The 70,295-nt window shown below is 41.7% G+C and overlaps 4 protein-coding genes across 10 annotated transcripts in view; all 4 read right to left on the reverse strand.

The window, feature by feature from the left end:
- Positions 1-9,894: 9,894 nt before the first annotated feature.
- On the reverse strand, positions 9,895-22,704 carry CD164 (CD164 molecule). Of its 2 annotated transcripts, none has more exons than XM_061366792.1 (6): positions 22,556-22,704; positions 19,834-19,917; positions 18,593-18,670; positions 16,351-16,518; positions 15,160-15,240; positions 9,895-14,256 (listed from the first exon to the last, which is right to left on the reverse strand). In XM_061366792.1, exons 1-6 carry the CDS (start codon positions 22,677-22,679, stop codon positions 14,096-14,098), a joined length of 696 nt encoding a protein of 231 aa, XP_061222776.1. In that variant the 5' UTR covers positions 22,680-22,704; the 3' UTR covers positions 9,895-14,095. The 2 variants fall into 2 exon arrangements, with proteins under 2 accessions (XP_061222776.1, XP_061222775.1); XM_061366791.1 differs by having other exon boundaries at positions 15,160-15,243.
- Positions 22,705-30,080: 7,376 nt separating this feature from the next.
- On the reverse strand, positions 30,081-40,605 carry PPIL6 (peptidylprolyl isomerase like 6). 2 transcript variants are annotated; one of them, XM_061366796.1, is made up of 8 exons: positions 39,862-40,605; positions 38,493-38,588; positions 37,866-38,054; positions 36,923-36,985; positions 36,607-36,754; positions 35,314-35,370; positions 31,747-31,882; positions 30,081-30,301 (listed from the first exon to the last, which is right to left on the reverse strand). In XM_061366796.1, the coding sequence occupies exons 1-8, from the start codon at positions 39,940-39,942 to the stop codon at positions 30,190-30,192; spliced, it is 882 nt and encodes a 293-aa protein (XP_061222780.1). In that variant the 5' UTR covers positions 39,943-40,605; the 3' UTR covers positions 30,081-30,189. The 2 variants fall into 2 exon arrangements, with proteins under 2 accessions (XP_061222780.1, XP_061222779.1); XM_061366795.1 differs by lacking the exon at positions 37,866-38,054.
- A 5,066-nt stretch (positions 40,606-45,671) lies between these two features.
- Positions 45,672-56,408, reverse strand: ZBTB24 (zinc finger and BTB domain containing 24). Of its 2 annotated transcripts, XM_061366797.1 has the most exons (7): positions 56,325-56,404; positions 52,910-53,926; positions 52,351-52,518; positions 52,109-52,192; positions 51,331-51,414; positions 49,171-49,252; positions 45,672-48,566 (listed from the first exon to the last, which is right to left on the reverse strand). In XM_061366797.1, exons 2-7 carry the CDS (start codon positions 53,880-53,882, stop codon positions 47,753-47,755), a joined length of 2,205 nt encoding a protein of 734 aa, XP_061222781.1. In that variant the 5' UTR covers positions 53,883-53,926; positions 56,325-56,404; the 3' UTR covers positions 45,672-47,752. The 2 variants fall into 2 exon arrangements, with proteins under 2 accessions (XP_061222781.1, XP_061222782.1); XM_061366798.1 differs by lacking the exons at positions 45,672-48,566; positions 49,171-49,252 and having other exon boundaries at positions 51,337-51,493; positions 56,325-56,408.
- An 82-nt stretch (positions 56,409-56,490) lies between these two features.
- The window catches only part of LOC133219467 (adenylate kinase 9-like), a 17,035-nt gene continuing 3,230 nt past the window's right edge, over positions 56,491-70,295 (reverse strand). The window contains exons 1-11 of one of the 4 annotated variants that reach the window (XM_061366802.1): positions 68,755-70,295; positions 68,013-68,226; positions 66,890-67,091; positions 65,108-65,254; positions 63,277-63,497; positions 61,918-62,114; positions 61,331-61,500; positions 60,542-60,640; positions 60,354-60,460; positions 59,709-59,819; positions 56,491-56,836 (exon numbers count right to left, since the gene is read on the reverse strand). The exon at positions 68,755-70,295 is cut by the window's right edge and continues 647 nt beyond it. In XM_061366802.1, the coding sequence (XP_061222786.1) occupies positions 56,634-56,836; positions 59,709-59,819; positions 60,354-60,460; positions 60,542-60,640; positions 61,331-61,500; positions 61,918-62,114; positions 63,277-63,497; positions 65,108-65,254; positions 66,890-67,091; positions 68,013-68,208 (1,653 nt within the window). In that variant the 5' untranslated portion in view covers positions 68,209-68,226; positions 68,755-70,295 and the 3' untranslated portion in view covers positions 56,491-56,633. Of the gene's footprint in view, positions 56,837-57,238; positions 57,592-59,708; positions 59,820-60,353; positions 60,461-60,541; positions 60,641-61,330; positions 61,501-61,917; positions 62,115-63,276; positions 63,498-65,107; positions 65,255-66,889; positions 67,092-68,012; positions 68,227-68,754 lie in introns of those variants that run through there. The other 3 variants (XM_061366799.1, XM_061366801.1, XM_061366800.1) reach the window with 3 other exon arrangements.

A 70,295-nucleotide genomic window follows, 5' to 3' on the forward strand; every position in this document is an offset into this window, starting at 1 on the left:
TCCTGCCCAGAAGGAAAAGAAGCTTAATGACACACATTTTTACTTTAATGAAAGAATAAACAGATTAGTTGATGGACAGGTCTTTCTAATGCCTAAGAAAGATCAAATTTTGCATTGTTCTGAGCATGTTTGCAAATGAGAACTTGAATTGTTGACATGTGAGTATAATTAAAATTGTGCAGTTGTACCCACACAAAAGATTATCTTCTGTTTTCCCCTTCAGAGGACACCTCTTGTCCATCCTGTTACTCATTTTGCTTTAAAACAAGATCCAGCCTTTATTAAAAAATAAGAACAATTCAATCCCACTTTACTAAAAATCTCTGAGAGCTTTACCTTTTAAGAAACCCACTGCTATATAAAACAGGGAAAATCACTGCTCTCATAATTGTTTCTGTTACATACTTTCTGTATACAGGAAGCTCTTCAAAACAAAAATGAGTGTCTGATTGCTAAGATGATGGCAGAACAAGAGGTGGCTTCATTTCAGGGGCAGCTCATGTTGGTAAGAAAAGCTCTTGCAAAACCTCTAGCAGGCAATGACAAGCTGAAGAAACAGCTGCATGAACAGGTATTTGAATTCAGCAGGTCCTGATTCATCGGCGCAACAAGCCGAATTCTCCTCCCCATCTCACTTGCTTTAATGAGGATTTTACGTACTATTATTCTAGGAGAGAAATGGATTCAAAACCCATTGCATAATAGAGTTACTGAATCTGGATATGTATTTTATGACATTGAAAAAACACGTTTATCTGCATGTTTTTACCATTGCAGGTAGAGAGAACTATGGAAAAACTATAGCAACTTTGATGAACTTTGAGTCATGTACCAAAATGACAGCTACAGGCACTGTATTTATGTATGCTGTCAACATCATTGTATGTGTATTTTAATAGAGGCAAAGACACTATGAATATTTTATTCCACAGGCAGATAAAAAAAGTTAAATTGCAGATCTTGAGTTATTTCTCTTCCACCCAATCATTAAATTTCAAGGAAATGTTCAGGGATGTTGTCATTAAATGCAGAACAAATGTGTTACGTATCTGGGTTTTTTTCTGAGCACCTTTGTGCCATGGCAAGCTGCCTTTCACTTCTACACATTGAAAAGCATACCCTTGACTTGCAGTATACTTAGCACCAAGAACCATTATTGTATGGAAAATAAGTCTTGTCAAACCAACCTCATTTCATTCTCTTGATAAGATTATAAGTTAGATAGATAAACATAATGCTAGAGATGTAATATATATATAAATATAGAGATGTAATGCTTGGTTTAGCAGCACATAACTTTCATATTTTAAATTTTAGTATTACACAGTACCAACAAAAATGCTAAATGGATTGAGAGCTAGATTTTTTGACATATAAAAATGTGTTATTTTCATTAAATGAAGATAGTTTCTGATGGATTTCTGCAGGGGTTGGTAGCAGAACTATCAGTATTCAACATTTTTGTCAGTGGCTTGGAAAGAAATACAAAATTATAGATTATAAAATTTACCAGTGACATATTTGGGGAGGAATGCTAGTGAATTTGACAAGGTACATTGAGTGAATAATGATGTGGGCAGAGCAGGAGTACAGAAACATACAGATCGCTGTTATCCCTCTGAGAAGTGTCTCAGTGCCTGAGTAGATGAAGAACAAGAAGAAAGCAGGACTTGTGCAGAACAGAGTGATTGCATCCCTGGATAGGACGAGGACTGTGACAGACTGGCCACGTAGAGTGGTACTGGAAAGGATGGATGCTGCAATCTTTTTGTTTATAAAAAGGAGATTAGCACAAATATACCAAAAATGAGTTTGTAGCTCTGTGTGCAGCACACAGATACTGCTGCTGGTTCCAGAGGGTACTACTTAAAAAAGATGAAGAAAAATTGAGAGTGCAGAGAAGAGTTATTAAAACCGTTTGAGGGCTGCAGGTAATGCTTTCTAAGCCAAGAGCTCTTAAAAGGCTCAGTCTGTTTAGCCTATCTGAAAGAAGAGTAACTTGATTACATTCTACAGATATATTTTGTTGAGAGAGAATAGCAGACATTAAAGATTCTTATGGAAAGGTATAACAAGAGGTGGTACCTAGAAGTTTGAGGCAGACAATCTGAAAGTGGGAAATTAGAAACAATGTTTTCAAAATGTGATTAACCACGGAAATGACAATATGTGCAACTGAGTATCTTCAAGTCAAGACCTGATGCCCTTCTGGGAAACATGGTTTAGCCAAAACAACTTGCTCATTCCAGTAGAAGGGTAATGAATGTAAATATGATATTAAAAATTCACATCTGATGGTCTGACTGCTCCATTCTGAGCCTACTGGTCTCTGAAACTCCAACCTTAGTAAGGCTTAGTGAGGTCCCCAAGGAAAAAGGTGTGGACTGTGACTGCTTTTAGCTCTGTGTGTTCATATTTTTCACCATAGTGGAATTGCCTTTGGCTGATAAATTGGTTTTCTTCACTGACAAGCTGTCAGTGTAATTCCAAAAGGCTCACTGGATCTACCACCTTTCTAGCAGCTGCATTTGTGGCTGGTTTTTTCTTTGGTTTCTGACATCAGCTTCTGGTTCTTTCTATTCTTCCTAATTTCTTTCCTTGCTATAGATTGTGATGATGGTGTTTACAAATAGCAGACTCTGTTCCAGAACCCTTGGCTGTACAGGAGGGTTTGGTCTGTTATGGGTGGCCTGCAATACCACTGCATTCAATTGTGATACAGATTCCAAAACGTAGCCATACTTACTGGCTGTTGCTATACACCTTGCATAAACAGCTATGTTTGAAAAAGCTGTGCTCGTTTCCCCCCCTCTTTCCTTGGTTGTATGTTGTTTTAAAAACAAGTTCCACATGCAGACCAGAGGCTGGCTGCAGAAAGCAAATTGCAGCAGAGTGAGGAAATTGGAAGCAACTGCCTTCGTGTTTGTTTATAATTGAATGAGTTCCACACATGAATGCTGTTTTGAGGCTTCTCTCTCTAACGAGCAATGCTGTAAGTAGAGCATTGTGCTCCCATTCCCCATTACCATTCCTTTGCTCTCCCCAGTCCTAAACCCCAGATTTTATTTTGGGTCTGGGGCTGACTGTGGTCCTTTCATAAGATCATAGGATAATTCAGATTTGTTTGCCAACATTTCATAGTACCAAGTCATGTGGGACAGGGTCTCTCCTAATTCAGCTCAGATGGGCATGACATCCAAGGACTGCTCATCAAGCTTTAAAAGGAAAAATAAGAAGGTGTGTGTGGGAACTGGGGGTATGTAATTTAAGTCTGAAGCTTTCATGATTGTATGTTGTAGAAACAAATGCTATTGGAATTAGCACAGAGGAAGACACCAGAAGCCAAAAAGAGACAAGTACTGAGTGCAATGAAAGCTGAAAACAGAGAAGATGCTGGAAGAAGTGGAAGAAAAAGAGTAGAAAGTGAAATGCCTAACCAAGGAAGGTGAAAAGGCTTCTGAAACATGCCATCTTCAACAAAAAAAAGGAGTTGAAAAAGAAATGTAGCAGGTAAGCTTATAATGTAGAGTTGAAATAAGATGACCAGTAGCATTTCTGGAGAGATGTCTCAGGTTTTGACACTGTCTGACCACATCTGAGAGTATCCCTTCAGAGTTTCTCTGCAACCCTTCAAGGGCTTGGGATGAGGGTCTTGCAGCAGGAGCCTTGGCACTGTGCTGGGCCCTGCCTGCTGGGCACCTGGGGCTGTGTTCCACATACCGGTGGCATTTTGTGGTTCTGAGCCTTCTCAGAGCTTCCTCTTGAGCCTGGCTCAGTATCTTTGCTTTAGTGAGCATTTTTCTCCTTCTTCTTGAGACAAACTGCCCATGTGTTTGTGTAAGGCACTACTGCAGGGGGAATGGGTGTGGTAGACAGAGGACACCTGCACCCCTGGGGAATCAGGGGGTGCAGCAATGAGAGAAGCAAGTGGCTGAGTTCAGTGCCCTGGAGACTCCAGCCAGCCGTGCATCCCCTCTTGGGCTGTAGCGCAGTGGTGTGCCCCAGGCTGTAGCCGCCATCCTTGTCACCAGATTAAACTGGGAGCTTTAGATCCTCACTTGGGCTTTGCTTCCCTGTTGGGGCCACGTTCCTGGGTCCGCAGTGTCTGTTGCTTTCCTGGCTCTCCCTGTGATGTTTCCCAGGCAGCGCTTTGACACCAGTGCTGCAGAGCTGACAAACTGCTGGCCTTTTTGCTCCATCTGCTCTGCATTTGACAAACTCTGCCCTTACTTCTGTTTCACGTGTTACACTGCTTACCAAATTCTGGACTAACGAATGAATGTAGTGGGAAGGGAACTGCTTTAATCCACAGAAATGACATTAGTTTTCACTAAATTGATACCATTGTATCATTTGTACCAAAGTGATGTACTGAGTTTGAATTTCTTTGCTAACCATTGATCTAGTGTAAGAGTAACCAGGTCCACTCTTACAGTTTATCTCGCTGTAAAAGGGATCAATTCAGAAACTGATTTAGCCAACTAAATACAACTTCTGTGTTTAGCACACCTGACAGAGTGGGCTTTTGGCTGTGAAATGTGCACTGCAGAACAAAGTATTTTTGGCAACTGCTGGATTACACTTTAAGTAGATGAATCCATCTACTGACAACCTTGCTGCCACTTAAGTCTCTAGAATTTACTCTAGACAAAGGTTTGTAAATGTATCTGAATGCCTCTCCTGTGGACCAAGCAAAGTATATTCTATCTTCAATCTTCTAAAGCATCAAGGTGAAAGCATAGGCTGTTTGTTTTCCAGGCTCAGGATGACAAATGCCACTGTGCTGGGAGTAATTTCTCAGGGTGCGGGCATGTTTTCTAAACAAAACCATGGGAGAGACTTTCACACAGCCAGAGCAGCTGGCGCAGACAGCAGACCACTGATTTTCTGTCTTTGATGGGGCTCTGAACTGTTTTGCTGTGTTTACAAAATAACCCTTCGAGAGATCAGAGATGTCAACAGCTGGATCAGCCTTTGAGGAGAGCAGAATGAAAATGGCAGCTGCAGTGTACAGGCTTTTATTGCCACACAGCAGCCCCAGCTGCAGCTAGCACTACATGGTCATTACCGCTAACTAACTTTATGTTTAAACTTAGCAAATTACAGAGTCTGTGGGAGAGATGTGGGAAGAGCTGCTGGTGTTCCCACATACCTCTGCCCTGAAAATGGAGGTAGGGTCTTGTCTAATCAGTTACATGCAGAGAATTGTGAGTAAAGGCCTCTGTATTGCTTTTGACTTCCTTCAGTATGCCTGAAATGCAGATTCCTATTAAACAGTAATGAGAATTTGCACTGTTTGTGGTGTATTTTGTATTCAGAGGGATTATGGATACGTTTAGCAAAGCTGTGATTACAGATTATTTCAAGCAGCAAGTACTGATGGCCTCTCATTCACAAGAGCACATAGGGTAATAACATCTTTTTCCTTTAAATCTGGACTCCTGCTCTGAAGCAGAGCTCTCAGATGATGAATTTTTGTTGCTGTCATTAATCATTTTACCATGTTTTATGTAAGAGGCTGGTTAACCCAAGAATGCAGTTTAAAATGGGAGGCCTTCCAGCAGGCTGATGAGCTGCAGTGTCAAGTTTATTATAACCTGGAAGCTGCAGTTTCCCAGGGGAATGTGACTGCAGGTAAAGACAGGTTGCATGTTGTAACTCGCTTTCTTGGGGAAATAAGCCTTAATGAGCAATGTGTCCATGTTTCCGAATCCCTCCTTAAGCTTTGAAGCAATAGGAAACTTAAGCCAAGTAGGAAAGAGAATATGTCCTCTGTAATGAAAGCATTTAGGTAGAGGAGAAAGTCTGACTTTTCCTCAAGCTGTTTTAAGTCAACTCAAAAGCCATATGGCTTCTTGCACCACAGCTGCTCAAGCAGCACAGGAAACACTGACTTCCAAGTTAGTGACTTCAAACCATAACCTGTGTTGTCTTTTGCACTGTAGGGATGTAATGGGGAAATATGAGGGGAGCTGCATGCAGGGGAGGGGGCAAATAAAAGTAAATAAAGGATCCCAAGTTGCAGGACATCAGGTATCAATGGTTTTGGAACACCTTAATTACAGATTATGTGGGGAAACCAAGCAAAACTGTGCCCTTGTAATTTGCCTAGGTGCATGCCTATGATTGCAGGCATTTTTTAGAGGACCTCATAGCAGCAGTGAGAGCTTCCTAGCCCTTAATTGAATTAACCCAGAAGTTAAACATTTAGCAAAAATCTTTCATCTCAGATGTTTGTTAGGTAACTTTTTAACACAATGCTTACATAATTCATGTAGCTTAAAAAAGCTTGATTAGGGATTTCTACTTCTACCTGCCGTAAGTTGCTGCTCCTCTCTGTGTTACCAAATCCTACTGTCAGTCTGACAAACGCATGCAAGAAAAATTGATGGGTGATACCTAAATTCCTAGTAAATGGAATAAACATGAAAAACCCCAATGGTCTTTCAAGGTACCATGAAGAATATAAAGCATGACAAATTTAATTATAGTTTTCTTCTGCAGGAAAATGTTAGTTATTCCTGCCACAGGAAACAGGGAAATGCTCATTAGCACACTGCTGAAGACAAGACATGAATCAAACATGCGGAAATAAAGAACAGGGAAGTATCTTTAATTAATGCACAAATATACTTGGTTTCTCTTGCTTTAAACCGATAAAGTTCAGGGGAAAAGTTGGTGCAAAACTTTTAAGTGACATTGATGCTACTATGCACAAGGAAAGTGGCTGTGACAGAAAGGAGGTGATTCCCCCCCCCCCCTGCAGTGGGCTACCATTGTAAAGCATGACTCAGAGCTGGAAAAATTGGGTGAGGAGCTTGGATCTCTCTGTGCTTAACATAGAAACTCCATTGAACTATATAAACACCTGGTCTGAAAAGTGTTAGAACTCTGTATTGTGATTCTTTTTTATTCCTGTGTCTGTAACAATAGATGGATGCCGTGAAGGTTTGGTGGTATTTTATTTTTGTTTTCCTTTCAAAAAGTGAAAGGAAGACTGCAGAGCTGTTGGTCCATAGTACAAGCAGTATAAGAAGTAATTTTCCAGGTAATAAGTCAGTATTAAATAGGTATAAGTTTTGATGCATTAGCACTAGCACTTCTCATAAAGCAGTCCAGACTTGCATCATGTAAAGATTTGTCTTATCTATTAATCTGAGTTGCACTGTACCTGACTTCAGACCTATCTGTGTCAGGGTGGCAACTGTTACTTGCAATAGCCCTGGTTTGGCTGTAAAGGAGGTCATTTTGAAACAGGTCATCTCAACTCCAGGAACTGTCCACAGACTAAGACTTCAGCCAGTTTGTAACTGCTGTAGATTAGCAGTTTGAGCCATGTCTTCTATCTTTTTCTCTGTTCCTTCTTCTCTATCTTCACATCTTCTTCCCTCTCTAATGCACTAGGCCATGACCTGTCTCAGTTGCTGCACTTCTTCCTGAGTTTCATGTGACACTTGTGTAGTCAGCCCTCTCAAGCCTCTGCTTCAGGATTCATGGATGCTGAACACAGCCTGACCAGACTGGGTAGTTCTGAGCTCTGGGCAGCTGCCAGCTGCTCTCCTGCTGCTTCAGAAGGCCTGAGTCCCTTGGACATCCACCCTGAAATAATGCCAGAAACAGCAAACCAATGTGGTCTGAAACATCTTTTATCGTACCTGGGAAGGAGGAAGAACACTGTCTCAGTTAACAAGTCCACAGCAGAAACACCCTCACCTCCTTGCCCAAAGTTAGTGGGAAAGGTTAACGTAAGTTTAAGTGGTATAGCAACACCACATTGTACATAGCTACAAATCGAGGTTGAATCACATTATAGCCAATAGGAAGCATAGCATTTGATACAATGAGGATTGCTTTAGTGGCTGAAGGCTTAGCATTAAGTGGCTGCATCTCTGCTTTTCAGAAATCTACAGAGATAACGACTGGAATTCACTAGGGAATTTAGTGTCACTGGGAACAGATAGTTAACGCCCATCCACACACACCTTTTAATCTTGGCTTTCAACAGGACCTGCAAAGACACAGTTGTGGCAAAAATAATCACATATAATGAAGTAGACTTGGTGCAGCAAGAAGTTTCTGCTTCCCTGAGATGTCTCCTGCTGGAAGAATAAATGCTGATACACTTACCACTATGAATTAAAAGGAAATGGTATGAGCTGTAAAAATTGCGGATAGTTGCAAATAGGCTTTGTTCTAATTTGTGTCAAGGTCTTCCATGAGCTACTTTTTCCATACTAAGCAACCTATTATTCTATCACTACTATGCATTGCTCTCTGTGTGTTTGTTTTTTCCTTGGGGTAGTTTGTTTGGGTTTTCTTCTATCTTAACATTCTTCTTGGAGGTCAGAAACAACAGCTTCTGCATTTACTTGAGTTCTGCTTTAACTCTGTGTTGTTGATAACACAGTATGCTCTGCCACTCAGGCCCAGGGCAACAAGCTTGCAGCATCCACTCAACATGGGGATTACCAGCAGCAACAGAAGAGGAAAACCAGAAACATTCAAAGACTGCAGACAGAGATGGCATTGGTAATAAGTTGGTATGGTTGCAAAATAAGCAAATTCCTCACTGGTTTGCAAGCTGTGATTTGTATATATATCCAGGCAGGTTTCATCTGGACAATATAGCAAACCCCTCTTGAGATTTATCTTTAAGAGCCGGGTGAAAAGTAGGTATGACTCCCAAGTGTTCCAAAAATCAACTAAGAAAAGCAGGCAGAGGAGCTATTCAGTTAGCAAAGATCTGGAAAAGACTCTTCTTTCTGATTACCATGCCATGGTTGGTGACTATTCTTATGTTACCTATGCTTTCAGGTGCCTAGCAGATGGAAGGAAAGAATGTCAGATAGGCTATCACCACACCTAAATGAAAAGTCTTTTCCTGCTGTCTTCATAGAAAAAAGGCTGGTCTGGAAGTAAACCCACATGTATTTTTAATCAGTCCAGAGCATTTTAGAAAATGCCACTGAACTGGCAAGCTCGAAGAAAACCATTTTATATACAAATAAGAGAGGCAGCAATATTCCAGTGCTGCATCATATGTACTTCAACATATTTGGATGAAGTGTTCAATACCAGCTCCTGTCAGGTTACTTGACAATCCATTTTAAGCACTGGGTGATGCAGATCATTTTCTGAGTAAGAGCAGCACTGCATGTCTTCCTGCAGACAATGTACCACACTGCAGGAAGGGCAGCAGTTGGAACTAAAAGGCTTCCTTTTATTGTGGTTACCTTAGAACATGGTGGTGCAAAGCACATCTAAGTGCTTAGATGAAAAGCATGGGGTCTGGTGGGTTTTGGTTGGTTTTTTAAAACTGCTTTCCTATTGCACCCCCCCAACCATCACATCCTGCCAATGCAGTGCCCTCACCCCCAGAGGTTGCTGCCTGTACACTGAACCCTTGATGCCTGTTTGAAGATGACTCATCAAAAGTACCAATCTCCGCCTTCCCCAGCACCTTCTCTCCCCATCCCCTAGAAAAGGGAAGGGCAAATCTGTGCTCAGTGCTACACTAAGTAGAATAGGAGGAAAATAAAAATAATAATAATAAAAAAAAGCAGCATAACCAAGTGTGCCTCTCTCTTGCATGGAAAAAATCTTCCTTTTATAGCCCAGCCATTAAAGGACTCAAAGGTGTCTGTCAGAGATGTGCCAAAATGTATTGCAGCTTTTGATGTGTTAGAATACCAGCTCTGTGCCTTTTAGCATCATCCACATACCTGTGAGGACTGAATAATCAAATACCTCAGTACTTGTTTTATAAATAACTTAAGAACTTGGGTTAAATTCAGGCAACCTTTAACAGCATTGCACTGGTTAAACACTGAGTAAAGAACTGCAGTTAGAAATGCTGTAGTATTTAGAGAATGGGGATTTCTAGAATAAGATTAACATCATTACTGAAACAAGCTTTATTTCATTTATGCTTGCTGCTACATCAAAACAGGTCACAATATACTCGGAATGCTGTGGAATCAGTTATCAAATAACATTCATTTTAAAGTATGCCTTAAATGAAGGACAAGGTGATTGATAACTATCCAAGGTCAGCTGTCACTAGAGAAGCCATCAAATGTTATTCTAGCACATTCCAGGAACCAGATGCCAATTTGGAAGTAGAACAATATCATCAGTATGAAGCACTTCTGTACCATGGCAGCAGTAAAAAGGGCTCTCTCCAGCTAATTACAGCTTCTTGATAAAACACTTCAAATAGTGCTCCACTTAATGCAGCAAAATTCAAAGATGATTTCTGAATGAATGCTGTACCTACAGAAAGAAGACTGCCTTCAACGAACAGCAGTAACATCAAGACTGGTACTGTAGGGATAAACAAGTATTCAGAGGCTTCCAGTGCTGCACTGTAACAAAAATATAATTCAGTCCTTGACTGCATGTAGTAAATGGATGCTTTTCCGGAAGGCACAGCAATTTTAAGCACATCAGGTTTCCTCTATTTCCATACAGCTTTTCCCAAAACACCACTGGAGTTTTTTCAGCTTCCTGTATGAGACCAAGTTATGTCAATACTACTTAGTGACACATTCACTGCCCACAAAAGTGTCAAAGCCTTGATGTAAAGCTATTGAAGTCAGCTCACCCAGAGCCAGTTATCATTACAGTCAGTCTGTAACTACAGAATTGTGCTCGGTCTGTTCTCTTCAAGCATAGTTACTCCCGAGCAAATATCCTCCTCTTTCTCATGCCATCAGGAAAGAAATAAGGCTCAGAGCAATGCCTTTTTCATTAAGGTCAAAGATCTTAATGTGAAAAGATGCTAAAAGGTAGGGGTTATTTACAGCCTCCCAGGAACAACAGTCCCTCTTCCACCTTACAAGCTAACATCCAGTATTATTACAAGGTCTGCTATTGGAAAGAGGAGAATTAAGCCTTACAAGTTGCTTGTAAATGCCTTGCTGTTTGGCTTTAAGGGGAAAACAAGGTTAAACATGGAAAACATGGACTACAGAATTCTTTTGGAGACTATTCTAAATCTAAATCAGTACTGTTGCATGTAACAAATGCAGAGTTAACACTCTACTTAGGAGAGCTAACAATTCTTCAACCTTTCATTCTCCCTCTTTCCCTACAGTGCTCCTCAGTTTCTATGGAAAATGGCTCTTATCTCCAGAAAGTCAGCAGACAGTTCCCTCTGGGACTGCTCAAATTAAACTTTACAAGAAAAATTCCGTTCAACAGATTTTTATTTATCAATTTGGTTTTGTGATTACAACTGTTTCAGTTTTCTTCCACTGAAGACAAAATACAAACTTTTACAGCAACACTTGCAGAGAACATTCATAACAGCTTGATATTTGCACAAGTTGGCTTCAAGAAAAAGCCAGATAACTTGAAGAGTCACTACAGTTCAGTGCCTAAAATTCATGTAGGGGCAAATACAACTACAGATCTATGAGCTACCTTCCACTTCAAAACACAAGGCCAAGAAAAACTGCAAGTTGTTACCTCAGGTTTTTTTGCTAGTGCACAGCACGGATCAGCCCATACTGATGTTTCACAAAGGAGTAATTACTAATCATAGTGAGGCAGCCAAGCACATGGTGAAGATGCATAACCCAGACCCCCCCCTCCCCCCAAACAACCAAAAGGGAAACAATCCTATCCAGAACTCTAAACTGGGGATCATACCTTGTTGGCAAGGCTAACAAGCAAGCGGTGCGTAGTGCAGGCCTTCCAAAACACGACTGAATCAATACCGTACAAGCTTGAGTTTTTCAGATTGGCATCTGTACATGTCAGAGATCCTGGGTTTCCTGTACTCTTGGAAAGTAGCAATGGCTGGCACCAAGAAAAAAATCAGGAACTAAGGCAAGGTATCCCTTCTACCCTTTTAAACAAAATTTCAGGCAAAAGATTAAGTAACTTTAAGGCACTTTTAAAATTATTTTTAGTTTGCTTAACCAGCAGACTTTATCAGCAACCTAAATCAGGGTCAGCCTAGCTCATGAATAAGCATTTTAGCAGTATTTTATAATGTCTTCCATGCCATGAAGTGTTCTGCAGCAATTTTCTGCAAGTTACCCAGAAGATAGCCCTTTGAGGCCTCCAAAAATTATGTACTAGGCATAGAGTTTGCTTTGCTGAGCTGAAGAACTATCACAATTTAGCAGGTTATTTTGCTCACTGCAAAGCAGAGAATACAAGCTCATGGATATCTTGTTAAACAAATAAATGTAGCAGAACAGTTCTGAGATAAGGAAAGGACAGATTAAGTGATTTCACAGTAAGGCCAAGGATATACCATCTAACCCACACACATACTGTTGCTGGAAACTGGCTGCTCACTCTGCTGTTTTAATAAACCTGAGCTGATTGTCTTAGTTTTGTTTAGAAAAATCAAAAGCTAATAAACTCAAAGATACAGTACTGGTGAGTAACTTTGTAGCAATTTCAGTTTTCTATGCAGCACAACAGAAACAATGCCATTTGAACTAGAAGAACAAAAGAAAGCAACACTGTGCACTTTAGTTTCCAACTGAAGTGCACTTAATTTGCTTCATATTTAAGCTCCACTGCCATGACTATTATCTGCATTAATGCATCATTTTCTACTGGGTGCCAAATTCCACTCAAGTCAGAGCTATTAACAGTACTACAGGTTATCCTGAAATTGATGATCAAAGTATATCATCAAAAACTACGTATTATGTGCTACATCCACCACCTGAATTTCATCTTTACTTCCATTCTTCCTGTGGGTTTACTTTCACAAATGCTCAAGTCACTGGAAAGGACGTACCTTTGATACCCAGATCACAGTGGCTGATCCAGCCAACGTAAAAAAAAAACAACACCACCACACTATTTGGCCAAATAGATTTGCTTAACCAGTTCACTGGAGGGTGACACCAATCCGATGCCAGGAAGGGTGGAGGGGGAAAGTAAAAAGGTGTAGCCCTGGGAATCCCAGGACTACAGCAATCCTGACTAGGATCAAATCAGCAGATCCTCTGCATTACACTTAACTGCTCCTTCAGCAAGCAGACATACCGAAGGGTAAAGAGAAACAAACCACCCAAACCTTGAAATTAATTGCAATGAGTCCAGGAACTGTTTGAATAAGAAAATTCCCAGGATTTTCCAAACACCAGTATTTCAAGTATAAATCTAAGTTGTTACCTTCTTATACAGGGAGTGAACTTAATTTTATCACTAGTTCTATGGTTTGTAGGCCAGAACAAAAGGTAAACAAATTTTCTGTCCATAGGTGAATGTTACTGTATCGTGCTTCTCCACCCTCACAAGGTCAATAGGGGACAGTTACTTAGTGTAAAACGTTTTCAAACTGGAATGCTCAAGTCCCATGTATTCCATTATCCTAATTTAAGCTAGTATTTAATAGCTTTATCTGTCTTTGAGATAAGTGGGACATTTTTGCAGCCTTTTGTTTACTCTTTTAAGGCACTAATCTTCATTTCCCCTTTAAAAGGATTATCCTCACATCCCCTCTCCACCTGCAACATAATTGAAAAGGGTGTAGGATATGTTTGGAATGCAGTTTTTAACAGGCAACCTTTATTCTTGTGTATAAAAAAAAAAAAAAGGGAAAAAGTTATGTGATTCTGTTAAGACATCACCTACTTCTACGATTTAGTTTATCTTTCTAGCAGCACGCTTTAAGAGCCATACGCTAGTATAAATGGTATTTCACTCCCTGAAGTCAGTCACCAGTAATTCACATCTTGACAAAGCTGAAGGGATACTGTATCAAATGTTGATTAAATTAGCCTTCACAAGTCATCACAAGATTATCTACTCAAGACAGTGTTGCCACTGAATAAGAATCTCTGAATGTCTACATTTGGCGTATAAAAAAAAAAGTCCCACATCAGCAGCCACTAAAGGAAAATAAGACAGCCATTAGAACCCATGCAGCATATTCCAAGTACTCCTGTTGAAGAGATTAATGTCACATCTTGCCAAGTATAATGTTGCAAAAATATTCTTTTAAAGTCTTCTTTTAGAGATTTAAAGGATATTATGAACTGCTGTCTTCCATGAGCAACAGAAAATATTTTGGTTCAGTGAACTACAGGTGTTGGGCTACAAGTCCATTACAAAGTGGCAGGTCCTAAAGTGTGTGGTAGTTTCGGTCTTTTGACTTGCAGAATTTGTACAGAAAGAAAACAACAGCCTGCAGACCCAGAACAAGGACAATTCCACCTATGAAACTCGCAGCATCAAAAGTAGATTTGCGTGGAGAAGGTGCAGGAGTCACAGTAGCATTTGTACCTGTTAAATACGACATTAAGGGTTTGTAAGTGCACAATGCTCACAATAGCCTTCCAGGTTCTAGTACTGGCTTCCTGGTATCAGGATTACTCACTGTATCAAATACCAATAAGGAAACAAACAAAAAATAAAGACATGTCAACAGCTACATTTAGAACAGTGATACTGAAATTCTGATTAAATACTGTTTGTAAAAGGCTAGAACTATTTATAGTTGCACTGCTCTGGACCTCAATACTGAGCAAGTCCCACATGGACTTTCTGTACTTCAAAAAGCAGAATCTTTCCTCCTTTACACAGAAATATGTTATTGATATACCCAGATTTGAAACACATTTTCCAATCTCTGCTGCTTGCTCCAATTTCATGTTTAAATTCAATTACTATCTTCCATCTACTAGACAAGAATCTAGCTTAAAGAAATTAGCTGAAGCCACAACATATACGGATTTGGAAGTAACGCATCTGCTGATGGGTGGTTTTAAAGAGCTTTACTTCATGAGAGCTCTTCATGAAATTGCATATTCAGGACTGATGCAGAAATAAAATACTTCAGCTTATTTCCATCATTATTATGCTGAAGCGAAAAACAAAATGCCACATCCCAAACACAAGTGAGTTAACAAGTGACTTCCAGCCACACTATTAAAACCAGCCAGCTCATTTAATTTGACCAACACATCTGACTTTTAATATCTCACCAAAAAGCTGTTTCTCAGAGTTCTACCTTGCTACATACATACATCTCCTTTAAATTACAGACATGGCATAAAGTTCAAAGTGAGGACAGCAGATATATCAATACTACTTTAATGTTGACAGCTGTCTTTCAAGATGACACTTTTAAAGTGACACTAATTTCTAAGTATTTAACACTTTAATTAGGCTAGCAGTAGCAGTTACCTGGAATACTGGGTGTTGTGGCAGCTGAAGTAATGGCAGTTGTAGGTACAGGAGGATGTGCAGTTACGCTGGTAACATTACCTGCTTGATAGAAGACAGTATATACATACCATAAACTTCAAGAGCAAAGTTCTTACGTAAATCACGTATTTTTTTTTTTAACAAGCATAAGCTTTGACCTTAGACTGTACCCCACACAATTTTGATATTCAGCTGCATGGCATTTAGCCAAGTTTTTCAAGCTTGCAATTAGCAAGGTGTTTGCAAACTTGCATACCAATGTTATCCAAATATTTCAAGGTTCTTCACAGATCAGACACTCATTCTTCATTCAGACAAACCCACTTTTCTTTCAAGTACCGACATAAAGGCTGGCATTTGAACAAGAATCAAGACAGTTGTTTCAAGACAACTGATAATCTGCATCAAGTCAAAGGACTTTCATCAAACAGCCCTCACAATCAGCTAGTGTTTATTATACTAAAAGTACTTAATGGGATACCTTAAGGTACAAACACTTAAAGGATAGCAAAACTTCCTCTTTCTCCCTCAGCCATCTTCAGAAACACTAACTGAATAACACCACTGAAATAAGCAAACACTCACCTGTAGATAGACTGTCCTCTATAAGCTATCACGCCAGAACACTGGGTCTCTGACCACCCCACCCCTTCCCCCCCAGATCAGCACTACTAAAATTTAATCAGTATTCCACTATGTGCCTGGGAGAAGTGCCAACATTTGTAGGTTTACTCAAAGCTAAACCTCACTCTGCTGTACCTTAGGCTGTTCTGAGCCTAATCAAGGACCAACTCACTTAAGCAGATGCTGTAAAAAACAAACAAAAAAACCCCACACCCAAAAAACCCCAAACCAACCGAACCCCAACATTTTTAAAAACTTCACTCTTCACCCGGCAGCACATGCAACAACAGCAACAACAATGTGGAAATGACTAATCAAATTTAAGCAATTACCACTGAGCCAATGCTTAATTACATTATAAAGAAGCATTTTCTGATAGCTTTATAAAATTCCCTTCTTCCAAAGCTTGGGACCATTTACGTATTTCATACATCAGATGTTTGGTGGTCATGTTACTGCAGTGATCTGTGGAAAAAGCCTTGTCCTTTATTTCATTCACCAGTTCCTAGGCTGACTGTCATTCTATGTTCAGAGGCACTGTATTACCTATAGTAGTATGAGCTGTTGTAGCAGGACTGGCTGTGGTCGTATTGGAAGATGCTGTGGTAGTATTGGAAGATGCTGTGGTCGTATTGGAAGATGCTGTGGTAGTAACATTGGAAGATGCTGTGGTAGTAACATTGGAAGATGGCACAGGACTACTGGAAGGAGCAACTGTAGGAGCCACAAAAAAATGAAGAGTTAAAGAGAATAATCACCCTATTTAACTACAAAAATAAAAAATCTCAAAACAAAACCAACAAGTAAAAGCCACAAAATGGAACAGCAATAGGCTGTGTTTTGAGGAATTCAGATAGCATCAAGTTTTATTGCAGCTTTGTTCTGAAACTGCAAAGTAGCTGAATGCTCAATTCACACTAATTGCAAAAGTTGCATGAGCAACTACAAGGAAAAGCTTGTCACAGGCAGCCCAATCAAGCTAGTGTTCAATTGCCAACTCAAGATTCCTCAAAGCAAATAGAAGGGCGAAGAGTCCTACTGTACAAGCAGTCGAACTGTGCATGCTTTACACAATAGGACACTAGATATTCAGTACTGCTTCCCAACCTCATTGCAACTAAAACTGAATCTGACCTATCAAGCTCAACTAGAAATCAGTGGTTATACTGCTGAAGTCCTATGGGGTGGGGGAAAACCAAGACATCCTTATGAAACAGCTTTCTGTTCCAGGAATTGTTGCTGGTTGTATGTGATCCCAACCTCAGCATATGCTGTAAAAAAACCCACTGACCTTGTAACCGTGAAGCCTTCTGCCAACTTACTGAATTAACAGAGTTAATCACACATGGACAGCTTATCTAAACTGTTTCTTAATCATATACCAACACATCAGCAAGCTTCCTTCTGAAATACCGTTATGTTCAGAAGCCTTTATGTCCAGAAGTGAGCTCAGGCTCACTTAAGTGTGGTTATCTACACCTTGAAATAATTCAGCATGGTGAGAAACCAGAGCTGACTGTTTCTATAGAGACAGGCTGGATACATCAGAATATATGCTCTCTCAGGTCACATTCACATCAAGCCAGGTTAGGCCCACCTTGATGTTCTTTCACATCAATCCTCAATTCCCAAATATAGTGCTGAGCCATGACACTGTAGGAGCTGATAAGGTATACTGGCTCCTGTCACACCAACAAAGATCCTCTACTGATGTTGACAATTAGGTTTCCTTGAATACCCAGAAACTAAAACACAACAACCTGATACACATAACTACAAGTTTAACAGGAACAGATTGTAGAAATTCTACTCTTAGATATAGAACAAGGCACTGTAACACCATGCTGTCTTTGCAAAGCACTTAAAAATGGTACTTTTAACACTCCTGATTAAAAGGAGATTGTTACAATTTTAGAAACAACACAGGAAGTCCAAGTGGAATCATATCTGACTGGCTGCCACTGCCACCATCACCACAGTAGCATGGGGTGATGCTACTCATCTCTGTTGGTGCAAGCCAACCTCTTTAGCAGCACGGTTGAACTCCTCTAGAGTATTAAGGATTTTTCAGTTCCAGATCTTAAACACAGAAAATCCTATTTTGAAGTCCATTTCTTGTCAGCTTTCAACAAAACTAAAATTGGTGGGCTTTCACGACAGTGAATGCCAAGATTTGATCCAAATTACTCATACCCCACATACCTGCTTTGCACAGCAAGCACAAATTGATGAAAAGACTGAAGTACATTTTCAACTGAACATGTTCCTAGCATCAAGGGTTTACCTTACACAGTTCTATAACCCAGACTCTATACTTCAGGACTCCATGAAACGTTGTGCTAGTTAACAATTAAAACTGGAAGGTCCATACGTTTTTCCTAATTTCTGCATCTCAGACGAAGCAGCAGACCTAGCAGGTGAAAGTTATTGTGACCATTAAAGCTGACTGTTTTGAGGATGCTGAGAAGCTCCTTAGGATGTGCTATATCTAATAGAAAACACCACCCATTTTAATTTGAGAAACTAGGGCAGCAGCCAGAGAGACATATGCCTAGTAAAGTATGTCAGCCTTCTTGAAACAGCAGCAGTAAGCTGAACGTACAACAAAACTGTGTATTTTAGTTTCATATATCACAGGTTTAAGCTGGCAGCAAAACGCTTATTTACATACTTGTACACGCTTATGTAAATTGTGGAAGGCACATTAACAAAGGTCAACAGGCGAAGGAGTTGTAAACACAACTGCTTCACATTAAACAATGTGAAAACCGAGTGTCTAAATACTTACAAGAACACTGGTCTTCAGCAGTACAGTTTTGATTCTTCGAAGCTGCTTCTGTTTCGTTTACACATATGCCTATTTTTCCTGTCAGAAAAGAGCCAAGAATATTTACAGCAGCAGAACTTGAAAGTGTTTGAGACATTGTTCATAAATACTAATAAACAGTTCATACAACAAACTAAACACCATCTTCTAGCCAGGACAACATAAAGGCACTTCAATATGCAGGACTTCAGTATTGTATTAATAATTAGAAAACTTTTGAGTATTTTCTTAAACTACAGCTACTTTACCACTCAAATCAACACTTAGGCAATACTCATACATGGTTATGCACCATTCTACAGTAACTGTATAGCTTGGGTTTTTTTTTATTCATATCCTATAAAATTAGAAAGTGTTTCTACTATTTGTGACATTTTCCAATTTGAACATTTTGCATTCTGGTAGCATTATAAAAAAAAAACAACCACAAAAAAGACCCTTACTGTCTTAAATTCTACATGCAAGCAAAACTTATGTTCTGGCTTTTTAAACAGATCCTTGACCTTGAAATTGTTGAAGACAGCCATTCTGTCTTCATAGAAACTGTTTCCACCTCATGTAAGAGGTACAAATAATCTATCCGAGCACTACTTAACTAATCTCTGCAAGGCTTTGTCAACAGCAACTTCATCTCCAGGCCTGAGTACCAGAGGCCACCTAAATGTAGTTATATCCGACTCTCCCACAATGAGGAAAAACAAGGCTCTGAATGAGACCAGCTAATGCTTCCTTGGCTCTGTCATGTTCCCATTAGTGGGTTGACGATTCTTAGTTTCAGGAACTCTTCAGATAATCTTGTTTAATAGACTCCTCTCCCTTACTGCACTTCAATTCGGGAGTAGTCCCTCAAAAAGGACTGAAGCACAATGATGTCCCTGCACATCAGAACCCACTCATGACTCCTAACAGCAAACGCAAGTGACTAGTTTGTTCTACAAACATTATGAGCCATCTGGAAAGCATCAGCTTATCAAGAGCACAGATATAAATTAAAAGCCTTAGAAATCTGGGATTATTTTGAATATGTTCAGCTGTCTCAATGTAACACCTTGACATGCTCAACAACAGATAAACCTTGCAGTTAATGCTCCATTAATTATCAAACAGAACAGTTTGTGAAATGAATATTAATATAGTACATCTAGCTTGGCTTAAGGTTCTGCATGGCATAGGAAGGCTCTACGCCCTTTAGTCCTCCTTACCTTCACAATTTATCCACTTGCAGCCTGTTACACTTGTGCCATCACCAATACACAAATTGCAGTTAGAGATGTTTCCACAGGTACCTGAAAGAAAAAAGGACAAGAAATGCATTGATTGGGACAAAATTGCTATTGTCAAAGCGCATCTTCACCCACAGAAACAACTCTGAGATCTGTATCTTCCCCTGTGTTCATCTGTGTTAAGGCACAATCCTTCTCACTGAACTACACACAACCAAAAGCTAAAATTTAAAGATATATTTGACAAAACACATTTCCCTTCAGACACTACAATACTCTCAAACCCGAGTCCACATGTACACCAAGATCTTGCCCGATACAACCTTTAACCACAATAAACTCAAATAGAGGAGGTACTACTCTAGTGGAGATTACCAAAGTCCAAATTAATTTTGCAGAAGTTCACTGAAACCTCAGATGGCAAGAGCTTTGCTCCTTTAGATTACATTTTTCCTTTAGGTAATAATACAGCCAGCTACAAATAGCCCTACAGTACGGGAAATAAAGACAAGAGCCTAGAGGACTTCATCTACAAATGTATATACAGAAGGGCAGAAAGTCAATTATTCATATTTTGATCACAGCAGAAGCCAGCAACATAACCAGTACAGCTGCTTTTATATATCAACCTCAGCCAAACACTGTTCCCTTAAAATCACAACACATCCACTACCTCGATCAAGTAAGATCTTCTCCCAATCTACAATTTTACCACAGTAGTTTTAATTAAGACTTACTCATACAGCTATAATATGCAGAAAACCCACACACAACCCACAACTCCTCTCTCCAGCACATTTCACATCATATCCACCTACTCCAGGCACCTTTGGGTGACCTTTCACTTTTCTCAGTTCTGCTCCCCAGTGAAGGGAACACTGCTATTCACAGATCTTTGGCAAACAGCGTGGTAATTTACATCTCAAGATAACAACTACACATACGTTAACTAACTTTAGGATTCTTGTAATGTGAGTTAATTCTGAATCCACCTGGCCTTTCTCTTGTTTATGGTAATGTGAGGCTAGAAATCCTGGCACTATTTCTTCACTTTTAATAAATGCAAGAATATGTGAAAAGACCTTTGTCAGTTTGCATCAGTGAGGTATGAAACAGACTTGCTTGTTCCCATCAGAAAGAAGGCACTTAAACCACTTTAAGAGCTGTGACAGTTTCAGGATAACAGATTTCATAAAAGTCATTTGTTATTCTGGGTATACATCCGAGGAACAATCACAGCATGCACCACACTTCTGATGAATAAACAATGTTCTTTTTTGTAAGTTCCTTACTGGTACAAAGAAAATCTAGCACAGTCTGCCTGTGGAGACAGTAGAGTCAGCACAGCCAGCTAATACTAGGTGCACTAGGATGTTTAGTTTACTTTCAAAACAGCTTTCCCGGATTAGAGAAACGTATCTACAAGAGTAAGGGGCTGAGAGACCTTTTTATCACAACAAAAGGTTTCAAGAACGAGCTGTTAACTTCAGAATCAGTGGCAGACTGTCAGATGTTCTCCCAGTGCTAATAAGCCTGCTTCGAAAGGCTCTTAAGAGAGTCTTCATATGGGATAACAGCAAGCTTCCCATCTCTAACCATCAGCAGATGTCTGCTCTTCATTGAAGAAATTACCCTAGTACCACGAACTCGGCTCTTAAGTGCAGGCAAGCCCACGTTAGTTCGCAAGATAAACCTGACTCTTACACAAGGGTAAATTCGGATATTCCCCTTACACTTGAGGAGGAAACCTGGAAACACTAAACAGAAGTCTGTCCTGCTGAATCAACACTGCCCTCTCCCGCTGCACAGGAGAGGTTGTTAACCTCCGGCTCTCGGCAGTCCTCAAGCAGCTCACGGCTCCGACAGGGCGCCCGATATCGGCTTACATCACGTCGCCGGTGGCTGGGGTGAAGAGGAAGTCTAGAAGGGCTGAAGGAGAGGTTACTGGACAGATTCAAGCGTAGCTGCGCCCAGCGCCATTATGCACCGCGGGCAGAGAACACAGGAGTACCTCCTGAACAACCTCCCCCCTGAGCGTTTTGGGGCACGCGGCACGTTTTGCGGTTCTTGGCCGCGCAAACACTTCAGCAAACAGCTCACAGAGCCAGACAGAACAGGGCGCGTAACGCGGCTAACCTGGGGACAACGGGCGGCAACGGCACATCACCACTGCTTACGTAAGTAACTCCCGCAACCTGACCTGCACTAAGTTAGCAAGAAACGAACACTCCGCACACATCGTACTGGACACAAATGTACCCGCTACTAGCCGCTCGCTGCCTACAAAAGGGATGCTTGAGGTGATGTCGAACCGCGCTAATGGATTTCACACCGCGCGCAAACAAACCCTCCACAGCGAGGGGAAAGGCGAGCACAGAGCTGAAGAGAAGCGGGTAAAAGCTCGGCGGCTGCGGTCCAGGCGCCGCGGGTGGTGGCGGCCAAGCTATGAGGGAGAGCGGGGCGGCTCGCTCTCCGCTGCCCCTCACACCCACCGGGCGGGAAAGCGGCACGGCGGGGCGCTCCCTGTGCCCCCGCGGGCGCGGAGGGCCGTGCTGCCGCCCGGCAGAGCTCGGTGCGCGGAGCCCGCTCCGCTCCCCCCACAACGCTAGGCAACGGGCGGGGCGCGGGAGGGGGAGGGGCTGCCCCGTCAGCAACTCCTGCTGGGGTGGTGGGGGGTGGCGAGGGGTCACCTGGCACTCACCAACGGTCTCGGCGTTCCCTACACCAGGCGCGCGCACGCGGCCGCTCTGGACGTCCCCCGAGGTCAGCCCGCAGAGGCAGGCCAGGCACAGCGCGGCGAGAGGCAGCGCGGGTGTCCGGCCCATGGCGGCAGCCGTAAGGCCAAAGAAGGTGTCGCGTTGCCTCTCCTCTCGTCGGCGCTTTCCCTCCGCTCAGCTCCCCTCCCGCTGCCTCCGCGCACCCTCTGAGCGCCTCCGCTCCGTCCCGCCCCCCCCAACGTCACGTGAGCGCAGCTGCCTCCTGCTGGCCCCGCCCCGACCGGCCAGGAGGGTGACGTGGTCCGCCCCGCCACCCCGGGACAGCGTTTCCCGCGCGTCACGCGCTCCCCGACCGCCTTTCACTTTCCCCGTCCCGCCCGCACAGAGGCCCCGCCCCCTCCCCGTGAGGCCCACAGTGCGGCGGCTGCTCATTGGCTGGGAGCGAGACGCGGGGGTGGGGCTTTTCGTGCGCAGGCGTCATGCGCGAGAGGCGGCCATTGGCTTAGCGCTGGTGTCCCGCGAGCGTGGGGATTCAACGGTCGTGACGGGGGAGGACGAGATCCTCCCGTAGGTACCAGCGGTGCAGGGCGGGCTCCCGCCTTCTTACCTTGCTCTCAGCGCATTTCACGCACCGGCTCCAGTGCAGTGGTTTTGTGGTGGGTTTCTCTACTGTGAGGTTCATCTCTTCACGCTCCTCCTCCCCCTTTTCTACCCTGAAAAAGCTTCTAAAATAGTACGTAAGGGTTTAAGTGATTACCTGGTAATAATCACACATGAGGTTTAGCAGTCGGGATGTTCGTGAGGACTCCAAGCTAGGGCTGGTCTCACCTGAGTTGGGGGTATGGGTAGGTCCATAGTGAAATATCTATTACTAGGAAGCATTGTAACAGCTATAATTCTTAACACCATCTCCATCTGCACTACAGAGAGCATCTGGAGAGAGTTGTTTGGTGACCCCATAGGTTATTTTGATGGGGTTGGCAGTGTTGTTGGATTTGTTGATGTTCAAGGTCTTTTCCAACCTAAACAATTCTACTTCCTTCTGATAGCTGTGGAGAGTTCCCCTTCTGCCTGTCATATTCCCTCTCTCTGTCTTTTGTTTTTTTCCCTAAGGCAGCTTGAGTCAATGTATATCATCAGCAGTGGACTCTGCAAGTAAAAATTAGTGTAAATATGTCTCAGCAGTCTGTGCAGTGCCAACTCAGGCAAATGTTGGGAAACTAAAACATTCATGCCTGCTTGTAATCAAGGACGACAGCCAAGCTAGAGTTACAAAGCAAATTTTAGTAAGGTTCTGGTGTGAAGAAAGGTGCCATTTAAGTGAGAAAACAGAGGGAAGAGGAGTTACAATCAGGAAAATTCTCCTGTTTCGCCTAAGTGTGAGCTGGACTTGAGCAATAAAGACAAAACAGTCAAATAAATCCTTAGCTTAATCTTCCATAAAGTAAAAACTTTATTTCGTGAAGGTGTTTTATTGCCAAGAGTCCAGAGACCAATACAAATTCAGCAATTTTAAGGCAAGCTACCAATCATGATTGCTGTGTGAGCTCTAGAAAGCTCTGTAGGACTGTTAGTAATACACTGTTTGGTTATAGGGCTTCCTGACAAACTTCTGTGCCATCTTGTATAGTGGTGCTCCTGCTGGTGGGCAGGATGGCTAATGCTTTGCTTTCCTGCAAAGGAGTCTTTGAGTGAAAACACAAAGAAAAGGCTGCAAAGGAAACAGCAGAGAAAGTTTTGCAATACAGGAACCTTGTAGCCACTGAGGTGAAATGACCAAATATTTTGTTGAGTGTAAATGTCAGTGATACCTGAATATAGTTCTGAAATAAGGAAGGTGTAAATGAAATCATACATTCCCTTTAGTTATCTATTGTTCTGCCTGTACTTCTACTGGAGTGTTAGTGTGAAATACTTCAGTTATTCCTGCAGTGTGGTTAAAGTTGCTGGCTTTTTAATAAGAAGTGTTTTCCACATCCATTATTAAAATACTGTGATTCTGCTCTACCTCTGAATAAGTAGCATGTAAAATAAGTTGAGGAGCAGCATAAACGGATACTGCAACATAACTGAAGCTGCAGTGAGCATTTAATAGAGGCATTTCCTATGGCTTAGGATCTCCTACTGGGATCAGGGCTTGATTCATAGAACCTCTTGTGGTTTCATTAGATATGTGCCATTATTTGAATTCAGGTTTTCCTTTCTGCAGGTCTTGTAGGCCGTGATATTAAGTATCTGTATAGTAGTTGTCGCATTGTTGTGTGAGGGATGCAGCAGTAGTTCAGTTGATGTGCTGGGCACATGAAGTGTCATGGTTGCTACAATCTGCATTTCATGAGGACTCCATACTGAAAATCTCTTTTAGAGAAGGAAAAAATAGGACAAATGTTAAATGTGATTGATAAAAGACTCTAATTATATGGGAAAAGCGGGAGAAAAGGAAGTACATAATAGAACTAAGATTACCAGCGGGGCAACAATTACAGCTACAGCATGTTCCCACAGGCGAGTGCAAACATGTCTATCATGTAATCCTGGGGGTTGGTGGAGTCCAAGTGAATGATAAATGTGGTTTGTCTGTTTTTCCTTAAAGTCAGCATCTTGGGACTTTTTTGCAGCATACAGTCAGCAGGATCATGGCAGTCTGGGTTGTTGTTGCTAGATCTAAAATAACACATTCATCACTGTATTTGTTTTTCATTGTGCTGTTATATATTTAGTGGTTAGTTAAGGCATTTAACTCTGGTTTGAATCTATAAGGAATTCTAAGCACTGCATTACTGGAAATTTATGTAAAGTCCTTGGCAGAAATAGGTAAAACCTAAGTTTCTGCAGATGTCCATTTTAGGGAAGCACATAGAGTAAAAGCACATAATGTACTAAATGCCTGGGATTCACAGCAGTTTGTGTTATATCATAGAACTGTGGAATCATAGAACAGTTTGGGTTGGAAGGGAGCTTAAAGATCATCTAGTTCTAGCGCCCCTGCCATGGGCAGGGATGCCTCCCACTAGACAAGGTTGCTCAAAGCCCCATCAACCTGGCCTTGAACACTGCCAGGGATGGGGCAGCCACAGCTTTTCTGGACTGTTTCAGTGTCTCACCACCCTCACAGGGAAGAATTTCTTCCTAATATCTAATTCCCTCTGCCAGTTTAAAGCCATTTCCGTTTTTCCTATCCCTACATGCTCTTTTAAGAAGTCCCTCTCCAGATTTCTTGTAGGCCCCCTACAATTATCCCTATTATTATTATTAACCCCTATAAACTGGTGTGTGGCAAGATGTGATAATGGGCTTTTGAATAGATTCCAGAGAAGTGTACTGCAGTTCAGGATGGTGGCAACAAATAAAAAATAAATAAATTAATAAATCAGTAGATAAACGAAAGTAGATATTTGGTTCAGTTTGTAACCACTTGTTCTCATTTCCAAATTTCTATTTCACCTGCATGCAAAGAGAAGTGTGTGGAGTGTAAACACATGATGAGTGTTTTAACAAGGAACAGACACCACCCAGGGAGGTTTTGGGGTATTTCATACCATTACATAGTTGGACAATATGATGCCATTCACCATCTTTGTAGTATGTCGGAAATAATGCCTCAGTTCCTGTGCTCGGAGATTTATAACCTGAGTTAATCTTTGCATTGTGAGACAGGTATGGTAGTAAACCCTGCTGGAGAGGTGTGTCTGATCAGGGCTGGATACAGCCCCAAGGCACATTCAGGGTGGTGCATGCTGTGCTGTGTGATGTCTAAGTATGTGTGTAAGCTGCTCATGTGTCTGTCCCCAGCAGAAATTGTGGGTGAGGACAGTGGCACCTGCACTGCACAAGCTGCTTGCCTGAGGCCAGCAACCTGGGGATATGTCTGTCTGCTGGCCTTTCATGCATGCTGCAGTACAGGCAGTTCAGCCCCACCACATAAGGTGGAAAAGTCTGCTTTCAATGTAAGAAACAGATAGAAAAATATATGCAGAGTGATAGTGAGGATGTAGTAGTGCTAAATTATTATTCTTAGATCTTTTTAGAGGTAGTGGTAGAGGTCACTGCTTTTAGCCTAAGGCAGACTGAAGAGATATCATGAGGACAATAATGGAAGGCAAGAGGCAGAGGTGAGATGGGGTGGAAGGAATAAACATTTCCCCTGCACAGCTAGTGCCACCACAGAATGAGGTCAAGCTGGTTTAGGTAACTCAAGAAAAATAAGGCTAATATTTAGATGAAGTCTTCCTGCAACAGTAAATCCTTTTACTGTATTGTATCACACTTTTCTGTGGGTGAGGGTGTAATACAGCAGTGGGCTCTGGCCTGTGTCACAGCAGGAGCACACCTCCTGCCTCTAGGAGTTCAGCTGTGTGCTCAAAGGTGCCTTGGCCAGCCTGGGAGCTTCTCAAGAGAAGGAACCCTAGCAGGGCTCCCCAACCTTTCCTCACTAGATGCTTGTAGACTGAGGCTCTTGCATCTGGCCCCTGCCTGAGCTGCAACCTCACGGGTGTTGCAGCCCTGCCTGTGCTTGTCCTTGGGTCACATTGACTTGGCCTCCAGCATCTGAGGTACAGGCATGATTGAGCTCTGTTCAGTTTACTGCTTCTTCACATCCTAAACCTTACTAGAATTACAGTAAGAAGCTCAGTGTAAAGCTCTAATAGCAAAACTTGTAAGATACCAGTTTTTCTTACAGAAGTGACACACTGCATAAATAAAACACTCTAATCCAGTAAGATAATTGTTTTCTCAGGATTCTGGTTGCTGCCATCTGCGCTTTGTAGAAGGGAGGTTTTTTACATGATTGCTGGGAAGGGAACTTCTCCAAAACCAGTAGCTGGCAATGGAAATCTTCACCTCCGTCTGCAGACTGTCCTGAATTTCCTGGCTTTTTGGAAACCCCGTGGCTTGCCTCTGAACTTGTGTGTCCTCTTGAAACTTGTGCATGCCACTTCTCTGGTCTGGCTTTCTCAGAAGAGGCAATGCATTCCTAGTGACTTGACCAGAGATGTAAGATATAGTAGAAAATATGGCACAAAACATCATTTTGGATTGAGGTTAAGACTATTCTTCCTTCTCTGTTTCATTCTTTATCATTAGGCTCCTTAAGCATACCCAACTTGCAGGCACTAGGGAGCCAGGTTTGAAAGACACACTCTTTCTTTTAGGTGATCTCCTTAATAGTGGATGAAAGATTTTACCACGTTTTTGCTGGCAGAGAGTCCTGTCCTGACCAATGCAAATACAGTAATTGTGGCTTGCCTGAAGGATCATTATGCCTGAAATTCAAAATATTTCCTGGTTGTACTCTTCTCATTATTACATTTTCCATGTGGTGGAACTTCAACCAGTTGTCTCCTGCCCAGTCACCCTGTGCAGCTCTTGTAGACCCCAAGTGTATGATACCCTGACCGTCAGTCATATGTCAAGCCATCATACTTGTTACCAGGTCTGTGACTTCGGGCACAGGATCAGCTTTCTGGTACCTGATGTGGTCAGGCTTTTGTTTGCCCTGAGGGATCCTGAACACTGCCCATTGCCAGAGCATGAGTTTCTGGACTCTGACTGCTGATCAGATCAGGACTGTGCTCCGGCTCAGTCACTCCTAGGGACTGGGGTGCAGCCACACTGTAGATTGGACCTGCCGTGGGTGACCAAGCCATCAGCAAATAAAAATCAATTGGTCTTTTAACATTGTCATCTATTACCTGCAGAACTAAAACTAATTTTATGACTTTTATCTTTAAATATCTGAATATAATTTTAAATCCTTGCAAAAAATAAGAAGCACTAACCTCTGTCCCAGGACTGAGTTTGGAAGTCATACCTTTTCATAGCAGTAGTCTTTATTACTTATGAAAGTCATTTGTCAGGAAATGTGTTGTTTTATGAAGAACAACACTGTATTTTCATCTTTGACCCAGAACTATGAAGTGAATAATTACTGTCTATGCAATTTAATTGGTTTGAAATGTTCCTACAGAAGACTTAGCTCCTCTGTCTATACAGTCTCTGTATAGGTTTCATACATAGATCTATACAATCTGTGTATAGATTGCAGAATGCTTTAGAAAATAGAAGGATAAGATGTGTAGCTCCTTAGCTAGCTACAAACACATACAGATATTTTAGGTTAAATAAACTTATTGTTTTGTACCATAAGTAAAGAAAAACCTAAATCTTGTTGCTAAAACTAAATCTCTACACTTGCTCAGAGCCTGTGGTCTATGCTCTCTTCAGGCATTCAGTTAAATTCATTTTGCTGATTTGTTAAATTCATTCGCATTTAGCAATTAGACTTAAGATTGTTATTTTCATTAAATCCATGGGCTTAAGCTTGGACAAAATTAGGTCTCTCCTAATACTTCTCTAATTCAGTCTTTTCCATCTTACACTGGTGCTGTTTTGTGGGGTTTAGCGGCTCATACAGTGAGCTGAGGAGCAAAGGTCACTCAGCACAGTACTCCTAGCAGCGCTGGAAGTTGAGGTGAGAGAGCTGTATACTGACAGTGTCTGTGGCCCTGGCACAGCAGGGCTGGTTTAGCATGCTCTTCCCTTTGAACTTCCAATGCATTTGGTTATGACCTGTCTTTTCAGGCTGCATTTTGATCTTCCACATGACTTCTTTTAATGTTTACCTGCTGTCATCTGCTGAAGCCATCCATGCCCAAGCTCTTCACTGTACATCAGAGAGATCTTGCATTTAAGAAATCACTGACACTAGCAATTGTTGTGTATTATACTGTGTAGTTGGGTGACATAGTCTAGTGTGAGGTGTCCCTGCCTATGGCAGGGGGATTGGAACTAGGTGATCTTAAGGTCCTTTCCATTTCTAACTATTCTATTCCTTAAGGTCCTTTCCATTCCTAACTATTCTATTCCTAACTATCATAAGGTCTTTCCAATCCTAACTATTCTGTGATTTTATATATTTGCATCCGCACATAACCTTAAAATTTTCTGTTTTGCAGTAACTTTATAAACAATATTTTTCTCTGTTTTATTTGCAGTCACATTTTTATTATTTGACACCATTTGCCAAAAGTAGTTAGTTAAAGCTTACGCCTGCTCTAGCATTTCCTGGTTTTAGCCTGATGCAGCCCAGCTTGATTTCAAGGGTGTTACTTTTAGCTTATAGTAGCCAGTGCAGGATCAAATACATGACATTCAGAGAGACCACAGTCCTGCAGACATGTTTTTTCCTGCTTTCTGAGGCAAACCTGGCAGAGCAGTTGTGCTGTTGAGATTGTGGTAGAGGCAGAATTTATCCAGGAACAGTTAGCCTTATCCCTGTAGGTGTGTATCCATCTGTCCACCCGTGTTTTAGCCATGTATACATTATATCATATCTGCTTGTCACTGTGTAATCGTATTAATGCCATTTCCCATAAACAGTGGATGGCCACTGAGATATATCCACAAGTCTTTCTACACTCCTGTAAAAGTGCTTTTTAACACCTTATGAACACTTTATTTTTTTTTCCTTTTTTTTAGCTAAAAGGACACTTCCAAGCCACTCACATGTGCAAGAAGTGCTTTTATTTTTGCTTTAAGTGAAAGCCATTAAGGTCTGTAAAAAGTTGAGTAGAAAACTGTGCTCTACCTTTCAGCAGGCAGGAAAACCAGCTGGTGATCATGGCTCAAAGGTCCCACAGTTTGTAATCTTGCAGGGTACCTTAGGCCTTTCATTATCCGTAGGTACGTCTTCCAGTCTCTGGAGGACCTCTGTGCCCTCGATCAGTTGCCTACAGGAGGGAGAAAGTGCAGTTATGATCTGTCTCCATCTGGAGCCAGATCTGCAGCTTCTGGCTTGTGCAGGGCTGTAACATACCCAGGCACTGGTTTCCTATTGACAGGCTGCACCCGCTCTGATCTTTAAAAAGTTGGTCTTTGTGATGGAGTTGCAAACGCCATCGCTTCTTGATTAAGTAGCCTCTAGTTGGTATTTTAGGAGAGGTGAAAATACTGTAGCTTTATGCAGCTGCATTTATTTAAAGAAGTAAGTGTTGTACCATATGACCCAGCTACAAATGGCCATTACTCTTGAGGAGAAAGAAGTCAGGAGATGCTGTCGAAAGTGATGGTATTAAAAGTTACTCCCTTAGAAGTATCTTTTGTTTTCTTCCTTCACAGCACCAATCTGAATCCTGAAAAGAGTCTAACGTTTTCCAGTCTTTACAGGTTTGAGCCTGGCCTGCTCCCCCAGTGTGGCAGCATGAGCTGTGCCTTCTACAGGTACCATTGCAGCAATGCTCCTGAAAGCTTTATACCGTATCTCACCCCAGCCCAGCCAGCACAGTGGTACTAAATGGGGAGGACATTGCAGGTGGCCCTTGCCCAAGCGGGGACATCAGAAGGATTGAGCAGAGCAGAACTGGGAAGTGCCAGGCTGTGCTCTTGTGCTGTGGCTACTTTTTGCTCCCTCAGGATTAAACTCCCACTCAGATTTAGGAGGGCCTGGCTATAAGATCATAGATTCTGCACCTTTCAAATTACACAGAGCTGGCAGCAGGGCAGAAACTTTATGTGAATGCTGATGGTTATAAATATGTCCAACCAGTAATCGCTTTTGGATTGTCTCTGTAGGTTAGACAGTTACACTTTCTGCTTCCTTTAAAAATCCTTTCTGTGGTTACAGTCCGTGATGTGGTTAACACGGAAACTGCACTGCGAATTTCTCTGTCTATGGTAATACATATACATTTTGCTCTCTTACATCAAGCAAACTGCCCAGAGCAATAATCTTCCTTATTACATTATTGAACAATCTAAAAACCTTAATAGGGCCAGCAATATACATTAACCTACTGAGAACAAACTCGCAGGATGCATTCACTAAAATAATCTCTTTCAGCTTGTGAGGGCAGAACAGAGCCTGAGGCTTTGCTCAACACCCCCTGTCCATCAGGGCTCACCTTCAGCTGACACCAACCTATGCAGCCACAGGTTTGCAGCCTTGGTTCAGGAGATGCCCTAGCCTTAGCTTTGCCACTGGGTTTTCCAGCTCAAGAAAGCCAGGCCAGCATAGAGAAAGGAGGGATGGGTGTCACTAGGCACTTCAAATCTGAATTTTCTATCCTCCCTATGGTCAGAGGCACCTGTGTGGCAGCTGCTGTAGGGATTTCATGGATACTTACTCCCAGGGCAACATTCCGCACAGTTCAGTAGTGTCAAGCTTATGTGTACCTACCCAAAAGCCACATATTTCTTGTCCAGGTAGGGAGATGGCTGGAAGGTGATGTAGAACTGAGAGCCATTGGTGTGGCGGCCCTTGTTGGCCATCCCAATGATCCCTCTTCCCTTGTGATGGACAGCGAAGCTTTCATCTAGGGAGAGAGTTCAGGGATGAAAAGCTGCAAATGTGCTGCTCTCTTTGCTGCCGTTCACTGTACAGCTGCCTTTTGCCAGCTCCCACAAGTTCCCCTTTCCTCCTTCCCCACTCTCTCTTTCCCTTCTCTTTTCCCCCAAAGGTCTCATTGAGTCTTATGCAAGCAAAGTCTGGTTTGAATCAATGTCCTTCCTAGAAGGAGCTTTCAACAACTGTCTATTGCTTAAGCCAGTAAAAAGCAAATGAAAAAATACCCATAAAAATGCACTCTAGTGAGTATTAGAGCCACAGCAACTATGCCTCTGGCTCCCCTTTGTCTGTGATGCATTTCATCAGAGCAGCTCAGGGCACTTAGCACAGCATTTCCCCATGGCTACTTGGGATTATTCCCACTGTACAGATGAGGAAGGCAGGAGGCAGAGCAGATGCTCCAAGGACAGCCTCTGCTCTGCCTCCGCTCATGCTGCTTCTTGCAGTGAAAAGAACAAAATCCCCTGTGAGCACAGACAGGGTTGTGAGGGGGGGGCAAGCAGGAGACTTCTTTAGCCAAATAAAACGACAGAGCTGAATGAATGGAGAGCAGATATGTAGTTAAGGAGGCCAGGGAGGTCCCAGAGCAGAAGCTTTGTTCCAGCGTAAGGAGAGGAGGCAGGTGATGGGAGCAAGAGCTGCAAGGAGGTGAAGAGGATCCTCTGCGCCAGCTGACACAGGACTGGTGAGGCTCTCAAGAGGGGTGACTGTGGAAGAACAGGCATTAGTTGTGCTTGGGTTTGGGAGATGATGGCAAGGACTTGATTCCATCTTCTCCATGGAGGGGAACCTGGCTACGAGGTGCGAAACAGGGTTTCCACTTGTCTCAGTCCTGATCACACCGAGCAGTCAGGAGCCCCACTGAGTTCTCAACAGACTTGAAGAAAACTGTAGAAATAGATCTTATAGTTCTCTCTTTTTTCTTTTTTAAAATTCTTTCTACCCTGTTTGAGAGCCATTTCTCAGAAACTGATTCATAAAAATGGCAATTGAATTTTAACTGAATGGTTACTCCCTGACTGTTGCCCTGTCATTTGCAAGATGATTTCAGCAGACTCATTTTGGAGCAGGATGCTTCATCCTATAGCATGATGCTCCAGTCCAAGTGATTTTCTGTAATCACCTCAGCCTGTGCTGCTCATTACAGTAAAATGCAGTTGTGCATATTTTCAGCAGGTGCTGGTTGCAGTGCCCGGCCACTTGCCAAGTGCAGAGCCTCCCAGAACATTACTGGCTGACAGTGGCATCTCTCAACCTTTTCAGGTATTGAAGATATTTCTGTTCTGCCCTCAGAGTAGAACAGTTTTGCAGGAAGTACTGGGAAAGCAATCTTGGCCTTAGAATAGAAAGGTATACCCAAGGGAACACCTTTCTCAATGAAAAGCAACTTTTGGTTGAAAAGGGGGCGGGGAAGAATTAGCAATCGTCTCCTTTAATACATCAACACGTGGAGTATGTGCAATATGGGTAATAAAACTCTTCCAGGGACACTTTCAAAACTGACAGATTCCAAATTAAATCCACCTTAAAATTACTTAAACCATTTTGACGCATTGTCACCTTCCCACATGACATGGGAGCTTCTTTCCTGGGTAGCGCAGAGAAAGCACAAGCCTAGATGAGGAGGATGGAGCTGGGAGCAGAACACTGCAAATGGGGTTGGGGCTTCATGCTGCAGCCTGGGCAACATGCAGGGCTGCAGCTTTCCCATATGCAGAGGTGCCTATGCACGCTCAAACTCATTTTCCTCCATGGATAATTTCTACCGGACCAGAAAGTGCAAAGAGTGTAAGATTTGCACTGTCACAAATCTATTGGGTAGCATTGCTGGAAAAGCAATCCTTGGTGACATCCACCTTGCAAACAATTTAATAGCCAGTCCTGCTTTTTTCCAATATCGGCTTATGTTCTTTCTGAGACGTGCGTGTCCCAGGAGTCTGGGCTTGCTGCTGTTTCAGGAGCAGTAGCATCACGGAAGTGATTTTCATTCCTTCCTCCCCACTCTAGGCAGCCCAGAACATCAGTGCCTGAAGGGGCTGACAAGAAAGCTGAAGAGGGGCTTTAGACAAGGACAGGTCTTGATAAGACAAATAATGACAAGGCTTTAAACTGAAAGAGGGTAGACTGAGATTAGATATTAGGAAACAGTTATTCCCTGTCAGGGTGCTGAGGCACTGGCACAGGTTGCCCAAAGAAGCTGTGGCTGCCCTGTCCCTGGCAGTGTTCAAGGCCAGGTTGGACAGGGCTTTGAGCAACCTGGTCTAGTGGAAGGTGTCCCTGCCCATGGCAGGGGGTTGGAACAAGATGAGCTTTAAGGTTTTTTCCAACCCAAACCATTCTATAAGTCTATTATTTACTGCTTTAAATCCCCCAGACTGCCACTTCCAGCAGTTTTCCAGCACACAAGTGCTGAGACATAGCTGGGTGGCCCTCCTCCAGCTGGGTTTTGCTCTGTCCAGGGTCTCAGGGTGAGAGCAGCTTCCTCTTGTGGTGGGGTACTTCTGCATCTTGGGAAAGAAAGTTTTCAGCCACACATGGCATTTCTGATCTCACTGTTGGCTGCTGCCCAGACTGCTCAAATGTAACATCATTTGCATCATTGGCAGTGGGAAAGCTTTTATATAAGGGAACATAAATCAGTTTCAAAAGTGCTTTAACTGTCATAAAACATCTTTATGGGTAACATTTAATCTAAACAGAAGATCCCAAATGTCTATGTCAATTATATGGATTGTTTTTCTTAAATATTGCAAGTTCTAATGTTCTTTTTTTCTTTACATTTTATTACTTTGTATCATTACAGGGAACATATTTTTGTTAAATTTAGCTCATGTTTGTCATTTCTTGACTTTCATGGTTTTATGAGATTTAGAAGTATCTCCCCGTAAACCCACAGAGTCACTTAGCCTCTGGCAGTGATGCCTGTGGTATGCCCAAGCCTGAAGTGTTTCATGAGGTCTAGGAAACCTAGAGTTAAAGCTGACTTACTTCCATTACTTTAAGTGCATTTAAGCGGGTGGTGTCTGCTGCCTGGAGATCTGTAGCTAATCCACTTTCGCATTTCTAAGGTCCTGCCCACAAAGGTGAGTATTCACAGTCTGAAGTAGGCAACAGGTGACCATCAGCCCTCATTTAGGCAAGGAGAAGGGGCTGGGGGAGCTGAGCCTCTGGCAGGGGACATCAGGGGAGGGGGACAAGGTTACAGATCACTAAGTGTCCTCACTAAAGCAGTCCGCTCTTGCTGATGCAAGCAGATAATTCTGACTGAAAAGCAACCTGTTTTGCTTTAGAGAGATAAAAGGAAATTCCCAGGTTATTCTGTGAATAAAACCAGATCAACAATCTGATTTTTTTGTGGAAGTTTGCCGTTTGCACAGTAACATAGCTGAGGAAACATACCTTCAAAGGTGGGACCATAAATTGATTCTCCTTGGTCTCCCTTCCCAGTGATGATGTCTGCAGGGTAGATAAAAGTAACCATCAGAGACCAGGTTTATCACAGGCATTACTGTGAGCTGTCAGTGAGCAGCTCGGCCAAGGTCAGAGATGTGGGTTGTGCATCAGCCTGGGGGAAACTGCATCCATCTTTCTGTTTTACTACTGAAATTTCCTGGGGAAAGCTCTGCTTCCTCCCCAGGATATGGTCTCTCTGTGGAGAACTATTTCACTCAGCACATTTAATGTCTGCCCCTCTGAGAAGTTCCAGCATCTCATGCCAGGAGAGCTCTTACAGTGGCAGCAGCAAGGAAGGGGCACCCTGGAAAAGCATATCTGCCACAGGGAGGAGGGTTAGAAGAAGAACAGATGAAAATGCAGCTGTGATGCTATGGTGAGTTAGTTCCACTAACCTTTCTAAGAAAGGTGATCTGATAAGAGAGAAAATCCCATTGAACCAGATTTCTGATGAGTGAGGCACTGAAGAAACCTGATGCATCTACTTTTTTTTCTTTTTTAAGAAGTCTGGATTTTTACTTTATTTAGACATTGTCTTATACCATCAGGTTATCATTAGTCCTCCACAGTAGCAAACTTGTAATTTTAGGTTGCTTTTATGGACTACATAGCAAACGCAGGTAAAAAGAAGTACAGGTAGGCAAGATGTATGATAGACCAAAGGGGTGTAATGAAGGAAATGCCATCTGATACACCTGTCTTGACTTCCCTGGGGATGTCAGTCTTGCAAGCTGCATGACCATCATTCGTAGTGCCTTTCTCCTCAGTGCTACGCTCCAGGCATAGCACTGGCTTTCAGACAACTCACAAGCATGCAAGGGCTCTGATGTTTCACTGAATACCTCCATACGCTAATCTCTCTATAAAACAAGCAATATGTTTTCCTATTGATATTATTATTTTGTTCATGTTTCTCTAATTAGGAAACCAAAAAATTACCAAACTCAATCACAAAAGGTCTTACAGAAGAACTTCTTGGAAGAGAGTTTTAATGTTTTCAATTAGTTTCCTAAAGTTTTTTGAAAAGGTCTTGGATAAGCAAAAGAACAAATTATTCAAACTTTTCCTACATTTAGAAATTGAGATGTCTGAAAATGTTTTCTGGTTTCTATATCTGTAGTAGTGAAGAGATCAGCTTTATCCTGGAGTTCAGTTGTGTCTCTGTGGATGAAGACTGTTACTTATCACCCTCTGGCTTGTGTTGTAGTTTGGTTTTACTTGGGACACCTGGAAACGCACCTCCTCCTTGGATCCACCCATTTTTCACTATGCGATGAAAAAGGGAGTTCTTGTAGGTGAGCTCTCGGCCATTACAGCGAGACTTTGCTCCTCCAGTGCACAGAGCTCGGAAGTTCTCACAGGTCCTGGGACATGCATCTGAAAAGAGCTGCAAGAGCAAGAAGATGAGACTACGGGTGAAATTCATAGCTGACAACGTGTGAAATTCCTTGCTGACAACCACCGGACAGATTTCTGTGCCCCTGCCTTCAGCAGGTGAAACCACTGTACTGGGTGGAGTTGTTCTTTGCTTTTCCTTTCCTCTTTTATTACATACCTCAAAGAGCAGCCTCCCGATGAGCTGTTCCTCAATGGCTATCTCCAGGTACACGAACACATGCTGTTTAAAGCATAAACACAACTGCAGTGAGGGAAAGGCCAGCTCTCTTTGCTGTGCTCACTTCCTAACGCAGGCCCGGATCCAGCCACCCACTGCAAATGGTCTCAGGAAATGTCTGTGGGACTTTCAACACACAACAACATTCCTACTATTTTGTGTAAATAAAAAGGTAGAGCACGTTTCACTTTGTTCTGGAAAGAAATAATCCTAACAGTGTATTAAAATGAACTACTGGGCAGAGCCTGCTTCTTTATTCTGTATTTATTTACATGCCTATCACAGCCCATACAATACAGGCAGAAAGAAATGAACCCACAGGTATACCAGCCACCATGCCAAAATGGACATATCTGGCTATTCCCAGCCAGACTGGTATTCGTTCTGATATATTTTTCTCTGCTTTCTGTACTGTGCAAGGGCTGGCAGCACTGTACCCAATCCGACCATGGCACTTCAGGGGGTCTTGGCTGGGAAAGGAGAGGTTTGGCTGTTGTGCTTTTGGTAGGCAAGAATAAGGGTACCCAAGAATTTCGGTATCCCAAGGGCTGTGTGTTGGGATTTTTGAGCAGCACAATTGCAGCATAGTCAGCATTGCGCTTTTAGCTGTTCAGCCCTGACACAGTTCATACTTGTCAAGCACCTGGGCTAGTGTTTGCCCCTTCCTGGCTGCCAATAGTGCAGAGGCTCTGCTGTCCTCCCCACATGGGATGCTCCCCGTCAGCCTGTCCAGCCCCAGCTCTGGTCCCCCTGTCACAGGGCAGAAAACCAAAAATCTACCACCTCTGTGCTTGCTCTCCTTCCTGCTTATGGTACTTGCCCTTTCATCAGGCTCCTGCCACTTACAGACCTTGAACCCTTGTCATAAAACAGTGCTACTTGCCTGGGTACTTTTCAGGTATTTGCTGTAGAAATCCTCAGCAGTCGCTTGGTAAAGTGCCTCAGGCCTATAGTCACAATAGCCCCACTCGCGGTAAGACCACTCGAGCAGATCCTTCTCATCCCCCAGCAGCCAGCCATCAAGGAAGCACATCACCGAGGAGGTGTATCCCCACACCTCACCTCTCAGTTCCTGCATTTCAGTGGGACAGCAAAGCCTCAGGGGATTAATTACACACTTGGTGAAGAAGCAGTCAGCAATAAAAAGTGGTACTTTTATGCATTTCTTACTTCTGAAACACCAAATCCCACCAACTGGAAGGGATCTGGCAGCAGCTTTTGGTGAAGTGTGCCGACATTGCATTGTTAACATGCCCTAAAGATCTGGATCCTGACGCTGCAGGACATTATCGTGGCAAGAGTCACCTGGGTGTCACTTTGGGGGCAGCTTAGGCTGAACAGGTAAAGCAGCTGGAGAGCCCCATCCTGCCTCAAGAGTCTCTCAGAATGTTAAATAAATTGGGGTAGAAAATCTCTACTTCTGACATCTGTGGCTGGCACCAAGCCGGGAGAGGCTGCAGCCCCGGGGAGAGGACTCATGGCTGAAACAACCTGAGGGCACAACAGTTACCTTCTTTTTCTCCTGTAAGTATTCATGCCATGCAAATTCTACTAAAGGCTGTATTACAGGATCTGCAAACTTGCTTGGAAACTTCAGCTTCAGAGCCTGGATTTTCAAGGTAAGGAAAAAAAAACACTTGCTTACAAGCAGTTTAACACCCTCCCACACTCTATCCTATCAGAGCTTGTATTCCCCATGTGAACTACAACCTAAGCCATGTTCTAATACAGTTACTGCTCTGCACCCCTCACGCCTCTGGCATAATTCCCAACACTTGCGGGAGTACATGCAAATCTCTCTGAATCCCTGCTTGTGGATGTAGTGAGTGTCTTGTTTTCCTATGGTGGGCTGCTTCACAAATGTCACTGAAGTTACACTGGTAGTCCCCCTGCCCCTCCCCACCATGTGAGATGGTTGCAAGCAGTGAGATATTCAACGATGCTGCTGAGCATCTTGTACTGCTTTTTTTGCATGTATTTTTGCATGCATGGGGAGTCACAGCGCTCTTACTGCACCAGGAGATTGGGCCTAGAGGTGAGCAAGTGGCTCGGTGAAGGCTCAAGGTGAATGTTTCCAGTCCCTGTCTCTTGTACCATGGCCTCAGGAGCCCACCGCTATTTCAGTGTGCGACATTCCTGTCCATCAATTTAGCTTCATCTCCATGTGGGCTGTGGCACACATGTGCCACAAGCTGTGGCTTAAATACAGCTGAGCAGGCCTTAAAAAGAATAAAGGGAAGAAGTGACTTTCTGCGGAACTTATGATCCTTTTTGCTATTGTTGGGATGGTGGCTGGAAAAAATAAAGGGAGAAAAGCCAAGAGGCACACACCCCCTGCAGCTATTGGCTTGTCTTTAGGGCTGCTGATAGATGGGAGAGCTTCATCAGATGTAAATAACACTGGGGAACAAGCCTGGCAGGTAAACAGTTACAGGCAGGACAGGCACACAGGTCAGACTGTGAACCCCACAGTGGAGTGCATGCAGTGCATTTGCTGCATAGCCAAGCTTCTCAGAAAAAGTCTGTGAATCCCTGTTTCTGCTTTCCCATTTGCACTGAGAGAGCTGCATTACAGGACTACTGGTAAGCTGCTCAGCAAGTGGGGCAGAGCTGTGATGTACATGACATCTCACACAGCATTGCACTAGGAGGTGTAGGAACAAGGAGGTGAGGATGCTGCAGCAGAGGCCCCTGCCTTAAGTAGCGCTGAACCAGAAGCCCTTAAAGCCTCTGTGCCTGTGCCCAGCAGCAGACACCTGGAAGCTGCAATATTTTCTTCTTCAGAGCTGCTGCTGGGCACAAGCATTCTTCTGCTTACTTACTTCCAACCCCCACTGCTCCCTGCTGCACCCAAAGCAGAGCTGAAGACCAGGCCTTACCTCTGCTGTGCACTTGGCCACATGGAAAGCTGTGTCCTGGAGCAGCCCCACCACTGTCACCAGCATCTGCTGTGGGCCCATGGCACCCTGGCCAGCACAAGTCCAAGTTCATCAACAAAACCTGGCTCCATGGCAACACTGAGCACCAACACACACAACCCCCCCTGCATTTGTAAGCACTTCCCAAGCCTACTGTAAGCAGGTTTCAACCCTGACAGAGGATGGAAAATGCTCTGATTTCTGTTTTCCCATGAAGGAAGGCAAAAGAGGTTAAACAGTAAGCGTGGCAGAGGACTGAAGCCAGCTCTCTCCAGAGCTCATGACAGGTGCTGTCAGTACAGGATCATTTAAAAGAATGAAGATCCTGTTGCTACTCCTGCAGTGGGTAATAGCAGATGCCCAACAAAACCAGGAAAGAGTAAGTGAACATGAGAGCAGTGCTTCCCTATTGGTCTCCCAGCCCCTGGTGAGACTTTGCTCAAGGATTTCCCAGTATCTTTGTGTTTAATTCCCCATGGTGGCTCCTTTTCATGTGCATTTCTTTGCTTCGCAGACAAACATAAAAATCCAGCATCCATAAAACCCTGTGGCAATGAGATTTCCAGCTTAATTACACCCTGCGCAAAGCTTGCATCTCCTTTTAACGCAGAAACTCCAACCTGCAGCTATATTCCCTGTGCATTGCTGAGGCACCATTCCTGCTGGCTGCATGTTACAGCACATGGATGGAGCCGTTCCAGAGGAGTCATGGCTTCCACAGCAAAGCTCTGTGCCCCCACAGCAGCTTCACTGCCTTTCCTCTAGCATAGCATGTGCAGAAGGGGGTTTGCAGAACAGCTGTAAGGCCAGCACAGGCTTCTGGCAGCACAGTTGGGTCAGGTCACTCTGCACCTCTGAGCAAGGTGTATTTTAAAAGGCAGTCGTGTTAGAAGTGACAAAACTGGACAGTGCAGCACACCAAAAATTTGTGTAAGTTTTCATGACATTGTGAAGCAATGGAACAATCGTCACATGATCAGGAAAACCACATCCTTGACATGTATAAATCCTACCGCAAATGAGACATTGTGATTTTCATGTGGAAAATATGCTCTGCAGAACAAACCTATGTTAAATATAATAAAAATTGCAGTGATTTCTCATCTTAATAACAGTGTGCACTTTTTCATTGTATATCCAAGTGGCTTCATAGAATGATACATTTGTACGTAGCCATAGACTTGGAGTGAGAAAGCCCATACAACCTCTGAGCTATATTGCCTGTGTAAAATTCAGACTGAGGAAGCACAGGTTGCAGAAGGGCTCTGCCATGTAGCCGTCAATTTTCTCTGACCTGTGCGTGGCTCAGTGGTATTTTCTTACAGCGATTCATCATGGTAACGCTCTGCAGCAATATTGAAGAGCTCCATCCTCACGGTATCAAAGACCATGAAGATGATCAGATTCCGAATGTTCTGCACCCTTGCCTGGAAGACCTATCCACAAGATGTTACTGTTTCATGTTGTGATGCTGTCCTGCTGAAAAAAAAACACAGAGAACTGAGGGAGATGAAACAGTTTGGAGAAGGGGACATATTAAAATGCTCTGGTAGATAAGGCAGTTTTGACTTACCCACAGATACTGGTAGCACAGACAAGCCAAGGTGTGACAGCAGCAAACCACAATGAGCAGCACATGTAAGTGCTGCTATGTGTCATAGGCTGTGATGGAGTGATGCAAAGGAAAGCCCCTTTCTTCTCCTCCTCCTCCTCCCCCTCCCAAGGGCCGGCACAACTGCCCAAGCCTCTGCAGGCTCTGACAAGCAGAAGCTAATTTTAGTAGCCAGGCCATATGGCTTCTGCTATGGCCAAAAAAAGTCTGTACCGCCCATATGTAAAGTCAAGAAGAGAAGCAGCACACCCAGAGTCAAATATAAAATGAGTAATGCTATTCTTCCTCTACATCTGTATTTTTAGCTTGATACAGATTAATGCAGCTGAAGCTCATCTTTCCTCCTGTCTCCTTCCTCCTTTTTGTACTACAGAACGTAAGGATTAAAACCAGAGCAATCCACTGCATGTTAAGAAAAACCCCAGATTGATGTCAGCATTTTAGTCAGGCTTTGGAACAGGCTGCCCAGAGAACTGGTGGAATCACTATCCCTGGAAGTGTTTAAAAACACATGTAGATGCCCTCAGTGACATGGCTTAGTGGTGGACTTGGCAGTGCGGAGGTAACAGTTGGCTTTTTAGGATCTTAAAGATCTTTTCCAACTGAGTTGATTCTGTCATTCTATGATTTCATAAATGTGCTCAAATGTACAGACAAACTGTGTTCCTGAAATTTAATTCTGCACATACATATATGACTGGTTCCTGTGACTTCTTTTTCAAAACCAGTATTTTATGTGTTTTGGGCTTTTTTACTGATAGTTTCTAGGCATGGAAATTCTTCCTGTCATTGTGGGCAAGAAAGGGAATTAACTAGAAACATGCTGCTGATAGTCAACTAATAATCAACATCAAGAAGAAAAGCAACAATTAGTCAAACAAGAATATTATTAGCCAACAAGCTAGTAACAGTATTAGCTGGACAGGACTGTTTGCTAACATTTATGATGGACTTTTTTCAAACAAACAAAAAAAAAAAAAAAGAGTAAGCCAAGAGCCACCAATTCCTTGCTGACTCTATCCATTCTGGGTTTTATTTCTCCCCTTCTTTTTACATTGCTTTGTAATTCAGATGCATTAAAACCTATTCAACAGGGTTGTCAATTACCAAAATTATAAATATTAAAATCTTGACTATTATTCATTTCAGCCACTTTCTGTTACTTGTTGTTGTGGTTTAACCCCAGCCAGACAGCTTGTTCACCCACTCCCCCCCCTTCTTGCCCTCCCCCTACTCCTGGAGGGACGGAGAGAAGAATCAGAAAGAATGAACTCCCACGGGTTGAGATAAGAACAGTTTAGTACTAAGGTATAACACAAATCACTACTGCTACCACCAATAATAATAGTGATAAAGGAAATAACAAGGGAAGAGAATACAACACCTCATCACCAGGTGACTGATAACTCGCCCCCCCCACCCCGACCAATCACCAACCGATACCTCCTCCAACCCTGCCGTTCACTTAGCCCTTCTGGGTAACTCCCAGTTACATCCTGGGCATGATGTTCTGTGGTATGGAATACCTCTTTGGTCAGTTTGGGTCAGGTGTCCTGTCTCTGCTTCCTCCCGGCTTCCCCTTCTCCCTGGCAGAGCATGAGGCTCACCAAGTCCTTGGCCAAACCAAAACATCATTTTTATCAGCTCTGTTCTCAGCCCAAAAGTCAAAACACAGCACTGCACCAGCTACCAAGAAAGAGAAAAATGACTGCTACTGCTGAACCCAGGACACTTGTTTATAACAACATGAAAATGTTCTGCAAGCTTATTCATAGTAGTTAGAGAAGCATAAATGTTTTGCTGGTGGTGAGTTAAGCAGGAGTTTGGCAGTACTGCTCTGCTCACCAGCTGCAGCAGGTGTGCTCTCCTGTGCTATATTCTGTGTGGACAGAATAACAATTACTGCCAATGAAAATACAGAAAGCACAGGGGGTTGTGCAGTACATTTAAATTACAATACTGAAACCCTTTCAAGGGCCACGCAGCTAATGTACATGGAAACTAAGCCCTTTGAAACATGCACTCATGCCCTTACACAAGGCCCAGAGTTTTGCTTCTGCATGATTCTCAGAGGGCTTCCTCACTCCAAACCTCTTCACCTGCTATGGCTGCAGCCATTTCAGTTCTTTTCAGTCCAAGATAGCATCTCAAAGAGACTGAGAAAGAGAACAGCAAAGCATGATGTGCTGAGAATAGTATCATGTTGTGATGACTAATGGGATGGCCACTGATGCTGGGTCACACCAGGCCCTCATGCTGCCACAAGCCCTTTCCAAGACTTGTAAGGAAAATGCAGGCATTCGATCACCCAGCAGTTAAAGAAAACACCACCAGGAACTTCTAAAAAGATCTTCCTACTGCCAGGCAACAAAGGACAGATTCAGGTCCAGAAAGAAGGAAGACCTCTATAAGCTCAGTTTTCCAGGTGGAAGGCAGAAATTGACATCACTTTAGCAAGAAATTCAAAGCAAAGCCAAAGGGATAAGCTGATTTTGAAGATGACGAGATGCTAAGAGGACTGCCCACAACAACCCGAAGGTCTGCAGGTGACTGCTGTAACAGCCACAAAGTGCTACCTTTGAGGGCAAGGAGGATCCAGTGGCTTGAAGGAAGACCTAGGAACATACAGTAGTCAGTCCCCTTGAGGAAGGGATACAGTTGCAGGTGTTAGAAAAAAATTGCAGGACAGGATAGGAAGCTGCTAACTAAATATTTAAATGTTATTTTAAATAGTATCAGACTGGAAGACCCCACCAGTGTAATCCACACTGCCAGCAGCTTGGCTTCCACACATACAACAGCAAACTGTTGAATTTTCGAGTGCCAAGGTCAGGAAATGCTATTTGCAGCCAAACCCATGAATATTACTGGCAGGTAGAGCAGGTATTCAAGCAATAGTTGAACACACACTCAACAGAGTGTTTGCTCTGCCTCTCAGGGATTTACCTTTTTTCCTGAGAATCAGCCAAAATCTTCAGAAAAAGCCAAAATTTCATAAACTTGTATTTAAAAGAATTTTACTTTTTTTTCCCCCCACAGTTCAGCTACACTGTGTAACTTACAAATGGAGTAGAAGAAATACAATGGTGTTAATTGATCACAAAATGGATCTTTCCATAGTTATTTTATTGTTCCATGCTTATGTCCAAAATCCTAATCTCATTGTAACATAATCAGCAGTGAGATGGATTGCTAAGATTAGTCTATGTGAAAATGAGACATTAAGGTGTTTACTAGCTAAGGATCAAAGATATTTAGAAAGCCGCTTTGAAATGTAGTTTTTAAAGGATGCATTTGTTTGCTAAATAGTTCTTAGTGGCAGCTGGACTAAAAACCAAAGAGGAAGGGATTTCCCTTCAAATACAAAGCTTTAAGGCTTCAATTGCAGCCTTAACCATGCATACACAGAAAAGGGATTTATTTTCATCTTCAATACAAATATACTCCATAGAAAGGAAGAAAATGGTGTCAAAAAAGCAACACTTGTGGCATGAGAAGTTCGTGTGGTTTCTCAAGTGCAAGGCACAATGTGTGCTGACAACTTCGGTGATGCAGGGCACAAGATGAGTCACTGCTGTGCTAGTCACAGCAGCTCATTTCTTCACTGGTAACTTGCAGAAAAGCTAAGAAAATTCCAACCCCCAAACTTCTTTTTTTAAGTCATAGGGAAAGCATCGAGCAGTCAGTATGTGATAGTGCACAACTGCAGCATCGTACTTAATTCTGCAAAGATAACTTCATAATGAACAAATCAAAGTTCAAAAAAAGGGGAAAGGCATTAAGTGTTACTTTACTGGTAGTCTTGGAATTCAGCTTGTAACCAGCTTTTAAGCATTTCAGGATTCATAAATACGTGGCAGAGAAGGAACTCAGTGTAAGCTCACATAAATTTATGATGACCAGACAGTATTATGGTTGCACATTACAGTATTTTAAGATGAAACCACCAGAACATTTATTGTAAAGTTAAAGTTATATGATTATCAGCAAGATTTTCTTAGATGTTATAACAAGCTTTACTGTACTTTTTAATGCTCTTACAGCATCAAGACGCCATCAAGCCTTTGAAGTACACAAGTTGTATTTCTCCATTTTGAGAGAAAAGGTGAAAAGTCTAAATAGGGGTTTGCTGTGGGAAGGTTTGGGGCTCTTCCCCCCCCCCCCCCCTTCACTGGTTTGTTCTCACTGTCTACCCTTCTCATGATCCATTTACATAAAAACTGATCTAGTACGTTGAAAAACTGGAGGTACTTACTCAAACTCCCGCAGCATGCAGTCAGAAGCCAGCTGAGTAGTCTGGACTGGAGTGGGGAATGTCATCCAGAATACGATCTCTCCAGAATACGACAGACATAGACATACTGGACTGAGGGCAGCAGAAGTCCACCAAGGTGAATAAAGAGCTGGAGCACATGATGGAAAGGACAAGAACTGTGCTGCTTAGGCCCTAGGTGCATGAAATGTTGGAAAGAGCTTCCTGCTGTCTTCAACTACCTAACAGGAGGTTGTGGAGAAGACACTTCTTGGAGACACAACAGTGGGATGAGAGGCAATGGACATAAACTGGAACATGGGAAATTCCAATTAAATACAGGAAACACTTTTATCACTGCAAATATGGTCAAACAATGGAACTGATGGCCTAGAGGGGTTGTGTATCTTCATCCCTCAATGCATTCAAAACTCAGTCAGACCACAACAACATGATCTAGGCACACCTGCTTTGAGGAAAATGGTGGACCAGGTGGCCTCTGGCAGCCCCTTCCAGTTTGATTTATTCTATCGTTCTATGCACTGAGCTTTTATGCCAGTGACTCTCTGGGCAGTCATATAAGCCAAGCATGTACAAAGACCTTTCGTTCTGCTTTTAAATTCAAATTAATTTTTGAATTTTTCATTTGTTAAAACACAAAATATCAATGTAAATCACATTTATTTTTAAAAAAGGACACTTTAAAACCACAGTGACAACTGAGCACATTCCTTTAAGTACCAGTTGTATTTTATCTGGTTTTTAACGCACTAGTACACTATGTGAGACATGACCAGTAGCCAAACTTGAAAATGCAAAGCATATACTCTGGCATGGTATTTTATAAAGATGCCAAATCTTTTTTATTAGCAGCCAGTCAGTCAATGAAAATAATTTGTACACATCTAATTTAGTCAGCGAAAATAGCCATACAACTTTAACTCAATATGCTCCATTTATGTAGCTCATTATGCTCTGAAGTGATTCAAGTCCCCACAAAAAACAGTTACCAGCTTTAACATATATAAAAAGTAACATCACATTCCGCTTTCTGAAATACAAAAAAATAACACTTTAAATATACACTGGCTCCTAAGCTTATGGAATCCTGTCAGGAAGAGAAATTTGTTGTCCAACAATGTCTTCAACATCAAGAGCTCTTCAAAGTGCTTGACAGAGTTTGAAAGCACTATCCCCACTTACTAGATGATGAAATAAGGCACAGAGGTTAACTACCTTGCCCACAGTCACACAGGGAGTGAGTGGTAAAGCTAACAGAGCAGAATTTGGGCTATTCAGTTGTCCAGTGTAACCACCACATCTCATTGCCACTATTAAAGTCTAATGACTTAAGCATTTCTGAGGAGCAAAACTTGTATAGCACACAGTAAACAGGAGGGGTCATCCTGGGCCAGTCAAAGGCTGCAAAAATTTCAACCCAAACCAAACAAATTTGGTAGTCAGTAAATCAAAATGCACTTCAGGGAATGATAACATAGAAAATTATACATTAGCCTGCAGAGAAAAAGCTCATTAAACATAAGATATATGATGTTAGCTTTGCAGAAAGTACTGATTATCTTAAGCTTGACAGTAGTTTAGGTAATTCTGACTTCATCAGAGAAGTCTTACTTTCTGATCAGCAGACATCTTGCACACTGTTCTTCTACCAGCTAGGTATGCTTCTCTTAAGAGTCACACAGGAATGTGACTAAGGGGCCAAATAGCTCCTCAGCAGGCATGGATGAGGCACAAAACCCCACACCGATCACGTGTGAGGTGTGGACTAAGTGGTATAGAAACACCAATCTGGAAAAATAAAAGAAGTCCCAAATAAATAAGGTTAAAAAAGCCTGAAAGTCACCCATCAAAATCACCAAGAAATGCATCTTCAGATAGATTATGCTGTAGAAACGACAGTGCAATATGTGTTATCACTGCTTGGATGAGAAGCAATGCTACAGCCCAGCCCTCTGATGACAACCGTTTCAGAAAGCCTCTCCTTGAACAGGATGCTCATGAGATGACTCATTTACTGACAGAGACTGCTGATGTGATTCAGAAATATGTACACGTTGATTCTGTTCTTCACTGTTTTGATGGGAAGGAACCGTATCTTGGCTAGAGTGAGAATGTTGACTTGACTCCTTAGTCAGCTGCACATGCGGAGCTGGATGTGAAGATTCTGCTAAGTGGATTCCTTCATTTTGTCCTTGATGAGCATGGAATTGTTCTAGTGCTTCCTTTGAAAGAGTGAAGACATGCATTTGTTCAGGCGGGGCAGCCTCTATTTGGTTTGCAATCATATTGATACTTTGGATTTGTTCCACTTGCTCCTGCTGCGCTGACAGCAACAAGTTTTGCAGCTGCTGTGGTGGCTGAGCAAGCAGCGTGAGGTTAGCAGCCTGCTCTGTTGTCATATTTGAGGCATTTTCTGCAGTGACAATACTAATGCCTTGATTATGACTAGGCAAGAAGTTTATATTATGTACTGCATCTGTAACCAATAGCTGAATTTCCTGCCCTGCAGAGGTGGCAAGTTGATACTGCTGCAGCTGAAGAATGTTTCTCACTTCTTCTGAACTAGTGTTGGTGGTTGAGGCAGCACTGGCTTCCTGAAACTGCTTTTCCTTGCTATGAATTTTCAAATGAGCCTTCAGGTTGTCCAGACGAGCAAACTGTAAACTACATTCTGGGCAGGAGAAAGGCTTTTTGCCTGTGTGTAAGATACAGTGTCTTCTCTTGGCACTGGAATCGGAGAAGGACTTTCCACATATACCACAAGAATATGGCTTTTCTCCTCTGCAAAACAATGTATTGATCTCATTAAAACATTCACTTGGACAATGCTTTCTGCAACTCATTACAGAATAAAAAGCTTAAACTATTATTTTATTTTGCTGAGTCATAAGCACTTAAGAATTGTGACATAAAAAACATTCTCTAGTTCACTTCCTAATTATTTCTACTGGACTTCACAAACTGTAGACACTTCCATTAGCATATACTCAAGAACTACAGAGATAACATAACTGCCCTCCTGTTACAATATCAGAGCTACAAACTCTTGTTACACACATCATGGCTACTGTTCTGCTGTCAAACATAAACTCACAGTAACATTTTCACATAAATAGTATAATAGTAAGTACATTGTCATTAAACAGACACAGTACACCAACGAAGAACCTTACAGTGTCCTGGCACACTAGTATTTAACAGTGAAGTGCTTTCCACTACCATTTCTTTAAACAGATCAAGGAAAAAATTTTAAATAGATTTATCAAATATACACCCAAAACGCAAACCAGCCCTGACCATTCTACAACTGAACAAGCACTCCACAGGGGTATCAGATTAGAAGTTACTTTTTTAAAGAATGTAATAAATGTTAGACATACTTTACCTGTGAATTCGAATGTGAGTCTGAAGAGAACTTTTAGCTGTAAATGATTTGCCACAAATTTCACAAGTGAAGGGCTTCTCACCTACCAAAAGAGGTCTGTCATCACTTTTTTTTTATATAGCACTTCCCATCAATGTATTAAAAAATATTTTCTATTTTACCATACACAGTATCAAGTGTGTACTGGCAAATCATCACACTTCTGCCACGGGTCAGGACAGATACCCAAAACCGAATGAACTCGCTAGTTAAATAAGGGTACAGTATTTTAAACATACATCTCTGATGTTTCTCCCCTTTGTAGATACTCAAGAGTAACAAAACCTGTATCTATGATAAAGGTGCAGGTGTTCCACATGGAACAGACAAGTTAGAAAAAGACTGACCCTGAACTAGTAGGCATTAATGCTAAACTCATGTGCAGCACCATGCAGATGAGTAAGCCCAAGTTTCCAAACCTGAAAGTGAATCCGTTATCTTAACAAATTGGCTGGCTTCCTATAAGGCTTCATCATCCCAGGTCTATGATATCCTGGCAACACTAGTCAGAGAAAAATTAAATTATGGTGGGTTGAATAAATTCTGTTTGGTTGGTTTGGATTTTTTTTTTTTACTGCATTTAAAATTCTTGTGTCTAATTGAGTAGAAGCAGAGGAGCCAAATTAAATAACAGAAAGGTTCACAAGAAACAGATACTACCCAACCAGAGCAAATCCTAATCCACACCATAACATATCTAGTTCCAGCATCTTACTGAAAACAAGAGTAACTTCCTAAGTAGACTGTATTCACATGACACGGTGTTACGAAGGTGCTGCCATAGCAGAACAGTCATATCAATGCTAAAATAAAATCATAGCACAGTCAGCACTGGAAAGGACCTTAAGATCATCTATAGTTCCAACCCCCCTGCCATGGGCAGGGATATCTGTCCCCCGAACCCCTTAGAATTTTACTTCTTACTTTTGAGATGGGACAGATCAATTGCTGTTTCTGCAATGTTAATACTGGTGTGTGGCCTCTCTTTTCTGGAAACAGAATACATTGCAAAGGAGTTTCTGCTAGAACTCATCTCAATTTACCTATTTTTGCAGTGTATTTTGCTAGTATGCTTCCCCTTCTCATTTCTCACCACCAAACTGATTTCCTACTGCACTTACAGAGCTGTACCAGCTTCAGATACAAAACTATTGTGTGTGTCAACAAACACCATGTTCTCAATAGAAAATGCAGTATTTCTAAGTATCAAAACGCTATTCTGGACACACTAAAAACTTACAAAAGCACAAGTTTTGACCTCGTTACACCCCAGAGAATTTAAAGCTGGGTTATTTTCACTGAGAGAAGGAAATGAATGAGATACATAACTCAATGTTGTGTGTATGTTATAACCACAGGCAACATGCTTTAGAACAATTTGATTTGGAGAAAAACCCAATCACCACTGTTTATAGCTATTTTAAAAGAAATAAAAAATATTCACATGTCATTTTATGAACTTACCCTTCACAAAAAAGTTATTTCAAGAAGCTTATGCTTTGTTATCACAAGAGGGTAGATCAACATATTTATCCCTGTTATCCAGCCATTTTGGTATCACCTTGCCCTCTAAATCTCTCAGAACACCCTCTGACGCACTTGCATTAAATGATCCCTCCCAGCACATCACGTCTGGTTTATTACAGTGCAATGAAAAGATAAAAGGAAATTACCGTTCTGGCAGCAGCACTTTTCATAAGCACAGATCCCTCACACACAGAGATGCCCAACTCATTTAAGACATACACTTTCTGTTACTAGTTAGCTCACTTCAAACCCCTGGACATGCTGGACAAGCCCCAAGACATACGCTGGATGTGTCTCTACTGATAGAAACTGAATTTCCAGTCCAGGATTCTACCACAGGAGAACCCGCATTTTCTGCAGGCTGGGGAAAAAACCCCACTACTTCCTACAATAGATACTACTTCTGCACTATTGCAATACCAAGTTTTTTGTGCTCCTGCATTCTAGATCTTCATCAGCAATACTGGCATCATGATGTACAAGTAGAGCAGAAGTTCCTCCCACAGAGACAAGGGTCATTTGCCCAACATTTTCTTCAAGTCTCCATTACTTCAAGAAAAAACAAAACCCGCAAAATATGACGGACAATATTACCTGTATGTGTTCTTAAGTGTTTCTTTAACTGAGCTGCATCCATGAATTTACGACGACACTGGTTACATTCCGGCAGCGAATGGCCTTGTCGCAATAACAAAAAAAGTGTCAGTGCATAAGTGATCCCCTGTATCTCTTCAGTGACCTTTGTTAAAGCACTTTCCTGTAAAATAACCACTTCGATATAATATAGAGAAAAAACAAAAGGTGATACACTGCCTCCTCTCTATCTTAACTGCCACACTCTTATTCCTCTATTAAATATCATCATGGGAAAAGAGGGGCTGGCACCTGATCCCCCCCAAAACACGCTTTCTCTTAAGTTTTGTAAATTCTGGTTTTTTCCCACTACTTCCTGTGTGTGTAGCTTAATCTCCATCATGCTCCAGAAGCGAGGACACTTCTTAAAAGCTTGTTTGCCGTTACTAGTCCAAGGTAGTGGGAAACTACAGAGCAATTTGCACAACAGGCAGCGGACACAATTGTTTATACAACTCCTAGCTTCTGTGTAACACAGACAGCTGGGCTAAAGCAATCAAGCTGTATGTTAAAACCAGCCTAACTGATTTTTAGTCATCATAAGAGTCCTTCTCCATTAACTCTTTTTCTAAACATTCAATGTATTACATGCCATTTTGTCTCTTTCCTCCTATTCATTGTTACATCAAGACACCACACACCAGGGTAGCATCACTGAAGAATTTTCAGCCTTAGTCAATCTTAGGAGGACAAATCAGCATGGACTGTAAGCCAGCAGTGTAACCCAAACTTGTTATACCTGTGTGTACTCGATAGTGGCTCTTGAGCTGTCTCTTTTGGCTGAAGTATTTCCCACACTGATCGCACGTAAACGCCTTCTGCCCTGTAAAGAAGATCACTTATTAAAAAGCCAGCCACATTCAAAGCAAGCATAAGGAAATAAATAAATAAGCCAGCACACACAAGTGAGAGCAGAAATACTTTTTTTCAGAAAGGCAGATTGCTGGGGGAGAGAGGTTCCATTCACCTTGAAATATTTACCTGTATGCAGGCTCATATGCTCCAGAAGAGAATGCTTTGTTGTCAGAGCCTTACTGCAGACAGTGCACGTGTATGGCCGCTCTCCAGTGTGCATCCGCTCATGGACTTGAAGAGAATGCTTCTGGGAAAAGCCTTTTCCACACTCGCTGCACTTAAAAGGGCGCTCCCCTAAAAGCAAAAGATGACATTTTTAAGAATGGATGCGTTATTTCTCATTAGACATTCTGACACGGAGATGCACTGCAATAACATGGTCACTAAAAATGACTTTTGCATAGTGATAAGGAGAATTAAGAGACAAGCTTCACACAGCAATAAAATAATTCTTTAAGCATTGCTATATCATTCAGCATTTAAACAGTGACATGATTAACTAAACTGCAGTCAAGGTAAGACATAAAGGCTATGAGGTCTCCTGACAGGAATAAAAGAGCAAACATAGGAGACACTGTAATTTGGACCAGCATCCTATTCTGGGCACTTCTTGCTGTAGACAACAGTCCACATTTCAGCAAGTCACTAAACCCTGACCCAAAAGCAGCAGTCTCTTAATGCCTACCTGTATGACTTCGTTGATGAATAGCTAAGAAGTGATTGTATTTAAATACTTTGCCACAGTCTTTACAGCGAGCTTCAGAACCCGCACGTTTTCTTTTTCCATCAGTTCTCTTTACCAGTCCTTTTTCATCCTCATCACTGAGAAGCTTATAATCTTTTAGTTTGACTGACCTCCTTATTCTGCGTTTGCTGTAACGGCTCCGAGTGCTCTGTATTCCTTCTGATTTGGGATCATAATTCTCATCTTTCTCAGCTGACAGATCGACAGCAGCTTCTGAGCCACAAGCATGTTCATTTTCTTTTGCATCCTTCCTCGCTGGAGACTGTTCGCTGGCAACTGTTTCTTCTGCTGCAGTGTCTTTTGTCGTAAAGTTCTTCTTATTTTGCATGGAGTTGTTCTCTCTCAGCTGCACATCTTCAGCAGAATTTCCTCCTGATTCTCCTTCTTGGACATTACTGACTTTTCTCGGTCGCCCTCGTTTTCGCTTTGGTGGATCTTCATTTTTCTTGTCACTTGCAGTAACAGCTACAGTGGCCTCACTATTAGCTGGAGCTGGTAACACACTACCTGGGCTACGGCTGGCCTGATAGTCTGTGCAGGCCCACACCAGGTCAGTCACCTTCAGCAGCTGTGCAGTAGCCAGAATTTGTTCTGTGTTTTTCTCACTGGCACGGAGACAACCAGTGTAGATAAATTCTAGCAGTGCTCCAAAGGTGTCTGCAACCATTCCCTCCAACATGTAAACTGACTGTCCTATTTCACCCTCATCAACAAACATCATTGAGAAGTATTCACTGCTGGCAGCAAGCAAAGCTTTATGGGCTCTGAACTGCACATTCTCCACTATCAGAGTAATGTCACAAAGAAAATCCTTTTTCCTTTGTTCTTCAAAATTAGCTAGAATGGTATCTTTGTGAGCTTTGGAGTGGATGATGACCAGTTTCTCAGAAGAATCAGGAGTCGTTTCTGCCATTTTTATTGCAAATATGAAAGGAGGTGCCTACAACAACAGAATAGCTTTAATTAAGGAATATTTCACAAGTTTGCATTATAAGACACTAAATACCATTTGCTTTACCAGTCAACAGCATTCAATAGTTACTGAAGAAATTCTCAAGCCTCTGAACTTTCTTTCAAAAAAAAAATCAACACTGATGCCAACAGATTTGCTTTGAAAAGTGTTTTTAAATCATAAGAAATGGCTACAGATACCTTCTTAGATGAGAACTGCTGCCTATTATTTCACTTCATTATCTCTGATGTATTGCATCCAAAAAAAAACCCAACAAAGCTATCCTTTCTGAAAACTCCTTTCACAACTAGAACCGGACAAAAATTCACAGCTCCTAAATGGTGTATTTGGCCTGCATGGCAAGGTTCTGGTACCAGAGGGGTTATAGGGAGAAGCTGCTGTGAGAAGCTGCCAGAAGCTTCCCCTGTGTCTGTCAGAGCCAATGCCAGCTGGCTCCAACACAGACCCACTGCTGGCCAAGGCCAAGCCCATCAGTGATAGCAGTAGTGCCTCTGGCATAATAGGAGGGGAAAAATCCTGCGCATGGCAACTGCAGCTGGTGAGTGAGAATATGTGAGAGCAAGAGCCCTGCAGACCACAAGGTCAGTGCAGAAGGAGGGCAGGAGGTGCTCCAGGTGCAGCAGCAGAGATTCCCCTGCAGCCCATGGTATGGCCCCCGGTGAGGCAGGCTGTGTTCCTGCAGTCCCTGGAGGTCCATGGTGGAGCAGATCTCCACCTGCAGCCCATGGAGGACACCACACTGGAGCAGAGAAAGTGAGAGGAGTCCTCTCCTGAGGAGGAAGGAGCAGCAGAGACAACCTGTGATGAACTGATGACAATCCTCATTCCCCAGTCCCCTGCCTCACTAAACTGGGACTGAAGTTGAGGCTGGGAAGAAGGGGGGAAAGGTGTTTTAAGATTTGGTTTCACTGTCTCATTATCCTACTCTGATTTGATTGTAATTTCCCCAAGTCGAGTCTGTTTTGCCTTTGACGCTAATTGTTGAGTGATCTCCTGCTGTCCTTATCTCAACCCATGAGCCTTTTGTTATATTTTTTTCTCTCCCTGTGTCCAGCTGACTTCTCTGTCAGAACTTACCTGCTAAGCTTCAGCCTATGGAGGTGGGCAACAAAAGCAGCAAACCAGAAGCTTTTTAAGGAGCTCTGTCTAAAACAGGCGTGGCTATGCTAATTATTAACTATCAATTTGGTGTGCTGAGCTTCTTCAACAGTAAATTGCAAAAACTAAAAAGAAAAAAAAAAATCCGACCACTTTAGAAGAATCCACCAAACACTACTACAGGTGTGCCAAAAATGTCCATTTCAAGAGGATCAAATGAACCAAAGGTGAAACGAAGTAGCTACCTCCCATCCTAATTTATAAGTATCATATTAAATACAAATATCTGTATTTCCGTTTAGTGAGCCCACTTGTTCCAATCACTATAATGGATGCTGTAAGAAACAACTTATGCTATGTACAGATGATACCCAAATGCTGCTGAAGTGGCCCACAAGTGATTTTTTTAGCTTCTCTCAGCTACCAAACAGTTCATGATGGAACCAAATTGTTTCAATCAGTAGCTTTAATTTCTGGAAGATGTGAGCCTGGTGCTGCTGGAGCACCCTAAAGCAGGGCTGCAGGTCTGACTCCACAGTGCCTTGCAGTGTGTTAGGGAACTGATAATAGATGTTCCAGAGGGTTTTGGCATTCGATCATGAGCTGACATTAGTATTTTGACTGAAAAATCCAAACCAGCATGTAACTGAAACCCCCCTCATAATTCTAGAGTAAGGCTGTGGAATGACAGAATCAGGTAGGTTGAAAAAGACCTTTAAGATCATTAAGTCCAACCGTTACTCCAGGACTGCCAAGACCAACAGTAAACCGTATCACTAAGGGCCTCATCTACAAACTTTCTAAACACTTCCAGGGACGGTAATTCCACCGCTTTTCGTAGGAATTCTTGGAATACAGAGGGGAAGGCTCCCACGCCGCCAGCAGCTCGGCCAGACCGACTCCCGCCCACCCTCTGGTAAGCTGCGGAGTGTTCAGGCGTACCACGCGCGTTCCGGGGCCTGACTCCCAGTAACACAGCGCGGCCCAAGGCCGGTTCTCCACACACAGAGAGGCGGCGAGCACCGCCCGGGCCGCAGAGAAACCGTAAAACCCGCGGTGGGCGGGGCGCGTGAGGAGGCTGGGGGCACCACAACCCCCTCACCCGTTCCCCGCAACTCGCTCCCGCAGGGAAGGCCGCTCGTCCCTTCAGCAGGCCGTGAGCCGCGTGAACCGCCGGCCCGTGTTCCCTCACCCCAGATGCCCAACCCTACCCCAGGCCTGGCGGCTGCGGCCCAATACTGTGGAGGGGGGAGTCAACCGCCACTCACCGCTCCCCCGCCGGACCCCCTCAGCGCAACCGCCGCTGCACTTCCGGTCCGGCCGGCAGCAACGGAGGCGCGCCTTGCGTCCTGACGCACCACGCACCGCACGGCGGGTCGGCCCCGCCCTCTGTCCGTGGTGGCCGCGTGCCCCGCGTGAGCTGGGATGTGTAGTAAAATGTACTCGAGGCTTGGGACGAGAGGCTTTAATTGTAAGAGCTTACAGTTAAGAAGCTGCTCCTGGAAAACTTGGCTTTGCTCACCGGCCGTGTTGTAGTGCCCTTGAGTTATGAGAAGGATGTGGGGGTGTGGGGTGAGGACGCGCAAGCCCGGGCTATGCAAAGCCGGGGCCGGCATCCCTCAGGGACAGGAAGGTCTGAAGGCTGTCGTCGAGGCCGAGCGGCCGGTGCTGCGGCTCCTTGTAGGGCCCTGCCATGGCGGCCCCCAGGTAGGGCACGAGCTGACAATGCTCCACGAACTGTGCCAGCTTCCTCCGATAGGCCTGCCGCGTTGGCTCCGGGATCCGCGGGTTGTGTGCTGCGGAGAGTTAAGCGACATCTTAGTGTCCCCTCTTAACTTCATGGCATTACATTGCCCCAAATTAAAAAATACTAAGATCAAAGCTTTTGTAAACCACAAACGTACTCAGCTGCCATCAGCTTCCTGTTCTTTGGGCATAAGGGGCTGGTGATACCCCAGGCAGTGCCAGATTTAGAGGCACATATGTTGACATGGCACTGCATTGTATGGCTGGCACTGGCATGGTGCTGCCACATCCATGGCACAACTGTTCTATGATCTAAATGCTTTGCCTGTAAAAAATCCAGAGTTGACTGACAGTTTGGAGGAGCAAGGAAATGTCAAGGAACTTTACAATGAAGATACTCTTTCTTTTCTCTCGTATCTCTCTGCCCTAAGCACATTAGTACTGAGTGCCAATTCCCAGAGCATCCTTTATTATTTTAATTGACACAGATGCAAAAGGGAAGGAGTGATTTAAGACAGCCAAATCATAATCATTTTCCTGTGGATGGTATGTATATCTCATTACAAAAACTGGACAACATGAAGAACTATGCTGTAAGACACTTCATCCCCTGGCTTTAAATTGTAGGCTACTGCATTTCACAGCTTCTGAGTGATTTTTCAAGGATAGCTGTATGCAGAGCTCTGAACAGGAATCAAATTTGAAGGACACTAAATCACTCTTTTGATGTATGGTTCATTATTCTTTTTCCAGGAGTAAATCTCTGCATCTATGACTGATTACCTGTACCTTCTGTTCTTGGATACTGAAAGTAATACAGTATTGTTGTCAGAAAAGCTGCAGGAGCAACTAAACCACTGTTTCTTGTGCTTTCTAAATTTCTATTTAAATGTGAGATTAGAGAGTGACGTAAGTTGAAGGTGAGAAGTCTTACTTCAGATAGAAATAGGATATTAAAAGTTTCCAGGGGACCACAACATGAAGCACTTTGATCAAGTTTTTGATTAGGGACTGTGTGACTACTTTGAAGACACACAATAGTAAATAATGCTGTATTTGCAAAGGAGTTAAAAGTTAACTTGTTTTTCTGGATTCCTATGGTCAAACAGTCACTGTGTGAGAAGAGATTTGTATAACTTTTCTAGTGCTAGTACTGATTTAATGCAATACATGTGCAAAGCATTCCTAGTGTGGACATTGTTACGTTAGCAAAGCTGTGCTAACAATAGAATGAAAACAGCCTTTGTGGATGAAACTACAGTAGAAAAGCAGTTTGCTGGCTTCAGAACTGTACATTTATGCTGGGGCTTATCACGTGCCTGCACTGTTCAGTGGGCTTCCCTAACAAAGCTATGCCAGCAGAAATCTGTGATAGTCCAAGAACATTCTGGAGGGCTCTGGAAACTGCATGAGGAAACATGGGATGTGAAGAATTTTAGACAGATAATAAAGATTACCATTACTGCAGACCCACAGACTGGTTTGGGTTGGAAGGGACCTTAAAGCTCATCCAGTTCCAACCCTCCTGCCATGGGCAGGGACACCTTCCACTAGACCAGGTTGCTTCAAGCCCCATCCAACCTGGCCTTGAACACTGGCAGGGATGGGGCAGCCACAGCTTCTCTTGGCTAAAAGAATTATCTAAAAGAATAATTAAAAATGTAGAATACTAAAAGGCAAGGTAAAGTTCGTTCACTTAACACATTGTCAAAACTGGTAGGTTGAAGAAATGAAAGTTGTGCTTCAGAAGTCTCCAGCAGTACTGGAAGCTGACAGCTGCAAACTAGGCTGTTGAAATCCAGAAAGCTGTCACTGTTCTGGGTGATAGTGAATTATTAAAGATTATTGTCTCCAACTGCTATCTTGGACTGCAAACAAGCAAACAAACAAAATTCTTAAACCCACCACCAAATATGAACACAGGAGGCAAAGCTCAAATGATTTCCGTCACTGGAGCAGTCCTAACCTCTGCTAGCCCCATGAGGTGTTTGTCGTTATTTTGTGGGTTGAGTATAAAACATTTGATTTTAGTTTTTGACTCCCTATCTTTGATATGGAAAAGTAAGGTCAATTGGACTGTTGATTAACTAATAAAGAAGTTAAAAATAATCAACATAATGGTAGTCTGAATCACATTAGAATTCACATATTCCCAGATAATTTCACAAAGAAGCAGACTGATAAATACCTTTTTTTTTTTGTGCTAAAACTTAAAAATCTAATTAAACCTGCAAGAATATCAATTTTTTTTATACTGTGTTAACTTGGTGTTTCCATGGAAAAGAGGCTTTTTTGAAAACAGGTGTTCTACATGCACTTAGGCTTTCAGTACTATTAGACCTTCCATTTACATATGTAGCTGATGCGTTGTTGTTGATGTATGATCAGAAAGTTTTCTTCAAGTTATCTGCAAGGCAAGGCTTGTTAATAAGTTTTATTTGACCACCTGATACAGCTGAAGAAAGGCAAGCATTGAGGCACCTGAACCGTTCCTCAGACAATATTTCAGCTGCTTTTTATTACAGTAATTTTAGTCAGTTTTAAATACAGGTTGTCTGTGACTAGTTCAAAATGTAGTACCATCCAGATTATAACATTTTACTTTCTGTTTAAAAACTCCAAAAAATGCATGTTAGAATTGTTTTTAAGGTCTCCAAGGTGTTGGTGATAAAATGTCATTAAGTCGCATGATTTGTGAGAGATCACTTACCTATCTACTTATCCTACTAACCTTCCTTATCTCTAAGTTCACATCTCCAAGAAACTTGGCATTTTGTACTTAAATCAGTATATAAAAGTATGTTCTCAAGTTGCACATAAGAAAACTACACAAATTGATTATCTGTGTTGCATCAGATGATTTACATTTATATAATTCATTATTTTTAATAGCATATTATTTATACTCCGTTTATACTCTACCTTTTAAATGGCAGGCGACAAACAGCAGAGCAGTTTTTTTTACACTTAGGAACGGAAACTTTGGCTTTAAGCAGCCTACTTCATTAAGAGCTTTTATTAGAGAAGTTGCTACTCCCTAAAGAAAGAAAACAGTTATAGAAGACTATTACAGAAATATTAAAGCCTGATCCTGTTGTCATTCAAATCTAATACTACAGGATGATATCTAAGTTGTGAATTGTAGAAGAAATAGTATACAATACAGAGGGAAGTGAATATAAATGATTTTTTCTTTCATGCTCATGGCTCAAAATGTAACCCACTATGCTTAAATGATTCCAGATAGACTTGTGTCTATCCTGGTTTTAAAAATCAAAGCAAAATGTAATCTTACAATATATGAAAAACAACAGAGTCAGAAAATCCATTGTATGATACTGCAGTTTGTTGTTCCCCTCTGATGGTCTTACTCGCATTTTTTCCATTAAAGCTACAAATACATATTATTATAAAGCTTTAAAAAAATCCTCTCAATAGTAAATACACATTTTTCAATTTAATCATCCCATAATAAATGTAAGACTTAAATTGCATTAAAAATGAAATAAACTGGGTGGGATATACGATACATTGCAAAATTCTCTTTTAAAATAGAAAAGCAGAAACTGGCCTGTTCAAGGTATCCAGGCAAAGGAAGTGCAGTGAGTAGTAGTGGCTCCTTTACTGGAGGGCGTTTAAGTGGAAGCTTCAGATTCCAGTACTTCTCTGGTAACCTAAAGAGATAAAAAATAAGCACTTTTCAGATGTGTAAACAGAGACATGATTAAAAATTGAAATGCAGATAGTATATTCACCTCATAAACTTAAGAAGTTTTTCTTCACTTTCAAAAACATATATCTTCTCTTTATATTTTGCTGAGTACTCAATGTTGCCAGGCACCAAAGCTTCGTATCTGAGGGGACGGAGAAAGAAAGAGTATTAATTCACAGGAAATGTAAAACATCATTTGTGCGATGTAAATTCAAGAGGTACTGGGAGCCTTTGGTAATTTAGCAAATACAGGAACTGCAAAAAAATAGCAACTGGATCATCCAAGTTTCCATCACATGATTGATGCTTACAAGGCTCAAAATCTGAGAGCCTCTGCCTCAAAATCTGCTTATTATGGGGCTTTTATTGTGTTTCTTTAGAGCTCTTCTAGTAAAAATGACAATCGTAGTTCTTCAGGAGATTTAAGAAGGGACAGCATAGAATTGGCTTACACTTCTACCTTGATGAGAAATTCCTGCACACTGAGGAAATCGGTGGTGGAACTTTTTTAATCTCTTATGAAAATCATAATAGGTAGTTTTGCATCTACAGGGTTTTTCTGAGGTTTGTCTGAACTTTTGAAGGCTTATGATACAGAAAACAAACTATACCAAAGCAGTCTTCATCACAAAAACCAGTAAGGCAACACAGATCCTTGTAGAACTTGTAGCTGTATGAGTTTCAGAAGGTGATTCTACATTAATATCCAAAGCCACAGGCACAATATAGAGAATAGTAATTGCTTTTCCTATCCAGACCCTGAACACTATTGATTTTTTTTTCTCATTAATGTGTTAATGTAATTCAGATTATGAAAACTACAGTGAGGTACCTCTGTTTTCCGTCCAGGTAAGTGACTGGACAGCATCCGTGCATTTGAGCGCTTACAGGGAATGAGGCCGTCACTTCTGCTGGCGTCAGTTTCTTTGGTAGCATATCTGAGGGTGGGAGAGGGTGAGGTGCAAGTGGTGACACATAAACCTCTGGTCTGCTCAAGAATTTCTGTAGAAAAAGGAATGAAATGGTTTTATAATGAAAAAATCACTGTTAAGACTGTTAAGTCAAAACTCCAGAGGACTGGCTCACACAATTTAGGTACTTGTTTCTTATATAGCAGCTCTCTTAGTGTGCTGGCACTGCTGCTGCTTCTTTCAGGTAAGTAATTTCTTTCCCAATCCACTCCGTTGAACTCATTACTATCCACCCACTATCCACTGCTGTTATTAGCCACTCTCTACCCCCAGTCTCTCCAAAACAGATGGAGAAAGGAGGGAATGATTGCTTTAAAATGAATGTTTGGCATATGATAATTTTAAGAGGAGCTTTGGTTTGAATGGGCTCTCTGCTGCAATCAAAGAATCTAGGCAACAATGTTCTCTTTACCCATAATCCCCTCCTGAGCTGCTTTTTAACACTTACATCCAGTTCTCCCTGTGAAGCCATTTTGTAATAGTGTCCTTGAAATTCTGCAGCAAACTGCAGTGATGATGTTACAGAGCAGTCGACCAGTTCGCCCTTTTCTGCAAGGCTTACGGGACAGTACTGTCCAAACTCCCCCAGCCGATGCTGCAGCTCTTCGGGAGTGATACATAAGCCAGCAATGCTGGCTGCTTTGCCTGGTAATATAAACAATGTTTTATTAATGAAAGACATAGAAACATCAAACATTTTTTATTCAGAAGTGTTACAGTTTGGAAGATACTGCCATTCATCATGTGAAAATGATATGAAATAATGAGAATTAAACCAGCAATTTTTATAGATTGATATTAAAATGAAGTTGCAACCCATTTTACCAATTAATAACATTTTTCTAGCACTTATTAGTAATGTGGGATACTCTGTATGCTTAAATTACACTGTTTTCCCTGTCACAGTTTTATTTATTATTGATTGTTTTACTTGTTTCTGATTGTTTTCTTACAATGGGGCACATTGTTAAGGAACATTTCAGCTATTATTTTATTCCTTTATATTGGTGAAAAAGTGTACAAGGTGTGCTAAAAGCCTCCCCTTTACTCATCCATGTCTTGCAAGTGCTACAGTCTATCCGGATGATATATATTCAAAATCTTGAATAAAATGTCATATAAAAACCAAACTATTTTAAAATTATGTTTCTCAAGCTTGATGTGGAAAAGTGGGTTGGTTGTTTTTTTTTTTGCTTATGACTTTTAAGAAGGTTGCAGCTACAGAGCTGTAAAAGTTAAAACTAGAAGGTAAATATAAGACAAGGAAGGTTTTTTTGCCCTTCAGAGGCACAGGTATGTTTAAACCTAACCAATGCTGACACATAAAATTCAAGTGGAAAGTGTCATTTTAGACCAAAGTGGTTTTCCACAGCACAGAATTTAACTTGGATGGAATATTTAACCTTAATTCCAGACTTATTATAACATTTTCTCCTTCCTTCCATCTTCCTCCACTGACACTTAAGTAAAGCTGCAAGTTATAGTCCCCCTTGTATACTTTGAGGTATCCTTTGTGATTTGTCACTGAATGTTGAGGAACCTACAATGGACCATGAGACATCTTTCACCTATATTCTGTTATCCCATTCTTTGGAGAGTGACCTCAGACTGTCCTGTAGTTGGTTTTGCCTTTTTTCAAAAAGAGATCTCTTCAAGATCTTTGCAGATGAGATCAGAGAATTTGAGGCTATGTATGTGCTCAAGAATTAGCTTCGTCCAAAGCAAGTTGAAGTTGAAATGCACTCATTACATTGCAACTTCTTAAAGAAACATATACTACTCTGAGAAACGTTGTTTTTTCTTTTACCTTCTCTTATTCTTTCCAGGTATATCTGTATTTCTTTAACAACCACTTGAACTTCTTGCAGTACTTTGTTCCAGACCCACCACTTGCTCCGGAAAGCATCAATCACACACCAGTTCTGATGCTCCTTCGTATAGTAAGTCCTGATTGCATTAATGTGCTGTTCATAGCAGCATTTTTTAATAGCTAGAATCTGTGAGCTGTCATGTTCAGGGTAGGGAGGCCTGAAGACAATGAAAAATAACACTGATTGAAGTATGAATGTTAGGTAACTGAATTTCACGTGCAAATTCTAGAGTTCACTTTAAGTCCTATTTACAAAATTCTGCTTATTTGACAGTGTAGAAGGTATTTGAGAAATACAAATTTCTCATTGAGAATGCTACCATTTACACTTCTGATCAGACAGCTGTGTTCAGAAACAAAGAACAAAACTTTTGCCATTTAAGTCCCAGATACAAATAAATAATTCCATAAAGGATTTGGACTGTATCAGCACATATTAACTGACACACATTACTAATACACCATTAAATGGTATCCTAGACAAAATGCTGTGTGACTTTTTAAATGGAAGTCAACTGTTAATGAAAAACAGGATGGGTTTTGAGCTGTGCCATTGTTTGAAATCAAGAATTAGCCACAGTCCTTGGATATATTTTGAAAATTGTCTGTCATATTTACATATACTAAAATTAAAATAATCCATCTGACCACTAAAAAATATTATGCAAGACCAGGAGAGAAATTTTTACTAGGACAATGGAGCATTTGCTGTTCTGGTTCTTAATTTAAATAATGCCAAAAAAAAAAAACAACAAAAAAACAAACCCACCAAAAAAAAAAACAAACGCTTCTGTTTTAATAGGGTTAATTTCGCTGTAATTTGTACCTTTGAGAAGTATCTGATAGTGCACATTTGATTTGTATTTAAGCCAATGAAATGTAATTAGTTTGGGATTTAAAATGAAAAGTTTGAAGTAAATACTTTTAAAAAGACAGCATTAATTTAATTTTTTTGCAGTGGAAATAGTCTTTAGGCTTTCAGTAAACACTTAAGCATTGTACTGATTATTTGATAAAAAGAAAGAGGCAAAATGAAGGAGACATGCAATAATGCTCTTAAGTTATCTGGAACTTCTTAGAAACACTTCCTCTAATGAGAACCAGGTTCTCACACAATTTAATTTTAAGGTGAATATTCTGTTCTTATTAGTTCTCTGTCCATTTATAAACTACTTACTACTCTTCTTCAAAAACAACCAACAGCTCTTTTAACCATAATGTTTTTATCTCATTAGAAAAACAAAGAAGGGACTGAGTTGAATGGAAAGGTTTTGATGAGTAACTCACGAATTGTATACATTATTCAAATATATACTATTTTCATCTTTCAAAAAGAAATTAAGACTGAAAAGAGAGCTTATTAGATGAAGTGTCAATTTCCCTTATGATGGTAATAATTGAATTGACGAATAATAAACTTCAGCAGCAGAGTGAACTAGTTAACATTTCTGATGTATGGTTTCATTAAAATCGATTTAACTAAGCAGTGGGTGCACAGCATTGCGCATCTGTGACCTCAGTTATACCATCAGCATATCTGGACAAAGCATGCCACAAATTCCTTATGTCTTCGTTTCTGGTCTATGGAAATCAGTGTGTTAAAATGCAGAGAGACTGGTGCCCATATCTGCCATATATGGAGTTTGGAGACAGCTGGGTTACGCACCAGTTTAGGTACAGCCTCTCTGGGTATAGCACTTGGGGCACATAAACAGAGAAATTACAATATTGTGGGGGTAAAAATATTGATATCATGGAGCATCACTACCTATTCATGCTTTCCTTATCCAACAGTGCTCTTCTGAGCACTTCCTTTGTATCCATTTCTAACTCAAAGATCTTCATTGGAATGATCCTAGCTGATTCCAACAGGTTTACTTGGTTTGTTGTTACAGGGTAGTCATCAATTACAACTCTGCATACAAACAGAAACAGAAAGACAGATTTCCTATGAAGTCAGTATCTAATTAACCATTAAGACTGTATATTCCTAGCACATTCTCAATCAAGACAGAAGTCTACAGCCATGCCATGAAGTTTCTGTTTCCTTGACTTGACAGACAAGTCTTCACTCCTTAGAATTTACAGTCAAAAACAAAAAATAAAAAATAAAAAAGATCAAGTAGCTAGAATAAGAAATAGTAAAGAAAATACACAAAGGGCAAAAAGTATAGGAATGTAAGTGGATGGCTCTGACTTATAAAAATGACAGACTTCAAAATTCTGACACATCAGTCTTTCAGAAACATAATTTTAAGTGTAAAAATCTACATATGGATTGCAAGGAATACTTTTTAAAGTAGAAGTAAAATGATATACAGTACTTGAAGAGTCTTTTTAATCATACATGGACCTGTTGGAAAAAGTCCAGAGGAGGGCCACGAGAATGATCAGGGGACTGGAGCACCTCCCATATGAAGATCGGCTGAGAAAGTTGGGGCTGTTCAGCCTGGAGAAGAGAAGGCTGCGTGGAGACCTCATAGCAGCCTTCCAGTATCTGAAGGGGGCCTATAGGGATGCTGGGGAGGGACTCTTCATTAGGGACTGTAGTGATAGGACAAGGGGTAATGGGTTAAAACTTAGACAGGGGAAGTTTAGATTGGATATAAGGAGGAAATTCTTTCCTGTTAGGGTGGTGAGGCACTGGAATGGGCTGTCCAGGGAGGTTGTGAATGCTCCATCCCTGGCAGTGTTCAAGGCCAGGTTGGATGAGGCCTTGGGTAATATGGTTTAGAGTGAGGTGTCCCTGCCATTGGCAGGGGGGTTGGAACTTGATGATCTTAAGGTCCTTTTCAACCTAACTATTCTATGATTCTATATTGAAGAAGAAATGCTTTTCACTTATTAGACAATACCGGGACAAAATATATTGAAACAATATTCCGGTGTTTTAACATGAAAGGAGTGTTGAAAGAATTCTGCTCCCAAGCTCAAATACTTTTCAGAGATTATTCCAGAATTGCCTTTTCCTATAAACAATTCTCCTTTTTGGATAGAGGAATTGAATGTCATAAAATAATGATCCTGAAGCTTTTTAAGTCTACCCGGTATGGAAGATGTTTTAGTGGTGGAGAAAGAGCCTAGGAAATCAGGATCACACAGGAATGAAGTGGAACGACTTGCTGGTTTCAGTTTCTCCTTAATAACTTCAGTTGTAACAAAACCAGAAAAAACAATGAGTACTGAACCAGTTTGCGTGTCCAGAGTGAATCAGATGCCTGAGTTGGGACTGGAGCTGGTTTAAGAGAGATAAAATGGTAGTTTTCAAAGGATAATAGAAGTAGTGGTTTATTGCCTAAGAAGGGTAACTTCCATCGAGCATATTATTTGGATTTACTGGAATATACTTGAAAACTGCAGAAAATTATGCTTCAGTCTGATTTCCCAGAGTAACGCAAAGAAGATAATTTTGTATGGATTATTTTGTTAATGCATAAACCACTGATGTGTCTCAGTGAAATTGTTCTAGTGATAACACGTGAATCACTGCCTTTGAAGAGACAGGCATGTCTTGTGAAAAAACCCCCCGAAATGCAAACAAGACTCTTACCCAGTGGTATTACACACATGGTTCATCAGAGCCACATCTAGAGCCTGGATGGCCAGTGCATCAGGTACAGTCAGTCCTTTCTGAAGGTGCTGCTTTAACATAAGTGCCAGCTGACTCTCAGGCTGATTGTTTAACACAAGCCGCATGGCATCTCCTATACTCAGACGCAGTAACCCATACATACTTGCAAATTTCTTGGCAACTGGAAAACATTTTTATTTCAACACACAACTTTTATGTAAGCAACATCACAACTTAATTTTGCTAAAATATGTCCTTAGTCTTAGAAGTTAACTGCTCAGCTCATTCCGTGGGTTATTGCCAATGCAGAATCTTGGTGAGTGGGCACCCTCAAGGGCCCAAACCTTTGCATGGACATGTGCAGAACATGTCCAATGCACTAACAGCATTCAATTCAGCACTTCAATTGCAATTGAACTGCAATTCAACAACTTCAGCAGCAGTAGTCAGTATTACAAACGATTTTAGAAAATGCCCCTTTTATAAAACAGCCTAGCAATAAGATCAGTTTCCCAGGAAATATGGTTAAAATTTCCTCCCTAATCTGGGATAATTTGAACCCATCTCTTCTTTTTCTAATATCTTATTCTAACCATTAAGCTATGGTGTAAGCTGAATTTTCAGCTTCCCCCGTTAAAGGCAGAGACCTGTGGGTTGAAAGAATCACGGAGAAAGAAGGAGAGGGGAGAAAGAAAATCTACAAGTTTGGAAACAGACTGGGGAAGGTGAGATTTGGGTTTGGGTTCTGGTCCTATATTATAGGACCAGAATATCTAGAATATGAATATTTCTTCATTTTACATTAGAGCATATTGACAGAAGGAAATAAAAAACAATTAGAAAATAACCACAGTATGCACAGATAGTGTAAGTCCACATTTCTTACGTGCTAGTCCACGTCACTAACTTCTTAAAAAGCTGGAACAAAATTCAGATGGACAATGCGTAAGCGTCTGATTGTCACGACACTAAAAGAATCTATGCCCAGCAAGAAAAGCAGGAAGACCAACAATATTAATGGTTTATGATTTTTTTAATAGCAGTAATGACAGATACATAGTTATTAGATAAGGTTTTGTTCTATAGATAATACTTGCCCTACCTGTAGTCTTTCCAGATTTTGGAGGTCCCACAATTGCAATCTTAACTGGCACAGTTGGTTTAGGTTTTGGCTGACAAATATATTTGATGGGATTTTTCATAAATGTTTCTCTATTTTCTTTGCTTGAAAAGAAATAAATATATTGTCGATGGATTACAGGAAAGACACTGTTTCCATAGCTTTGTGGTGGCTTCATTACATCTCCTTCACTTAGCTGTAGAATATACAAAACGGAAGCAGTTGATTAGGTTTGATATAAGGCCTACTCTCCTTCTGTCCTACAGAAGTGGCTTTATAAGCAGGTAGAGGAGTATCAAATGTATGAAACAAACCATTAAAGCGTTCTGAAATTCATACATATAGGCATAATATTTTGTCTGAGCCTGAGGAACTTCTGTACATACGCAATTCTTATACCAAAAGATAAAGTGAATATTGGAGACACAAAGAATATTCACTGTTTCCAGTAGGTGGTACCATAGCACTTTCTGTCCATCAAGAGAGTGTAGTCAGAGAGATATTAATACCTTTTTAATTTTCAAAGAATAATTTTATTTCTCTATGAATTATGAATTACTTATCAGCTTGACAGGATACCATACACTGAGAATATTGTATTCAGCAGAACTCGTATACAAATGACGAAAACAGAAAAGAATATACTTACTTAGAATACTTACATTGTGGTGAAGTGTAAAACTACAACAAGGCCAGCCAAAAAAACTTCCGGTAGAATACATACACTACTGATGAAATCTTTCCAAACACATCAGACAGCCCATTAGAAAGTCTGTAGTGTTGATGGATCATTGAACTCTGAGAGGAGCACTAATGGCAGGAATGGTCATTGCAGAACGCAATGCATTCCTTCCATCATGGTTCATGATGAAAAAACTTAGAGGTGTCCCTATTGCAGCCCTTCTTGGAGGAACCAGCTTAAAGTGTCAATAAAAGATGTTTTAGAACAAATTGTTGACACCTGTGGAAAATATTGCCCAGACCAGATGTCATTCACCTTACAGTTCCAAAGGGACTCAAAAGTGAAATTGTTACAGACTGCTGAGTAACCTATTGCATACGTTAGCCTGCCTTCCACAAAAAAGGAAAGCAGAGAAAGGGATTGTTTCTTGAAAAGGCCTCCAGGATAGATCCTGGGAAACAGTCCAGTAAATCTGGCCCTGTATTGAGCAAATTGAAACACATTAAGAGTTAAAAAAACCCCAGTAGTTACAGGCATACATAGGAAATAACGGGGAAGAGCCAACTCAAGCGTCTTGTAAAGGGAAATCATACCTCACAAATCTACTAGTATACTTTGAAGGAGTCAGTAAATATAGATAAGTTGATTTGGTTGTTACAGTAACAGATGGGACTGTTCTACTGTGTGGCATTACCTTGCCAGACTCTTCACTGATTCTTAGGTTCCTGTTCCTGCACCAATTCATTTCAGGGTGTTTGCCCTCAATTTATAAGATGTCGGAAGTCTGTTCTACTGTGTATCTGCCCCATTCCTCCCTCAGGTCATAATTTTTATTCTCTGCTTATCTAATCAGTTGCATAACTCCTTTCCTCCACCCTAAATTTAGTCTAACAGTAATTGGCATGTACTCTATCCGTCTCTGCAGAAAAAAAAGTCCGGTCTGTACTCAATTTCATAATTTCTACTATATCTTAAAATACTCTCAAAATGATCCTATTTTCCTTTCATTATTGCCAGCATATATATTTCCACTGTTAGCACACCACTGATTTTATCTACTAGATTTCAGTGACGTCTTTCTTCTAACTGAATTGTACTTTCTGGTTGGTAAAAAACACTATACAGCATGAATGAATGGAGAAATGGAATGACAAAAATGTAGTGAAATCTTAAGAGAACAAAGTGCAAAGTCTAGCATGCAGGGATAAATAAGAATTAAACATACAAGCTAGGGTTCAGTAATTGGAAATGACAGAAGGGGTATCTGACTCTATCAGTATGTCTCTAGATTATTAGATGCCAGTTTGATGCAGCCATGGAAAAGGCAATTCTTATCCTAAAATACTGTAAGAATTTTGATTCTATAAAGCTGTAATAAGAGTTGATCTGTATACAGTTCTGATTGCCAAGGTTAAAGAAAAATAAATGTGATCTGGAACAGGTGAAGACCCAACATGAAGACTATAAAAAATTGAATTAAAGTTACTTGATTAAGTAGTGTAGTAAAATGAAGGCCAAAGTATGTTTCTTTCAGGAATTTCCTGTTTTCTGTATCTCATTCAGTAAGGTTTTTTAAATCAGTT

Source organism: Neopsephotus bourkii, unplaced genomic scaffold, assembly GCF_033783945.1.
Source record: "Neopsephotus bourkii isolate Nb327-2 ecotype Australia unplaced genomic scaffold, CSIRO-AGI_Nbou_v1 NB_1358, whole genome shotgun sequence".
Classification (NCBI taxonomy): Eukaryota; Metazoa; Chordata; class Aves; order Psittaciformes; family Psittacidae; genus Neopsephotus; species Neopsephotus bourkii.

What these genes read in the sequence shown, in the direction of transcription:
- ZBTB24 (XM_061366797.1), bottom strand. Translation starts at nt 53,882, where the DNA reads ATGGCAGAAACGACTCCTGATTCTTCTGAGAAACTGGTCATCATCCAC. An exon ending in TCATCAACGAAGTCATACAG is followed by an intron (nt 52,519 to 52,909) that starts GTAGGCATTAAG and finishes TTTTGCTTTTAG; the next exon opens with GGGAGCGCCCTTTTAAGTGC. An exon ending in CCACTATCGAGTACACACAG is followed by an intron (nt 51,415 to 52,108) that starts GTATAACAAGTT and finishes TATTGCGACAAG; the next exon opens with GCCATTCGCTGCCGGAATGT.
- CD164 (XM_061366791.1), bottom strand. Translation starts at nt 22,679, where the DNA reads ATGGGCCGGACACCCGCGCTGCCTCTCGCCGCGCTGTGCCTGGCCTGC. An exon ending in CAAGTGGATAAATTGTGAAG is followed by an intron (nt 18,671 to 19,833) that starts GTAAGGAGGACT and finishes CTTTTCTGACAG; the next exon opens with GAAAAATAGGCATATGTGTA. An exon ending in AACAGCTCATACTACTATAG is followed by an intron (nt 15,244 to 16,350) that starts GTAATACAGTGC and finishes TCTTCTATCAAG; the next exon opens with CAGGTAATGTTACCAGCGTA.
- PPIL6 (XM_061366796.1), bottom strand. Translation starts at nt 39,942, where the DNA reads ATGGGCCCACAGCAGATGCTGGTGACAGTGGTGGGGCTGCTCCAGGAC. An exon ending in TGGCCAAGTGCACAGCAGAG is followed by an intron (nt 38,589 to 39,861) that starts GTAAGGCCTGGT and finishes TTGAAAATCCAG; the next exon opens with GCTCTGAAGCTGAAGTTTCC. An exon ending in AATACCTGAAAAGTACCCAG is followed by an intron (nt 36,986 to 37,865) that starts GCAAGTAGCACT and finishes TGCTTTAAACAG; the next exon opens with CATGTGTTCGTGTACCTGGA.